This window comes from Felis catus, chromosome A1 (genome assembly GCF_018350175.1).
Source record: "Felis catus isolate Fca126 chromosome A1, F.catus_Fca126_mat1.0, whole genome shotgun sequence".
Taxonomy (NCBI): Eukaryota; Metazoa; Chordata; class Mammalia; order Carnivora; family Felidae; genus Felis; species Felis catus.
In genome coordinates this window covers 89,933,652-89,994,997 of record NC_058368.1, presented here as the reverse complement: position 1 = coordinate 89,994,997, position 61,346 = coordinate 89,933,652, and the positions used below count along the sequence as shown (strand labels likewise).

Sequence of the window (61,346 nt, the reverse complement as noted above, 5' to 3'; positions counted from 1 at the left end):
CCTGCTCATGCTCTGTCTCCTTCTGTCTCTCAAAAATAAATAAATGTTAAAAATTAAAAAAAAAAAAGAAAGTAAGGAAGTGCTTACGAAGTACACACACACACACACACACACACACACACACGGAGGGGTATGTCGAAGGGATACAAGAGCCAACAGAAAGAGCTCCCAATGGCCACAGCTGGGACAATCTGAGCAATAAATGAAATAACAGTATTGTATTATAACCCAGCCTAAAATACATTTCCATGAGCCTATACTAATGGATATAAATGATTTAATAAATGAAAAAATAAATGGAGGAGAACAAACCTGTACTGAACCCCAAATAATTTATGTAAATAATCCTCTCTCAAGGAAGTGATGCATAACTTCTATCTATCATCTATCTATCTATCTATCTATCTATCATCTATCTATCTTTATCAAGACAGCACAAGTGAGGAAGGGGCAGAGGGAGAGAGAGAATCCCAAGCAAGCTCCACACTGTCAGTGCAGAGCCTGACGCAGAGCTCGAACTTATAGACCGTGAGATCGTGACCCCAGCTGAAATCAAGTGTCAGATGGTTAACTGACTGAGCCACCGGGGCGCCACATCACCCCACTGTTTTAAGTGTGGGGAGGGTATAATGACTTCCTTCCAAAGAGTTCAGTATGGAAAGGGAGAAAAATTAGAGTATGTGACAAGCACTACCTGAGGTAGGTGACCAAACTGACATAACAGTGACAAGACATGTTGATAGCACGTGCCCCCTCTGCATTATGAAGTAATGAGAATGGCACTTTACTCCTGGGGCTTCCTTCCTGAAACACATTACCCCAGTCTAACCATGCAAAAAGCATCAGACAAGCCCAACTGAGGAATATTCTCGAAAATACCCAATGACTGGTATTTGACAAAAATGTCAAGATCCTACAAAAAAAGGAAAATCTGAGAAACAGTCACAGCCAAGAGAAGCTTAAGGAGACGTGTCATCTGATGTCAGGAAAAGAGCAGCAAAAAAGAACATTAGATAAAAACTAAGAAATATGAATAAAGTATGGGCTGTAGTTAATTTTAAAAATATGTATTAAAAGTATATATGTCCAAAGCAAAAAATAAATAAATAGAAGAACTTTTGGAAATTAAATTGTATTGGCAGAAATGAAAACTCTTTGTAGTAAACAGGTTGGGAGAATAAATTAAATCTCCTATTTAGTAAGAGCAAAAAAGATAAGATGCCCAATAAAAAACATAAGAAAGGAGAGGCTAGTCTAGTAGCTCCAACCTCTGAAATAAGAGAGGCCAGACACACAGAAAGAAATCCACCAAAAAGTAATTCAAGGAAAGTTCCCAGAATGGAGGGGCAGGAGGTACAAGCCTGAAGTCAACACTAAGTAAGAAGATACCCAAGACCCCTTGCTGTGATATTTCAGAACACGGGGAGACAAAGAAGGAAATAAAAAGGTCCCCTGTATCAGAGTGACTTTGAAGTTCTTAAACTGTGAACAAGATAACAGAGCATCACGTTTACAATTCTGAAGAAAACATTTTTTTGGTGACCTAGAATTCTATGTGTAACTAAACCCCCAGTCACATGTGAGGAATAATGTCATTTATTTCTCAAGGTCTCAAAAGTTAACCTCCCAGGCTCCTTTACCCAAGAAGGATGTATTCCACCAAAATGAAAAAAGGAAACTAAGAAGGAAGACATGAGATATGGAAAGAGGACAAGGGAATCCCTCGGAGGATGATGGAATGATCCCGGGACAGCAGCTCTGCTCCAGATGTGGAGGGCAGCTGAGCTGTCCTGCCTCAGTGTGACCTGAGAGGCAGACAGCTGGTCATCACCAAGACTCCCCCCACCACTTCCATTGGACCATTCTCCTAACCCAAGGACAGATCACCCAGGAGAGCTTGGCCCAGATTCTCACCAGGACTTGGCTTGTTGTGACCGTGTGCTGCTGAGGGTATCTCCCCTCATGCTCTGCTTAAGACACACATATCACTCCCAGAAGTTCTCAGCTTTTCCCTGAGAGCCAGAGGGCCATGGCGGGCTCGGAAGTGGAAAGTACAGGGCAGCCCATTCCTTCTGACCATACTTCTGTTGGGTACCCGGTGCACACCTCAGCCTTGCCAGGCGCCCAGCTGTGGAGAGCCCTGTGTTTCCCCAGAGTCACTTGTGAGCTTGCTTGCCACTTCCCCAGAAGGGGCCTTGTCAGCTCCCAGTGAAGGGGAAGTCAGCCCCTGGACCTGGGAGAGTGCTCTCCTCACCCCACTCCTGGTGCTTCTGTCCAGCGGGGGCAGTGCTGCCCTCTCCTTGCACAGCTCGTGTGTGCTTGCCTTCTGTTTTTGAGACTAGGTGGTATATGACTTGGGGAGAGATACACAGGTAGAACTATAATGAAAAGCAAGAGACTGATTTGTACAAAAGTCAGAATGGTCATTGCCTCTTGGGTGTAAAAATGAAATGCGTCTCTCTAGGTCTTGTCCAGATAAACATGTTCTGGCTAGTTCATAAAGTCTCCTAACCTCTGAAATTGTAATGACCACCGTCTGGTTAAAAAGGCAGAAACCAGCACCAGTAGTGTTTCCAGCAGGACTTATGCCCTGGTTAATCTGTGGGAAGGGCTGGTGGATGTGGGTTGGAGAATGCCGCTGTGGCTCCTGGGCTCCTGCCAGCTCTTCAGAAGCGGGATTCTGGGGGCGCCTGGTGGCTTAGTCGGTTAAGCATTCAACTTCCCCTGAGGTCATGATCTCATGATTCGTGGGTTCGAGCCCCACGTCAGGCTCTGTACTGACAGCTCAGAGCCTGGAGCCTGCTTCAGATTCTGTTCTTCAGATTCTGTTCTACAGATTCTCCTTCTCTCTCTGCCCCTCCCCTGCTCTGCTCTGTCTCTGTCTCTCAAGAATAAATAAACATTGAAAAAAATTTTTTTTAAAAGCAGGATGCTGCTGTAGTTGCAGGAAGCCTCTGCTGGTGGCCCCCACTGTGGGGTAGGTGAATTTTAGGCAATATTGCCATGGCGAGTGCTTTGGGGCTAAGGGCCATGGCAGGACCTCCTATCTGCTGAAGCCACACTTCTGTCTGCTTCTGCCAGGGGAGAAATAAACAACATGATTTCTCAAAAACAATATGACTTCTAAAGTATCTTCCAAATCTTCCATGATGCTTCTCACTGGTGGAATTTAACCTGGAAATGTAATTCCCAGGTTTCCAAGTCTTGTGATACAGGGGACAGCATAGAAGAGGATGGAAAAGTTAATGAGTAGCCCACAGATAATTCTGAACAAAGGTCTGATGCTATACTAGAGCTACTCAAACCGACCAGTGGTCATGAGGACATAGTGGTCATGAGGACAAGCCTCTGGGAGAGCCACTTTCATTGGGAGCCTAAAGTCAGACCCCACAAGCCTTCAGAACCCTCTCTAGCTTCTGATCTTCCTGCCTGATTATATCAATAAAATCGGTGACCAAGATAGACTCATGGAAATAAAAAAGTATACATTAGAGAGTTTCACATGCCTGCATGATGCTTTCAGGTTCTGGGCAGCCATCTGAAAGAGCATCACGTGGTCCAGCCCCCTCCAACAGCTCTTCAGTGGACTCAGTGAAGAGTCTCAAACATCCTGCATTTTGTTTCATCGTGTAAAATAAACAGTCTTCATTTTCATACAAGAAGGACGCAGGTCACAAGTGTGGGCACAGCACCATGGGCTACCAAGAGACAGGGCTTGGGGCACCTGGGTGGCTGAGTGGTTTAAGTGTCTGACTTTTGGCCCAGGTTGTGGTCTCATGGTTCATGGGTTCGAGCCCTAAATCGGGCTCTGCACTGACAGTGCAGAGCCTGCTTGAGATTCTCTCTCTCTCCTCTCTCTCTGCCCCTCCCCTACTCATGCTTTCTCTTTTTCTCAAAATAAATAAACTTCAAAAGCAAGAAAGAAAGAAAGAAAGAAAGAAAGAAAGAAAGAGAAACGGGGTTCACTCCCACCAGACACTGCTGAGTTCCTGTTTTGAGAAGCCCTCACAATCCAAGTACACAAAAAGAATGAGAATAACAAAAATCCAAATGCACAAGCCAAAAAAGAATTGTACTGTCTTTATTGTCTTAAAATTGCATAGTATCTTGATTGTGCACGCTTTTAAACAGAGGGCAAGATAGCCCACTTGAAAACTACTTTCTTGCATGGGATATTTCAAGCTGTTTTACTATAGGTAGAAGCAGGGACCAAAAATGCTGCCTGGGCTTAAAAAGAACCATGATCAAATTTAACAGAAGTTGGAGAGTCAGAGGGATTTATAGGAGAAGACTCTGTCAAAGGACATTGAGATTTTGAAAGGATTTACAGGAGGCACAGGGAAATGGTGGGAGGGCTTCCCTGATGTCAGGGGACTGGGATTCAGGGGCAGCCAAGAGAGGGCAGGAGAGGAGAGAGGAGTGCAGGGAGGCAATGCCTTGTGCTCAAATCTGAGATGAATGCCCTCTGCCAGGAGGCTGGGGTGCATGGTCTGGGCATTACGTTGGCTACAGAAAGCCACATACTAGAAAAATAACTTAAAAGCTATACAATCATCATTATAAATATTTTGTCTTTCAAAACTAACTAGCGTTGGTTACAAAAAGGTTCACAGTTACTCTGAAGAGAGCTGTGTCTCTATTGCACAGTAGTGGAAAAGTCCGCTCTGATCCCCATGTGTAAACAATGATTCCCTTCTCCTCTGGCGACTTCAGGACACAGAGAAACAGTATCTGCTGTGAGCAAAGCACTTGGGTACAAGGCACGTGAAAGCTTGTCAAGTTCTACTGGGATCTACTTGGAACACACAGAACGCCTGCTGTTCTTCTCACTTGATGTCACCGGGACAGACCTTGAACCACACTGCAGGTGGTGATGGCCTTCTCGGGCTCTTGTTCTCTATTCCACTGTTACAGACTTGGCCAGATTTCTGGGGAAGTCGACCTGCAACGATACATAGAAAGGAGCTGCTCAGGAGCCCACAGATCCCAGCAACCTGCTGTATTATAAAGCCTATTATCGGGGTACTTGAAGACGAGGTGATGGGTGTTCCCGGTCACCTTTGACCATGAGCCCCTGGAGACCTGCATCTTGGAAGCATTCCTTACTCCAGGAACTTCACTCAACTATAGAAGGTTTAGTTCATTCAATATACATTTATTGTGCACCTGACATGTGTCATGCTGTGTTAACCCTATTAAAAGGATATGATGCATGCTATTAAAATGCTAACTCAGCTTGTCCTGTTCACGTTTCTTGGAAGGAGACACACTAAATCCATGAGGCTCATTAGTTCAGGGTGGGGGCTGAGAGGAAAATGTGACGGGAGATGGTTGATATGGTAGGCTTCAACTTTATCTGCAGTGTCTTATATTGCTTAGTTATTTTAATTTTAATTTTTTTAATGTTTATTTCATTTTGAGAGACAGAGAGAGACAGAGAGACAGAGAGAGAGAAAGAACATGAGTGAGGGAGGGGCAGAAAGAAAGGGAGACACAGAATCCGAAGCAGGCTCCAGGCTCTGAGCTGTCAGCACAGAGCCTGATGCGGGGCTCAAACCCATGAACCGTGAGATCATGACCTGAGCCGAAGTGGATGCTTAACCGACTGTGCCACCCAGGCACCCTTATTTGGCTCTTGTTTTTAAAAGAGAAACAAATAGGCAAAATGTTAGCCGTGGCAGTTCTGCATTTGTATACCACCAGGTACTTGTTACATTGTTTTCTGTAAGGTTATGTATCTTCAAAAGCTTCTCAAAATACAATTGTAATAAAACTATTTCCATATGCAGTGAATTGTAGGTTCTTCCATACTTGTTGGTGGTTCTTTTCTGGAACATAAATTGATGATATATGTTTGGAGTCTCAAGGGGCACCTGGGTGGCTCAGTCGGTTAAGCATCTGACTTCGGCTCAGGTCATGATCTCATGGTCTGTGAGTTCGAGCCCTGAGTTGGGCTCTGTGCTGACAGCTCAGAGCCTGGAGCCTGCTTCAGATTCTATGTCTCCCTCTCTCTCCCTGCCCCTCCTTGGATTGCACTCTCTCTTTCTCTCTTTCAAAAAGAAACATTAAAAAAAAATTTAAAAAAGGAGTCTCAAAATGTTGAATCATTTGCTAGACTGAGGAGATATCTTAAATGTGGGAGGAAGATGTACATGCAAAGATGTTCACTGCAATTGTGATTTATGCAGATATTCTCCCAAATCAGCAACAGTTTAAATAATAGAAGACCGGCTAAGTCATTGTTATAATCCATGTTATAAGACTATGTTGGGATATTGTGCAATGATTAAATGTTGCTTACATGAAACTCATGATGTAAGAAAATACTTGTAAATACACTCAAAAGGAAAGTGTAAAATGTCATCCTTGATATACTGTCAAAAATGTTAAAAAATCCACATGCACAAGGAAAAGACTGGAATAAATGATTAAATTTGCTAATTAACATTGCCTCTCTGAGTGATGAGTTTAATGATATGGTCTTCGTAATCTTGCAGTCCCAAATTGTTTTCAAGGGATAGAAGTTACTTTAAAAACAGAGTTGTTTTAAATGAAATTACCTTTCCTATGAATATTTACACCAAATAAGCATTTAAGAACAAAATCAGGAGCGCCTGGGTGGCTCAGGTGGTTAAGGGTCTGACTGTTGATTTTGGCTCAGGTCAGGATCTCACAGCCCCATGTCGGGCTTTGTGGAGCCGGCTTGGGATCCCCTGTCCCTCTCTCAAAATAAGTAAATAAACTTAAAAAAAAAAAAAAAAAGAACAGAGTCAGACTCTGGGGTTATGCTTTTCCCCTCTGGGGGATTCGGTGCGATTTTAGACATACGTCATATCCTCGGAGAACAGCCAGGTGGAAGGACAGGAGCTGCAGCGGAATCACACTCAGGATACCCTGGAGGCAGTCCACTGTGTGGGGCAGCTCGATCGTTTTATACGCAAACTTGGAACTCTCAGTGTCGTCCCTGGAGCACAGTATGATCGGCCGACCCTAGAGCCGGAAAATAGGATCACAATGGGCAGGTGGTCTCTGAAAGCAGCAACCCCTCACATACCAGCAGTTTCTGAGGTCAGTCTTATTGAGGGGATAACAGTCCTCTTTTGCTTTGGTGGAATTATGTGTGAGGTGATGTGCACGACCAGTGTGAGGGGCAAGGTGTTTGACGCTGTTTGGTGAGTTCCTCTCCCTTCCGTGGTAGGATGACTGCCATTCTGAGCCATTCATCCAGCACCCATTTGTTGAGTGGCTTCCATGTGCCTTGCCAAGGGCAGGGCATGCCCACTCCTCACTCTGAGGGGACTCCTAGCTGAGTGGTAGAAAATAAAAATGTAAACAAGCCAACCAATGAGTAACGATGAATTCCAGATGAATGCCAGAAAGGCAATAAAACATGGTAATGTGATTGGGAGACACTGGTGAGGTCTGGGAAGCCCTCTCTTAAAAGGGGATGTTTGGACTAAGACGTGAATAACCACAGGCCAATTCTCTGAAAGAGGTGGGAAGCACATTCAGGGCAGAGGGAATAGCCAGAGCAGAGGTTCAGAGGCAGAAATCAGCTGGGCTCCTTCAGCTTGGGACACAGAAGGAAGGGGCCACATAATGCCGGCTTGTGGTCACTCTTGTTTTATGGGAAGCCACCGGGAGGTTTCAAGCAAGGCAGTGAAGTGATTTGTGTTTTATACCTTCTCTCTGGCCACTGTGCCGAGCCAGACATGGCGGCCACTGGCTCAAGGGCATTGTTGGACTTCACCTCCCTATAACTTCATGAGCCCTCCCAGGATGGATCTGTGGGGGCTTTGCACTCCCATCTCAGGGCAGCTCCACGCCTGGAATCTGGGGCAGCTCGGGGCAGTCTGGGTCACAAGGTCTCACTGAAGAGCCATTGTGCACGTGGCCACAGGCTGGCCAGTCATTTCTGAATGTGTGTGCCCCTCAGGAGGGGGCCTAGGAGAGAGCACGTGATCACACCTGCTCCGTGGTAGGGCTGCTCATAACCAGTGCTGGCCGACAGTGGGTGAGGTGGGCTTGTGTGGGAGAGGACAGGAGAGAAGGGGACCCTGGCCCAGCTGAGAGCTCTCACCTGGCGGGCTGTGACCTGCTGCAGGGCATTCTGGCATTTGGCAAAGCAAGGGTCCTTCATGATGACCATGATGACGGGCATCTGCTTGTCAATCAGTGCCAAGGGTCCGTGCTTCAGCTCCCCCGCCAGGATGCCTTCTGAGTGCATGTAGGTTATCTCTTTAATTTTCTAGGGAAACACAAGGCGGGGTCAGTGTGACACTGGACAGACAGGGGGCTGGAGCAGATCAGTCAGAGAGGGGAGGAAGGGGAGCTGTGGGAGGGATGAATCCAGAAGGCAGGGAGCTGAGGGCTGCAAGGCGGATGAATGCATTAGGTGGTCAACAGCACTGAGGGCTGCTGGCAATGCCAGGCCCAAGGGAGAGGGTTGGCTGCTGTCCAGAGCATGCACAAGGCCCAGCACGCAGCCTGTGCCCCCCAGACCAGCCCCCAGCACAGCCACCACCCTTGGATAGACAAGTCAATGTCGATCTGGCTCTCCCTTCTGCTGTGTGACTAACCCGTGGCCTCCCCACATTTATAAATTGTAATGATGGCACTGTATTCTATCTAGAAATACCTTTCTTCAATTATCCGATAGATCATCCCCCCGAATCTAGACCATTAATAACTTCCAAAGGCATGCTCCAATTTACTTATGAGGCAAAATCACACACATCAGGCCGTTACTAGAATTTCCCCCTATGTTCAGGAGATCCGTTTCTATTCAGTTCCCATTAAACCTACGTCACTGAACTGCTGAGTGTCTAGTAAAATATTTCTCAGCTCCCCTAGAACTATTTATTTGGGGGGGGGTGCAGGACACTGTCAGGAGTGTGGGTGACTCCGCCCTGAATGCCACAGACAGCTGGAGTGCTGGCCCCCAGGAGACCACAGAGGGACCATTGATGTGTGCCAGGAGCAGCGTCAAAGCTTCTTTCTTTCCCCCCAAGACTGACTGGGAGCTGCAGTTGAATACGCATCTTTCAGCAGCGCGCTGGGGGCACTGCAGCTGAGCCCCCCTGACCCCCTGCACCAGGCGGCAGAGGCATGGGGGGAGTTGAAAGTGTACTCCACCCAGCCCCCTGCAGCGACCTGCTCCTTACTAAGAGGAGGGGAGCCAAGCTGGGTCAGGAAGGATGCCCTTACCCGGGTACCAATGGCTGCCTCACCTGTGACCCTGTCTCCCGTTTTCTTTGGTTGGGCAGTCCCATCCACAAGCAGCAAGCAGACAGTGAGTGTAGGCTCAGCCCCCTGGACAGCTCTGTCTCACCCTCTCTGTGGCTCTGTGGTCCTGGAACCTGCCCCTTACCCAGCCCTCTTACTCAGGTTTGGCTCTTTACTGCCGCAGTGGGACAAAACAGCCAGTTAAAAGTTTGACAAAAGCAGGGTCTTCAGGATCTCTGCATCCCCTTGGAAGATCCTTCAGGATCTCTGCATCCCCTTGGAAGTTTGAGGGGTAACAGGGAAACTCCACAGAGAGCCTGCCCCGCAATTCTCATCGGCCTGAATCCTCCCGCACAGTCTGCTTGTGGTCGTGGAAATAACCCAAGGCCACATGGACCTGAGTTTGAATCTCAGACCAATCACTCCCTCCTGAGCAAGATGAACCTTTGGGGGTCCAGTTCCCTCCTAGGTGAAATGTGGACAATAACTGCCAGCCTCTCAGAAGACGCTCATGAGGAACGAATGGACCATCCCAGATGGAGCCTGGTGTAGGTTGACACCTCAGGGGCTCACCCAAGGGTGCCCTGCCCCTTTCTCCTCAGGAGATTGGGAGCGTCCACCTCAGGATCCCCAGGGCCCGAACAGGTCATGAGCTGGTGCTTGATGCAGCCTCACACAGGTGGCAGCAAGTCCCCAAGCACTCCCCTCCCCTAGCCCAGCGCCCTTCCCCCCTTCCCGCTGGTGTCTCGGGGTGTCTCCCATGTCTGCCCTCATGCCCAGGCTGGTGGAGGTGGGGGGGGGGTGGGCAAAGGAGGCTCACCAGGGCTCCTTCCAGGCATGTGGCATAGTTATAGCCCCGTCCCATGACCAGGAGTGACCTCTGGGTGTAGAGCTCCAGGGCCAGGTCATGAATCTTCTCGTCCAGCGACAGCACTTCCTTAATCAGCCCTAAGCCGCAAACACAGTGAGGGGTTGTGAGTCACACAGATTTTACAGCAAGATTCACAAAGAAAAATCATGGTGTATAAGACATAGTTTTGGAATTCACACCACTTAATACACTTGGCTTCCTTGCCTCGGTTTAAAAAGGATTTTAAATGTAAGAGCACCTGGGTGGCTCAGTCGGTTAAGCATCTGACTTCAGCTCAGGTCATGATCTCATAGTTTGTGGGTTCACGCCCCATGTTGGGCTCTGTGTTGATGAGCCTGGAGCCTGCTTAGGATTCTGTGTCTCCCTCTCTCTCTGCTTCTCCCCCACTCTGTCCCCCCCCCCTCAAGAATAAACATTTAAAAAAGTTAAATGTAGATTTTGGGCAATAACTTGCGGGATTTGCCTGGGTTTTGTTGGGTGGCAATTCATATTTATGTTCATACTTTCTTGAGCATGTAAGATAAGCAGTGAGGTGTTATTTCTAGCTCCATTTTACAGGTAAGGAAACTGAGGCTCAGAGAGGCTAAGTCACCAGGTGGAAAGACACAGAGCTGACACTCCAAATTAATGCCCCCCCCAATCCAGGCCACATGCTAAATCTAGAGACAATGCCCAGTGTAAGATGGACCAGTGTTTCCCAAACTTTTTGTTCTCAGGACTTCTTTACTCTTAAAAATTACTGTGAATCCCTAAGAGCCATTATTTTTGTTGGTTCTGTCAATGTTTACCAGATTAGAAACTGAGAAAAGTAAAGATATTTGTATTCATTCATTTAAAAGTAACAATAAACCTATTACACATTTTTAAAAATTAGTGAGAATAATAGTTTTAAGTTTTTGGAGATTTTTTAAATGTCTGACTTTTTAACAAAGACAGATTCTCTTATCTGTTTCCTCATTCAAACTCTCATGATACATTTTTTTTTTTGGTTGAAGTATAGGAAGAAAATCCAGCCTCACAGAGATTTGTAGTTGGAGAAGGGAGGAGTATTTAAATAACTTTTTCAAAAAATTGTGAATGTTCTTCTCTGATATTACATGAAACTCAAGAAATGGTCATTTCTTTTTTTTCTAATTAGTTAATTAAGTAATCTCTGCAGGCTTAAACACATGACCCCGAGATCAAGAGTCACATACTCTAGTGACTGAATCAGCCAGTCTGGAGAAACAGTAATTTCTTAAAAGAGCAGTTGCAAATGTAGAATTTGAAATCATCTCAATAAGCTTTTCCTACCTTGTTACATTAAAACTTTTATTTTTTTTAAGTTTATTTACTGTGAGAGAGAGGAGAGACAGACAGACAGAATCCCAAGCAGGCTCCACACTGTCAGGGCAGAGCCTGAAATGGGGCTTGAACTCACCAACTGTGAGATCATGACCTGAGCCAAGATCAAGAGTCTGACACTTAACCGACCGAGCCACCCAGGCACCCCTATTGCATCTATTTAATTTTTTTTAATGTTTTATTTTTGAGAGAGAGAGAGAGAGACAGAGCATGACTGGGGAGGGACAAGCAGAGAGGGAGACACAGAATCGGAAGCAGGCTCCAGGCTCTGAGCCATCAGCACAGAGCCCAACATAGGGCTTGAATTCACAAACCACAAGATCACGACCTGAGCCGAAGTCAGATGCTTAACCGGCTGAGCCACCCGGTGCCCCAATCTTGCATCTATTTAAATGGATGTTTTACATGGTGTATAATTTTGTCACATCATGCATTGACCATCTGGAAAACATAGGTTGACTGAGTTATGCAAATCTTCTAAAAATGGACACACTTCATCATAAAATATTTTTTAGAAATCACATATGCTAAAGTCACCATGGCTTCATCAGAGTTGTGTTTAAGTGTGGGAAGTGGTCGAGCTCATGCTGGCAGCTACAAGTTTTCCCAAGTCCCAAATTTCACTGGAGAGCTTAAAGTTTATCACTGGCAACAAATACTGTCAGTTTTTCTTCTTTAGAGTGGCGGGCTAACTTTGTTCATTTTTGAGAAAACATCTGCCAAGTACTCTAATCAGCTTGTTACTCAAACAATCCCAGGATGCTTTTCTTGGAAACAGAATACTAAAGAGTGTTGCGATTTTCTAAGACTAATGCATTTTACTGCCTCGTGAAGAAGTCCTTGAGTGAAGTGGGGTGTGTGGAGGCATGTGCTAAGGTGCCAGCGGTAGCCACCGCTGCCTTTGCAAATGTCCACACGGCAAAAAAGGCAAACACATCTTATTTGTTATAAATAGCGTGTTTACTGTGAAAATAGTAATAGGACCTGCAGACCACATCTTGAGAACGGCTGACTTAGACATCAGGATAGAGTCCTGTTTTCGCACTGTTGGTACCTGGCTGAAGGTGAAGACCAGTTTTTTGTCAGTAAATTTTCAGCATGTTGTGTGGGCCAGATTCAGATCTCTAGGCTTTGTATGATTAGATGCTGGCTTTCCCTCACTGCCTTCTCTGGGGTTTGCCCCTGGCTCCCAGGATGGAGGGGCTGTCCCACAGCCTTGTGACCATCCTGCCCCCGGCATTTCATGTCAGCCAAGGGGTGAGGTCTGTTTCATTTTGCAATCTCAGGGCTGCACAAAGAAAACCCAATAGGTCTCTCTCCTTCCCTGGAGAGCAAGTGTCTGAAGGAAAAGAGCTGTTATCTCCTTGGCCCTCAGGATGGCACACGGGACAGGGCACACCAGTGGGCGAATGATGGAAACCACTGTCCCCCCAAAAGCTTGCTATTCAGTGTGATAAACACTGCATCTCACCGACTACAACAGATGGGAGGGACCCAGCCAAAGAGGGAAGTTTGGGGAGACTGAAGGAGCACTCTGGTTCAGGAAAAGGCTCAGGGCCATCTGCTCCTTCTCAGATATTTCCTGAGCACCTACTCCATGCCTGCCCTGGCTGGATATCAGCAGTGACCCTGACAGTTAGGGTTATATGCTCACTGGGCTGACGTACTCATTGGGAGATAAGCCAGCACACTGGAGGACAGGTAATTTCATACCATGGCACACGCCATAAAGAAAAGAAATGGGCTAACATTTCACACCTGGGGCAGGGGGTTAGTTAGGATAGCAAGGAAGGGTTCCAGGAGGTGACATCTGAACTGAGACTTGAATAATGAGAAGCCATCAGTTGTATGGAGAGCTGGAGGAAGAGGGCTCCTGTAAAGGAAAGGGTCAGTGCAAACGTCCTGTGGTAGACAGCTTGGTATTGCTGAGGATCAGAAGGTCAATGAAGGAGCCCAGGGAGGGGAAGGAGAGTGGGATGAGGTCAGAGGTGGCAGGGGTCCAGTGTGCAGTGTTCAAGGACCCAGTGAGGAGTGAGGACTTTAATCTTGGCCCAGTGGGAGCTTCTGGAGGCATTTCGTGGTGAGTAGGAAGTTTTGAAGAGGAGGAAGTGATTAACAGCATTGTTTATGGGAAAGAGTCAAAAGAGAAAGCAACTAAGGACAGTCTACTGGATTTCAAAATAAGGAAAGTTTCATTCTGAAACATACCAGGTAAAGACTGTAAACCATGGATGATCTCTCGCCTTCTGTTTTGCAGTGAAATGCGGTCTTCAGACATCATCAGACCAAACATCACCAGGGAGATGAACTGACTGGTATAAGCCTGTGGATAAAACGGTGACTCTGGCAGAGCAGGAGCGAATGTGCGCATGTGAACCACGCAGGAGGAGACAGATTGTTGGGAGCGCCCCCTCCCCAACCCGCAGCCTCCTGTCCACCCATCTGGCCGAAGCCCTCCCTCAGGACACATGCAGGAGGTGACTACCTTGGTGCTGGCCACGCCGATCTCTGGTCCTGCGTTGATGTGGACACCACAGTCGGTCTCTCGGGAGATGGAACTGCCCACGGTGTTGGTGACGCCCACGGTCAGGGCCCCACGGTCCTTACAGTAGCGCAATGCCAGGAGGGTATCTGCGGTCTCACCTGCCACACGGGCCCCACCTTTCAGCCATGTGTTCTCAGGAGCGTGGCTCTGCCAGCTCGAACCCCCTGTCCCCCAACTCATTTACTCTTTTATGCAGAAATCAGGGCCCACAGGCAGCCGGCGTGTGCTCAGAAAGGAAAATGCACACTCAACCATGTTTCCGGTGGATTCTTGGATTCAAGATTCAGCTGCTATTTATGTGGGAAGCACTTTCTCATCCGCTATGTCATGGAACTCTCCTGGCAACCCCATGGGGCCATTGTCCCCATTCTCCCCGTGAGGATGAGATCCCCAGAGATGGAAGAAACCAAAGCCTTGCTCCTTCAGGGCCACGCAGCTGTGGGCGACAGACTGGTGCCAACCCAGGTGAGCCAGGTGCCCAGCATCCTTTCTAGGACTTTAAGCTGCCTTCTTCAGAATGTGCTGAGATTTAACATTTAAAAAGCAAGAATGTGAGGCGCTTGGCTGGCTGAGTCGGTTGAACGGTTGAGCATCCAACTTCGGCTCAGGTCATGATCTCATGGTTCATGATCTCATGGTTTGTGAGTTCAAGCCTTGCATGAGGCTTGCTGCTATCAGCACAGAGCCCACTTCAGACTCTCTGCCTCTCTCTCTCTGTCCCTCCCCTGCTTGTGCTTGCTCTCTCTCAAAAATGAATAAATATTTAAAATAAATAAATAAATACAAATAAAAAGCAAGAATGCAAGGCGCCTGGCTGGCTCAGTCAGAAGAGCATGTGACTCTTGGTCTCGGGGTGATGACTTCCAGCCCCACACTGGGTATAGAGATTAAGTAAATAAATAAAATTTAAAAAAAGCAAGAATGCCACTTAATGGCATTTCTCCCATAGATCTAACATTGCTTTAAAGCAAAACACTTCTGCAGCCTGCCAGTGTGAACTCAAAATTATTTTTATAACTAAGCTACTTAAATAGATTCACAAATAAGCCAGCACAAGCACCCTGTATTTGTAAGCCTTGAAACCTCGAACTAAATTAAATACGGTCCGATCATAAAATTAAACCCATCAAGGGGCTCCTGGGTGGCTCAGTTGGTTAAGCGTCTGACTCTTCATTTCAGCTCAGGTCATGATCTCATTGGTTCATGGGCTTGAGCCCCATTTCGGGGTCTGCGCCTGTTGGGATTCTCCCTCTCTCCCTCTCTCTCTGCCCCTCCCCCACTTGTGCATGCATGGGCTCCCTCTCTCTCAAAATAAATAAACAAACAAACAAACAAAATGAAGTCACACAGCAGCACATGGCTACAAGTTGTCAGCCGGAGGGTGAGTGTGTCTGTATTCGTTTTTCTTAATTTGTCATGGAAATGGAAATGGGTCTTCAAAATTCAAACCGGAAGCAGTATTCGAAGTCCCAGTGGATATTAGAGCATTGCTGTTAATGCTTTAATTGTGATAATGACATAACGGTTATGTTTTTTTTTTTTTCTTTTACCATTTAGAGATCCATTCTGAAGTATTTGTGGAGCAACATGATGTCTGGGATTGACTTCAAAATAACCCAGGGGAGGGGACAGGTTAATGTGGATCTGGATGACACAAACTCTGCTCAGCTGATCGTTGCTGAGAATAGGCAGTTCCTTATGTGAATCTCTCTACTTTTACAGAGATTTGGAATTTTCCATAATTAAAATGTTTTAAAAATCCTTCTGGAGGTCATAGAAAGTCCAAGCATGTGGCCGTGAATCACCTCCCTGACTCTCTGCCCAGCCTGACTGGAGCAGGTGCCCACGTTTAGAGTTAGGATGGCACCCAGGCAGGGTTTACTGAGGGTGTGCTGGGCCTACACCTGAGCAAGGTCTCTCAATGCATCCCCTGCTGGACAGCATGGGAACTGCAAAGCATCCACATAGTTCTTGAAGTGACACTCAACCAACAGAATTTTGAAGAACTTTCTCTCTTTGAAATAAACCCAGCACCTATGTATAAGCACTTTGGTGAGTGGTCCCTTAAGTTCTGGACTTGGAATGGCAGGAGGAGGGAGAATTCTTGGTCGCATGGCTCCCCCCTAAAATGAGACAGTGACTGATGGCTCTGAGGGTCAACTGAGAAGAGAGTTTGGCATATGCTCAGTGTGCAGAGAACTCTATTGGATGAAGGAGGGAAGGAGATACATGGTGTGTTACCAAGAGGACAGAGCCCTGAGATGAACTCATGCAAACCCGTATTCCTTACCTGACTGGCTTATGAAAAAGCAAACGTCATCCCTGAACACAGGTGTGTTCCTGTCCAGAAAATCACTGGCGAGTTCAACCATCACAGGGAGCTCAGTCAGTTCCTCCAAAACTTGCCGTGTCTGAAGCCAACAAGAATGGGGACCAAAGTCAGTCACAGACACTACAGAGACACAGGCAGCTGGGCTTCTGGGGACAGTTTTATGAAGTGGCACCTCTGGGTCCTCATGGTGAAGGGAATTTCAGACATGCACAGGCCACACTGCAGGAGAAAGGCTCTCATGTTGGCTTGTGGGCACCAAATTTGGGAGGTCAAATACATGATGGCATTTAAGGCACATCTTGTCCTCGGCTGCTGCTCCCTCCCCAGCGCTATCGAGGGCCCAGCGCCTTGGACTTACAGCCACTGCGGCGTGGTAACTGGTTCCACAGCCAATCACGATGAGCCGTCGGCATCGTCGAATCTCCTTCAGGTGATCCTTCAAGCCGCCCAGGAGCACTGTGGGGCACATGCAGGGCATTAGTGCTAACCCCACACGGGGATGCGCCTCGACCTAGGGCATGGATGGGGGATTACCTGTGTTGGTCTCAAAATTCACCCGACCTCTCATAGTATTGAAAACTGATTCTGGCTGTTCGAAGATCTCCTTCTGCATAAATGCACTGAAGTTACCTGGTCAAATAAACACCAACAAAGCAGGTCAATTTTAATTCAGTTGTTTTACCACTGCTTAACTTCCAATCAAGATGGAAAGCTGATATGCAGTTTAGTGTCAGTGACACATGGGAAGGCCACTGCACATTACCAAGGGTGTCCCAGGGGCCGTCCCACCTGATTCTCCTGGTAACAAGTGAGAGGCAAACAGGTCAGATAAGATTACTATCTCCAGTGTGCATATCAGACCCTGCAGCTTGAAGGAGCAAAAGAAGTAAGCAACAAATATGTGGCTGGTCTTTCTGGGGCAATACTCCTCTCAGCAGGGGCAGAGGAAAGGAAAATGCTTTACTTCCAAAAACCAACCTACTTAAGGAAGTACAAAAGAAGTAAGCCCTGGGGCGCCTGGGTGGCGCAGTCGGTTAAGCGTCCGACTTTAGCCAGGTCACGATCTCGCGGTCCGGGAGTTCGAGCCCTGCGTCAGGCTCTGGGATGATGGCTCAGAGCCTGGAGCCTGTTTCCGATTCTGTGTCTCCCTCTCTCTCTGCCCCTCCCCTGTTCGTGCTCTGTCTCTCTCTGTCCCAAAAATAAATAAACGTTGAAAAAAAAATTTTAAGAAGTAAGCCCTGAGAAATAGGCAATTTTATTTTATTTTTTAAATTTTTTTAAACATTTATTTTTGAAAGAGAGACAGAGTGTGACAGGGGGAGGGGCAGAGAGAGAGGGAGCCACAGAATCTGACGCAGGTTCCAGGCTCCAAGCTATCAGCACAGAACCTGACGCGGGGCTCGAACCCACAAACTGCAAGACAATGACCTGAGCCAAAGTCAGACGCTTCACCGACTGAACAATCCAGGTGCCTTGGCAATCTTCTTTTCAACAGATGCCCTCCGAGCTTCTGTATTAAATAAAAACCTTTTCAGCCAACACATGCATTTCCAGGGCTCTGATTTGAATGGAACTGGATGACATCAAAGGGATGATCTGGCCGCAATGGGTTAAGGCCCCTGACAGGTGTTGTGCCTCAAGCTTTGGAAGCATTCGCAGACAGGGTGGGAATGTTCCAAACACTGCAGTGTTTCCTGTCTGCCACCTTTAGCTGGGGACTTGACAGAGGGTGCCATAAAGCAAACAAGACAAGTGAGGAGGGTCAGGGAAGAGCTCTCTGACTGGGCGATGATCAAGGTAGAATGACCAAAAGTAGTCAGTCAAGTACAATGACCCTCAGGTGAGTAAGCACTTGGCCTGCCTAAGTAACAGTGAGGTGGTTGGAGAGGGGGCAGGGCATAGTGGGGAAAGGGTAGAGTGAGGTGGGGCCAGGTTGGGCATGGGGTATTGTGGGCTGTGGCAGGAAGTGTGGATTTTATTCTCAGAACAGTGGGTGGCCAGCTGGATAAAAAGGTCTGATTCACATTCCTAAATGTTTACCCAGGCTGGCCTGTGGAGAAGGGGGTGTAGGGAGACAGGCTCTCCTCGCAAGGAGGAAATAGTCCACAGACCCCTGTTATTGCAGGCCTCTGACCCAGAGAAGAAATGTCTGGGTAGAAGAATGTGTCCCAGAGAGTTAGTAAAGGGAGGCAGTTGATGGACTGGTCAGATCAAGCAGGGAGACCTAGTGCCTTTATATAGTCAGGAACTCCTGCTGGGGGAGTGGGACCAGGCTTCCCGCATCCCCTGGGCTGGGCAAGCCACAGAGCACCTGCAACGCCACCCTAATGGCCACGGCAGGTAGGAGGGCTGTGGCACCTATTCAGGGTAGGACAGAGAGTCTCAGGAGCTCCCCCATCGAGCACCTGCCCCCCCCCCCAAGGCCGCTGCACACGGACCCTCAGAGGACACCTGCCTTTCATGATTTGCTGCAGTTCCATCTGCAAGGTCTGGATGGCTCGAGATGGGTCATCACTAGCTGAACGCTTGACCCGGTGAATAGAGAGCTTCCCATCAGCCACTGCGGCGATGTCGTCATCCTCGAGGAAGATGACTCGGTTGGTGTGTTCTATGATAGCACTGGAGCAAGGGAAACACGGGCATCACAGACGGGGCCTGCACGTGCTTGACAGCTACAAGGCAGTCACTCACTTGCCTCCCCAGTATGGGTCCCCATCAGTAGCATCAGATGGCATTTTAGGAGGGACAGGGACACTACACTATACACATCAATTCACACCTTCCTCCTTCCCCCCAGAATTGTTTTGAATCCAGTCTCAGACATCACATCATTTCATCTGTAAACATTTTAGCTTCTATCTCTAAAAGAGAGGGAAAAATTTTAAACCCACAATACCATCATCACATCTAAAATTAGTAGTTATTCTTTCATATCATCAAATATCCAGTATGTTCAGATTTCCCCAGTAATCTCACAGATGGCCTTTTACGACCGCTGTCTTCAAATCATTCAGTGATTTGAAGATGATTCTTCAAATCATCAGAAATCATTCTTCAAATCAGACAGTGTCACCTTTGGAGAATGCTTGGGAACCAACACATTACTCTAAATCGGAACAGGAAAGAATGAAGCATTTATCTTGCTTTTTAAACTAATCTGATCTTTCAGAATAACCACATTGTTCATGAAGGCAAATTTATGGATGGACTACAGCTAATAAATAAGGAATGACAGCATCAGAATAGTTAATTTATGGACTCCAAATTACTAATAGTTCTAAGTAAGGACCATGAAGTGCTCTGCTGAAACCAAGAGGTGAAAAGCAGAGAGCAGCTTTACAATGGATGGGTGAGGCTGTCTGGCGCATGAACCCCCTGATCAATCTTAACAGCATAAAAAGACAGACAATGAGACATATATGCTTCCTGATAGAAGGACACACCACCATCTATGAAGCCGTCTTGCCAAAAAATCAAACCAGAAGGAGATCAAATTTGTAGACACCTGTGAACGCCAGTGCGCGGGAAATGCAGTGGGCAGGGGAACGTGTTAAATGACACCATGGGGGATTCTCTCAGCAAAATCCAGACAGTGGGAAAGTCATCAGGACAAATGACTCAGTTTCAGAACACACACACACACACACACACACACACACACACACACACTCCCTGCAAGGAAAAAGGGATAGTTTAAAAGCAAAGTAAAAAATACGTCCACCAATGAAATGTGGGGTCATTATGCTTATTTTTTTTTTTTTTTTTGAGAGAGAGAGAGAGAGAGAGTGAGTGCAGGAGGAGGGCAGGGGCAAAGAAAGAGGGAGAAAGAGAGAATCCCAAGCAGGCTCCGTGCTGTCAGCATAGAGCCCAAGGCAGGACTGGAACTCATGAACTGTGAGATCATGACCTGAGCTGAAATAAAGAGTTGGATGCTTAACTGACTAAGCCACCCAGGTGCCCCATTGTGCTTATTTTTATAATAACTTTGTATAGAAAGTAATGATAATTTTTGTTTTGCAAAATGGCAATACAAAGTTTCTTTTATTTATTTATTTATTTTTAAATTTTTTTTTTCAACATTTATTTATTTTTTGGGGAGAGAGAGAGACAGAGCATGAACGGGGGAGGGGCAGAGAGAGAGGGAGACACAGAATCGGAAACAGGCTCCAGGCTCTGAGCCATCATCCCAGAGCCTGACGCGGGGCTCGAACTCCCGGACCGCGAGATCGTGACCTGGCTGAAGTCGGACGCTTAACCGACTGCGCCACCCAGGCGCCCCCAAAGTTTCTTTTAAAAATAAATGGCGTTAGAAAAGTTGGTAGGTGAAAAAGCAAACTAATCAATAGCACAAGTGGTACATAGTTATGGTCAAAAATAAAAAACAAGTAAAAAACAAAACCATGAAGGTGGCACTTATAAGACCATGGGAGAAAAAAATCCTTATTCCACCAAGTGCCACACCCACACCTGCCCTGTGCCAAAAAATGAACATTTATAATTCCTGATGTAAAGTTAAAGAAAGAAGTGGCCACATTCCATGGCCCTAAGAAAGGTGTCTCTAGACAGATGCTCAGGAAGACAGACTTCTAAAGAAGGATGGGAAACCACCGCACTGGAAAAAAATACTTTGAACAGTATACATGCATTGTTTAAACAGTAGAAAACACAGAATAATAAGAGGAAGAAAATGGCCTGATCCCATCTCCAAGAGAGAAACACCACTTATATTGTATTGCTCTCTAGGCAGTGCTAAATACACGTGTGTTTGCATTTATGTGTGCGTGTATGTCTGTATGTTAATTTATTTATTTTTTAAAATATTTTATTTATTTTTGAGAGAGAGACTGAGAATGAGTGGGGGAGGGGCAGCAAGAGAGGGAGACACAGAATCTGAAGCAGGCTCCAGGCTCCAAACTATCAGCACAGATCCCCGTGTGGGGCTCGAACCCACAAACCATGAGATCATGACCTCAGCTGAAGTAAGATGCTTAGCTGACTGAGCTACTCAGGCGCCCCTGCATGTTTAAATATAATTATTATTATTTACAAAATGGATGGTGATATAGTCCATCATTAAGACTACTGGCCCAGAGGTGCCTGGGTGGCTCAGTTGGTTAAACATCCAACGTCGGCTCAGGTCATGATCTCACGATTCCTGGGTTTGAGCCCTGCGTTGGGCTCTGTGCTGACAGCTCGGAGTCTGGAGCCTGCTTCTGATTCTGTGTCTCCCTCCCTCTCTGCCCCTCCCCTGCCCACACTCTGTCTCTCTCTCTCTCTCTCTCAAAAATAAATAAATGTAAAAAAAAAAAAAGGAAAAAAAAAAGACTACTGGCCCAGGAGTTAGACAGACCCAATATGGTATCCTTATTTCTGTCTGTTACCAACATTGTGCCCTCAAGCAGCCCAGATATGACCCCTCTGAGCCCCTATGTCAAATTCCTCATTTGTAAAATGGGATATGATCACTGTGCCTTCACTAGAAGTTTGCTGTGTTTACTTTTTTTCATGTTTATTTATTTTGAGAGAGAGAGAAAGAAAGAGTGTACAGGAGAGGCAGAGGGAGACAGAGAAAATCCCAAGCAGGCTCTGTGCTGACAGTGTCTGACTCGGGGCTCAAACCCACCAACTGCGAGATTATGACCTGAACCGAAATCAACAGACGCTTAACCAGTTGAGCCACACAGGTGCCTTGGTTGTGTTTATTAAATGAGACCATCCTGGTGAAGCCCTCAGCACTGGCTACTGTTGCCCTGCGGGTTCTACAGTGTGCCTTCGTATCTGGGAGGGTCACCCATATCTGGTCTACACACCATACACTGTAAAATCATCTTTCCAAGTTCCAAATCCTAAACAAGCAAAGAAATCGTGAGGATTTTTAATTATAGCATCAAATTTGCAGATTAAGGAGAGTCAGTTATCTTTAAAAAACAATTTTTAATTATTAAAATAACTTTAAACCAATTAGTTTTTTTAAAATAATGTTAAGCCTTTTTACCGAGGAGTGTGGACTCTCTCCCTTTATTCAAATCTGGTCTTGTATCTCATTGCTGACTTTTGTAGTCTTCTCTGGAGAGACTCTGGACTATTTTTATTAAGATTTATCTTAAGGGATTAAAATAGTTTTTCTAGCTCGGGTAAATTACTTTTTTTTTTTTTTTTTTTGGTTTTTGTTCAAGAAAGGCTTGCTGAGGGTTTACTGTGCCAGTCATGTGAGGAGGCACAAGAGGAAACGGGGTGGATATGGTTCTGCAGCCTTGTTCAGCTGATAGCTGAACTGCTGGGATGTCTGATTTCCACACCTTCATTCTCTGACTAGCCTCTAGGATTAGTTCTAACAGGCTTTCAGTTGGATTTAAAAAAGTTTTTTTTTAATGTTTATTTGTTTTTGAGAGAGAGAGAGCCCAAGCGGGGAGGGGCAGAGAGGGAGTGAGAGAGCGAATCCAAGCAGGCCCCAAGCAGCCAGTGCAGAACCCAATGCAGGGCTCGAACTCACAAACCGTGAGATCGTGACCTGAGCCCAAATCAAGAGTCAGACGCTTAACTGACTGAGCCACCCAGGCACCCTTATGGTAGTGTTTTCTATTTCAACTACCAGGAAAGTGTTTTGGTCTTTTCTGAGTATGTGTATATGGATGTGTATAAATTTTGTGTACTAAAATGGATATGAAGCAGACTTCCTCAAATTTCAGAAGTATTGTCTGTTAATGAGAACATGGACTTAGAAATGACTTGGACCACACTCCTAGGTCTTGGCCCTGTCATCATGAGTGCTCAGACTCAGGCAGAGTCAGGTGGGGTGAGAGAAGGACCAAAGGTCTGAAGACACCTGCCTCAGCTAGCTAAAGGGAGCATAGCCTTTGAGTGGCCCCAGACATCCTGGGCCAGAGGGAGCACAACCCAGGGTGCTCAGATCTGCTGATTTCCCAGAGAAGCTAGAAATCCAGAATTTTATGTGAAATCTCCCCCCTTTTAAAATGTTGGCAAATAATTCAATTATTCTGTGCAGGCCCCAGAACATTGTGGAGGTCAGTGAATCCTGCCCTTGGTCACGAGGTGCTCTCAGTGGTTCTCTAAGGTTCTCGGAGAAAGGTCACAGAGAACTGAAATCTGCCATCATCCCTGCCCCTTGCTGTAAGAAAACAGCTGAAAAGCGGGGATAAATGAAAAATGGTGGTGTCTGGCCAGTCATTTTTGGTTACATAATCCTAGCAAAGAAAGGAAACAAGCTTTAGCTACCTTGCGTCAGAAGCAAAGAAGAATTCCACTGCTTTATCGCCCACGGCATGAAGGCAGGTTGAGCTGTCCAGCCTCTTCATTCTTGTTTTGCAGATCTTCTTTACGTTCTCGAAATTGCCTGGTGAAGGAAGGATTGCAAGTGACATTAAACTATTTTGTTTGAATAACATGAAGCAAGGCGCCAGCTTTCCCTTTGAATATGTGTGGGAGAAATCTGCAATTTTTAGCTTTGGCTGCGTCAGCCAAATCGTGAAAATGATCCCCAAATAGCACGGTGCCACTGCAAGAGATTTTGAATGGCTGTGAACAAAACAAAGCAAATCAACACTCATACCAGAGCGTGGATGCCTTTATGTAATGGAGCTGCATGCCTTCCCCTGGACTTGTGTATGTGTTTGAAAATATCTATAATAAAAAGCTTTTGCAAAGAGGGACCCAAGTCTCAGTTGCACGAAAGCCTTTTTGACCTGGAGCCTTATGCGGACCAGCCCCGGCAGACAGAAGAAATCTGCCTGCACCAGAGCCCCCTGCCCTGTTCAAGTCCTTCTCGAAAAACTTACGTGTCCTGTACAAGATGGGGATCTGTTCCGTGGAAAGCTTGTATTTGCTGCGCACTCCAATGAGGAGGGGGCTGCCTCTCCTGTAGAGACAACAGGGAGTCGAGTTGCTCATTGTCTCAACACCCCAGGCAGGGCTGGATGGCCTCTTAGCACTGAGGAGGGGTCCCCGCATCTAGCCCTTCCAACAGGGGAAAGTGTCCTGTTGAGATCCTACAGGACAGACTCCTGAGCCACAGGAAGATGCTCCCAGGGCTTGGGGCAGGGACCAATCGACTGGCAGAATTCTGGCTCGCTTTCACGGTACCACCCACCTGCCCAGTGAATCCCCACATGGTTAGATCACTGCGGCTGAGGCATCAGTAGGCCCTCACTTCGTGGCTCCAGCTTGCTGCTATTTACTGCCATCTTTAAAGCAGGAGCCCTGGACGCCCATGACCTGCCCAAAGACTCTTCCCTCCCCCTGCCCCGCCCCTTTTGCCTAGCTCGGCTGTTCTCCAGCTTTGAGGGGCATTCTGATGACTGGCTTTGGATCTGCTCAACTTTGTGGGCCACTTAACACACTTTCAAGGGTGGTTTTTGTCTCTGAGTGTCACCTCCTGGGTGAAGTTTCAATTCCTTGACCTGCACGAGCTGGACTCCATCACAGAGGGGACAGTGATGTTTCCTCTGTGGGAGTTCCTGCAGCCTCAAGCTCAGGTTTCCTCTCCCAGCCCTGCATCCGACTTCCCCAAGTGGGGGGACAAAGTCTGTGGCTTTGAAGAAAGTGCTGTGAGCACCTTGAATAATCTGGACCATCTTTTATCATATCTGAAGCAGAGGAGACATGGCTCTGGTACAATGGAGAGCCAGCTCGAATGGCCTTTATAACATTGACAATGAGAAAGTACTGTGGTTATCTAATTTTCTTGGCAAACGCCTCCCCCAGATTTTATTGTTGTAGATAGAGCTCTATGATTTCTCTGAACTTCGCCTCAGATAATGCTCCCGAGGCATCCCAAAGATTGCCCAGGAGGTTACAGAGCCGGCAGGTTATGGACAATTTAGAAATATAAAGCTTTATTGCTTCTTCACATGGCCTTCTTTTGCATTCATTTAAAATAGTAATACCATGATAGTATCAAGTTTTAAAAGGGGTTTCTAATTTTTTTTAATGTTTATTTATATTTGAGAGAGAGAGGGAGACACAGAATCTGAAGCAGGCTCCAGCCTCTGACCTGTCAGCACAGAATCTGATGCGGGGCTCGAACTCATGAACCGTGAGGTCATGACCTGAGCTGAAGTCGGCTGCTTAACTGACTGAGCCACCCAAGTGCCCCGGGGTTTCTAAATTTAATAGGGACAAGCGGTCTGTTATAATTCTATGATTGAAGAAATTGAATGCCAAGCGGTAAATTCCTTCCTATCCTGAACAAAAATTAAATCATGATACATTCCCATCATTTCCTACCTAGAGAATATGACTGTCTGTGAGGGACTGCCTCGTTCTCTCTGCGTCTTCCAGGCCACAGGTGCATTCTCCATGGCTCCTCAGAGGCTTCAGAATGAAACTTTCAGTCCACAGTGCACCTGAGACCCTGCAGAGCAGGGCTTCTGCCAACATCCTCACTCCCCACCAGCCCTTGGAGCTAGAGGGGCAGAGTGTACACGACCTTGCTCACTGCTGTCTCCAATGCCTGGTACACAGCAGGTGTCAGTCTGTCTTTCTGAAAGAGCAAAAAGTCCCCCCATGACTGCTACCATGAGGAATGAGCTTACAAAGTGTCTTGGAAATAGCCACTGCTTTCATTATAGAATCTGGGCCACATTCCAGGGGCTCCTTTGAAGAGCAAGGGTTGGCCTGTCCCTGGTGACCCCATCTGTGCCCTCAACCAGGGTCTTTTCTATTTTTTTCTTGAAGGGGACTCAGGCTGCTCTGGGTCAGATCCCCGAATGCTGAGCTCACTCTAGGCCCCTTCCTTTTGCTCACACTGGTGCTTCTGGCCACCTCCCCAAGGCTGACATTTGTACCCCCTCATGCTCCCCAATGCATTGCCTCCAAGCCCCCAACATGGAGTATCAACACCCTCTGCCCTGCTCTGTCCTCCTGCACAAATATCCAGTCCTTAAAGACAGGACTAGGTCAGGTGTTAATAGATCCCTAGGACCCAGTATAGACTAAGTGCTCAACAAATATCAGTTGGATGGATGGAGGGAGGGAAGGACAGATGGACAGGTAGATGTGCAGATGGATGGTCAGACTGATGGCAGATGGACAGATGGATAATCACTTCATCTGAATATAAAATAACAGGATGGCACTCATGCTCCCACTTGTGTGAATCCACACATCACTGGGGGCCATGTGGCTCTATCCAACAGAGGGACATGTCAGCTGGCCCTCTAGAACACCTCTGGTGTGCAGGTGATGAAGCTTGAGCGTGGGGCCTTCAAGGCCTCTTCTTACTGGATTCAAATTAATGTTCACTTGTTCCTAGTTTCACATTCATAATTTTGCAAGCTTTTTCCAGAAGGCATCTCCAAAACTGACCTGCAACCTGGATCTGCCCCTTGCTATACAGTTTTATTTTTACTTTGAATTTGTTGTCAACTTCTGAAAATCTGGAGATTTCAAATAAAAAATCAACTTTCTGTTTTCTCTTTTAAAAATCAGAAGCCCAGCCACAGAGATGGTAGGGTGCATAAGCCACAGTCTCATTTCTCCCCTGTTGTCTCAAGCTAAACAATCTTATTTTATTTATTTGTTCTTGAAATGTCAATGTGTTTTGCCTCACCTGGTCGCAACAGCTTCTCCTGGGTAGTGGATGCTCTTGAAAACCAACGCGAATGCACCTTCCTGTAAACACAGCAAACAAGAGTGAGCCGCATGTGCTCCGGCCTCACCTGAGCTGCCAGGGCTGTTGCAGCCTGGCCCACCACCCCACAGGGGGGTCACTCTTCAGAGTGGGTGGTCCTGGGGTTCCTCCATCAGGGTGCTGAATGCAGGACAGCTCTTTCAGGGTGATGTCAGGAGAAGAAAGTGACACAGTCCGTACCACGAGGAAAATCCAAAGACCAGAACTTGTGGATTTCATGGTGCTCAGCAGAACCCACCCCTGCTCAGGGCCACAAGGAGCGGTTCCCAGCTCTGTGATGATCTGGGTGGATGGGGGCAGTTAGAGCCTCAGGAAATGAGAACTGTGGCCAGGGGTCCTGCCCTGGAACTGTGAGAACGAAAGGGACTACTCCATGACACACAGTAGAGCCTGGGTTCAAACCCTGTCTCCACCCCTTAATTGAGCAATTGCCTAGTTTGTGCCTCGTGGTGAATGGAAATGAGAATAGTTCTACCTTGCATGGTTTCTGTGAGCTCATGTACTTTTGTTGCTCATTTTTGAGAGAGAGTGTGTGAGCAGGGAGGGACAGAGGGAGAAGGGGACAGAGGATCTAAAGTGGGCTTTGTGCTGACAGCAGTGAGCCTGAGTTGGGGCTTGAACTCACCAACGTGAGATCATGACCTGAGCCCAAGTCAGACGCTCAACCAACTGAGCCACCCAGGTGCCCCATGTGAGCTCCCATGTGAGCTCATGCACTTTAAGTGCTCTGAACAGTGGCCTGCCATATGAAAAACCCAACAGTGGCATGGGTTGTTATTAGTGTTGCTATTATTTCTTTAGCAATGACTGTCATTCACCCTCTGTTGCGTTGTGCAAACCAGAACAAACCTAGTTCTCCTAACTCAAGACTCCAAATGCTCTATTTAAATCCCTGGTGCAAAATTCTCTCCTACATTCTGACCACCCTGTACTAATTTTACCATGCCCCTAGTAGACTCGGGTTATGTATAACCAGCTAGAAGTCTGGATTTTCATGTGAAATGCCCCATGTTTTGGAATGGCAGACCCAAGGCCCCACGCAGCCTTGGCCAGTTTGTCAACTCAGTCACACAGCCAGAGGGACCCAGAGTCAGCATCCCCAGGCCTCTAGGGGCCTTTCAAACTGCCCAGGAGCCTGATGTTTACCCTGCCAGTTCTGTCAACAATAACGTGGTACTGAACAGAAAAGAGCCCCAGTCCCAGTCCCAAAGAGCCCCAAAGAGCCCCTCATTGCTTCAGCTAAGAGAAATCACTGAAATTTACACCTGTCATCACTGGGGAGGCATTTCCAAAATTTAAAATTACAAATGGAAATGAGAAGATACCGTGCAGCAAAACCAAACTGGTTTACTGTAAATTACATAGTAATTATACTATGTATTACGTATAGGACAGGCTCTTGTCTATAAATGTCTTCTAAATTATGACTTCCAAAAATGGGAGCAAAGTGTTTGACAGTAGACTTATTTATGAAAAAGGCTCTGAAAATACCAGAGGGTGATATATTTTAAACCATAGTGTTGTACCCTCTGACCCTGGATATTCCAGATTCTTGGCCCCAACTGCTGTCTCCAGGCTGCCCCTGTGTCGGAGGAGCTCCTGGATGGCAGGGATGCCCAGGAGGATGGACTCTGGGAAATCTGGAGACCACTCCTCCTCCCCCTACCATCTCATACACGGCCTGAGTCTGTTGTGCCTTGTCCTTGTGGCCAACTCCCCCTCTACCCTGCCCTTGCTCCAGCATGTGCCCCTTCTTGGGGCTTAGTTTTGTGGGTCCAGCCCTCTGGGACATCACCAATCTCTCTCTCTCTTCCTGGATAAGCACACAAACGTGACCTGGTATCCCCTATCACAAAAAACAGTCTTCCCTCAGAACTGCAAGCCTCTCCCACCACCACTGGGCCATTTCCTGACACTCTTTTTCTAGAATCAAACTTCTCAAAAGTTCACACCTGCTTTTACTTCCTTTTCCTTCCAACTCTGCTCAGTAAAGATATGTGGGTATTTCTGCCCCTTGATGAACAATCACTTCACTGAAACTGGTGGAAAAACTACAATTCTGAGTCTCCAACATCAGTTCAATGCACCCTGGGTATGTAACTAATGGCACACACAGCGGACAAGATGACAAAGGTCCCGCGTGCAGTGCGCCATCATGAGGAACCACTGATAGGAAGTTCCGATCACGGACTCAGAGGAGTTAAGATGGAACAGGCCACTTCTTACTCGATATTTACTACCAAAACCTCAGGATTTCTCTCAGTTCTCCATGATGTAACATCTTAAGGCCAGACATCGTAGACTTTTTCTGTTTTTAGTAACTTCACGCCCAGCACAGAGCCCAATGCGAGGCTGAACTCATGACCCTGAGATTAAGACCTGAGCTAAAATCAAGAGTCAGATACTTAGCCAACTAAGCCATCCAGGCACCACTGTAGTCAAGCCATCTTTAATCCTCAGGTACTTTGCACAAATTCGACTCATAAATGCTACTGAAAAGTGAAGGAATGAAAGGGCAATTTATGTACACAGGTGGGCCTGGTAACTCACCAGCTGCTGAATGACTCTTTCGACCAGTGTTGAAAACGTAATGTCCTCAGTTTCTCTGTTGTCAAACACGTATTTAATCAGCTTGGCGATGGTCTCTGTGTCTGTTTCTGACTCAAACTCATAGCCTTTGCTTTCCTGGAATATTTCGTTGGACAGAGTGTTAGATAACGGTCATTGCATAATGTTGCCCGGCCAGCTCCCTCTCCTCCCTTATGATCCACCCTCACAGTGACTTAAGATAAGAACAAGGAAAATGGGGGGTAAGAAATGTCTGCCAGAATCACATAGCAAGCTGAGTCATTCCAGATTCCCTGAGATCATCCTGCCTCAGAAGCCTGTCCTCGCCATTAATCTGGACATTGCAAAATAACAGCAGTCAAAATGATCAAATATGTTGAGTCAAACCCACCCACATCCCAACCAACGCCACAACCTTTTCATATGTGAGACAAACACTGTCTGCCTTCTCACCCCACATTCCATGTGGTGTATGAGTCGATACGTTAGGCAGTGCAGATACTTTAATAAAAGGAAGTTCATGTTCTTTTGATTATGTGAATCTGCGGTGGTCCCTCAGGGACATGCAAATGCCCTGCTATCTTCTCCTGAAGATTTGGAAAGGTGGCGGAGCCAGGATGAGGTTTATGTCCAATGTGGTGACATGGGTCTTACTCAGCTACTGCTTTTGCTTCCAGAGGGAAATGAGCTGGTTGGAAAGTTCTGGGGAAGATCGACACCACCTGACTTACATGTTAACCCAGGGGAAGTAGCTTACCAGAAATTTCCTTAGGTCTTTGTAATTTGTGATGATCCCATTATGGATGACAACGAATTCTGGAAGAAAAGTTTGGTGAAGAGAGAAATGCTATGAAAAGGTGAAGTTCAATTCGGAAGTGAAGGACAACGATTTGACAGTCTGAAACTCTCTACAAGCTTTCCTCCCACAGAGACTCCTGTGAGCAAACATCACTTAGCGGTGATGAGAGTGGACGTGTTACCATCTACTACAAGTTATTTTTTATTTATTTAATTTTTTAAACTATTTTTTTAAACATTTATTTATTTTTGAGAGAAAGAGAGAGAGCACGTGCACGCAAGTGGGGGAGGGGCAGACAGAGAGGGAGACACAGAATGCAAAGCAGGCTCCAGGCTCTGAGCTGTCAGCACAGAGCCCGATGCGGGGCTCAAACTCACGAACCATAAGAACATGACCTGAGCCGAAGTCGGACACTTAACCGACTGAGCCACCCAGGTGCCCCTACGACTACAATTTAAACCTGAGGAAATACACTGCTCTCTTTGGGTTAAAAGCACCTACCAACCTGACTACGCACAGACCTCTGACCTGTGGCCTACAGTATCGTCAAATGTGTTTTGGCATTTATGTCAAATAGGGGATGATGAACACTTCATTATCCAGAAACTAGTTCAGGCATTCTGAAATGGCTTTAGGCTCAATGAGGCCACAAGCTAGCAATCCACACGTGTTCCATTTGATCCACACCACATTGTGAAAAGAGTGAAGTTTGAAATTTTGAATCCTGATTTTCAGGTGCCTGCGTGGCTCCATCAGTTAAGGGTCTGACTTCAGCTCAGGTCATGATCTCACGGTTCTTGAGTTTGAGCCCCAGGTCGGGCACTCTGTTGTGAGTGCAGAGCCTGCTTGGGATCCTCTCTCTCTGCCCCTCCCCCATTCTCTCTCTCTAAATAAATAAACTTAAAAATTTCTGGGTGACCCCAGAAATTCTGGCATCTTTGGGCTCACCCCCATTCCTGTATGGCCATGAGCATTTCTCTCTACAGGGTCTGCCTGCTGTGGCTTCTCCCTGCTCCCTGAGCACCAGTAGGGTTCCTTGCCCCCAGCTGGTGGGGGGAGGGGACCCCCTGGCCAACCCTGGAAGAGGGATATGCCTCAGTCACCACTGCATTTCCTCAGTAAATAGCTGATGGATAACCTGAAGGTCTAAAAGCAGCCTGAGAGTTTTTCTGGGTAAGGAATTCCCTTTCCTCCTGAGCCTAGATGATAGACCCTTTATCATCCTTGGCATTCAGTAATTCCACCAGGATGCATCGAGAAAGTGGGTGTTCTTCATAAAGATTACTGTTCAGTGAAACTCTGGATCTCTAATTCAGTTTTTGGTCAGTACAGGCTAGTCCTTTACTGTTTTTCTTTGTTTTTATCATAATTTCCCCTCTCTCTCTCTCTCCCTCTTTTTTACAGCCTATTGTTATACTTGTGAAGTCACACACAGACTGGAAGGGCTTGAATAGAAAAGCCATTTTCGACAAGTGTGCTGGGCACAGCTGAACTCATTTACGGCTTTACCTATTATTATTATTATTTTATTTTATTTTATTTTATTTTATTTTATCTTATTTTATTTTTACTATTTCACTTGTGTTGTTCTCTTCTTAGGGGACACCAGTAACTCACCTATTGGATCTCTATTCACTGTCTCCATATTCATCCACCTCTCCAATAGTTTTCATATTGACTGTGACACAGTTGCTTTATTTTCTTAACCTTGTCCCATTTTTTCATTTAATTATCTTCTCATCGGTAGTTGGCTTCCTAGAATCTGTGTTTTCTTTACGAATGCTTCTTTGTGTAATTTTCTTGTGCAACGCTGTTGCTGGGTGTAAGTGTTCCTCAAAAATGTGCTCTTCGGTTATCCCTGATGAGTTGCTAAAGAAATTCTACGAATCTCTGCTTCCTTCTCGTGTTGTTTTCTTTTCAATTACTCACCCTGAGTCAGGGCAGGCATTTTCAAGTTTGGGTGTGGGGCAGGGGGATCTGCTTGGAGCCTCCCTGCTTTGGGGACACAGAATCCCTGACTACACTGAAGTGAGGCTTCACTTTATCACCTAGGGTGGCAACCTCTCAGGGTACATGGTCTTGGTACAGTTTTTCCTACCAGCCCCACTGCTCCAGGGGTCAATCTCTGTATCTGGCTTGAGATTTGGCTGGAATAACATTCTAGGTCCTCAGCACCATGGGGTCTGCTGTCCCCCTCCTGGATGTGGGGCACTGACCCCGGAAGTGGGATGCCCTATGGTTCAAGGCATGGACCAGATCCAAGGATCTGTCCTCACTACCCAAGACCCCGACCACATGGATGCACGTGTAGCCCAGCCCCCAGGGTTCTCTCCAGGTGTTCTGCCGAGCAGGAGGTATGGGGCTCTCCTTCCATTCTCCAGAAGAGTCCTTCCCTTCCAAATTGGGCAGGATGAGCCAGTGTTCCCAGGAGTAAGGGACATTGAGCAGAGAGGTGCCAGTCTCTCCTATGGCCCAACTTCCACGACGATGAACTGCAGTGACTCTTGCCAAGTGTTTAGCTAAAGTTTCCTGCCAATAAGCACTCCTCAACGACTCTGGTGGATCTGATTTCTACTCTACTATGGGGCTTGGTAAGAACTGACACTATGCCAGGGAATGTCTTGGGGTGGGGGTCCCAAGGGACTCCAGAGGTCATTCTCTCTGCCGGTCACCCTCCCCCATCATGCCCAGGGGTGGGTCACTGGGGGCTTCTGACCTAATCAGGCCTAACCTAGAACGGAGACCCACTGGAATCTCCAGACCTACCAGCCCTTCTCTGATGAGAGGGCCTTGGGGTGTCACTGAAGAGAACTATCCTGTGGGCCCAGGCATGGGACATGGACCCACGAGCTGGGGCATTTGGGAGAACCAGGGATCCTGCAGCTCACCAAAGAGGGCCTGGTATCCCCGTGACTGCCCTGAGCAGTCACCATGTCCCCACTCTCTGTGGGGTCACTCTCTGTGACCCTAGACCAGTGCTTTTTCAGTGGAACTCCAAGGTACTGTGAGCCCAGTTACCATATCTTCTAGTTTTTCAAGGAATAACAAAAGTCTGGACTTTCAGGTTTGGTAATTCTCATATTTAAAAAACATGACGCAAGCCAAGCAGAGGGCTCTGCTGCTTGGAGGGAGGCCCTGGGCTGCCTGCTACAGTCTCTGCTTCTCCAAACTTCAAGCCTTTGGCAGCTGAGGCCTCATGGCAGGGCCCAGGATTGGAGCAGGCACTTCAGACATTAACCGAGATCAGCACTGCCCTGGCTCAAGACCACTCTCCTCTGGGGAAATGAAACCCATCCCTCCCTCGGGCACCCAGCCCTCCAGAACAACACAGTCCCTTGTGGAACAGTGCCCAACTCTTAGACCTCTCATGCTGCCAAGTCGCACTCAGGCTGGGTCTCAGAAGCTGGGAGCAGTCATGGGAAGTTGCCACTGTTTTCCTGTAGAGGCCTGAGTGGGGGTCAGCCCTGCCCAGGAGCCAGGCTGAGTTTGCCTCCTGTCTAAGGCCCAGTGCTATCTGTTTGGATCCTCGGGGAAGACGAGGCAGGGAGAGAAGTATGCCAGTTGGCAGTGGGTGTGGATCCACAGTGGTACAGGTCAAAGCCAGGCAGAACCTTCAGGAAGGGGACGCAGGGCCACGCTACATACCGTTGCCTTTGTCTGAACGCTGTGGATGGCTGTTGACAGCATTGGGGACCCCATGGGTAGCCCAGCGCGTGTGGGCAATGCCAAAGTGGGTCTCAAACTCCACCTTCAAGTCCATGCTGTCTTGTTCTAGAAGCAAGAAAATAATCATTGACACAGTACTGTTATGGTGAGGTGGCATCATTACATGGACACACCTCAGCCACGTCAAAAGTACATCCCACCTTGGACTGCAAAGGCCCCACCCTGGGGATTTCTGCCAGATCCCTGCTGTAGTTTACTTAGTGCTTATCAGTAACCTAAGTCACCAGCCAAAATGAGCTTACTTTAAAAAGAATATTATAGATCATAACTATAAATGGAAAAATAGTATCATTTGCCAGAAAAATTAAAATAAATACATACGTACTAAATATTAAAAAAAATTCTCATGCACCACCTCCTAGAAAAACAAAAAACCCCAGACAACCAACCCCCCCCCCCCAAACAAAACAAAAACAAAAACAAATCCCACACTCTGAGAAACACAGTTTTACGATGTAGGCTTAACTCTCCTTCTATTTATCCATGCTTGGATAAGTGAATATTTTTAGTCTCGAATGCTATTGGAATAAAAGACTTTAAACTGACCCATGCTGCTTTGACTGGGCATGTGTCCCACTTACTGTAAAGTTCTTCATCAAGAGCCTTGACATTTCCTCTTTTCTTGACCAGCTGGATATGTCTTTCTTTGACTTCGTTATTATTTCCATCGATTGCCACACCTGTGGGACACACATGATTTTTTTTTTCCTTTTTTTTGTATTGGGATTTGTTTGGTCTCCTGCACTTTGTCACAGAGTACAACCCAGGGTGAGGGCTGCACAGTGCTGTGGATTTGTCCGTTCCCGTTGGCCAGGCTTGCAGCCTGGAAGAGAACTACACAGCGTTCAGGATGTCGATTCAGCAAGATTATGATGTGGCAGCAAACAGGGAAGGCGCACCTGGGACCTGGGCTGTGGCCGCCTCACCTGGCTTTGAACCAGGGTGCATCCCCGGGAGCCTGCCTGTGAGGGAGGTTCCTCCACGCCCACCACTGAAGGTGGCCGGCTCGCTTGAGGGCACTGATGGTGCCATGCCCTGTGCTGACATCCCTACTGCATTAGTGTTCCTAAGATCCTTCATCTGACATGCTTTCCATTAAGAATGAACAGGGAGGGGAGCCTGGGTGGTTCAGTCGGTTAAGCATCTGACTCTTGGTTTTCACTCAGGTCGTGATCTCTCAGTTAGTGAGTTCCAACCCTGAGCAGGGCTCTGTGCTGACAGGGTGGAACCTGCTCTGGATTCTGTCTCCCTCCCTCTCTGCCCCTCCCCCACTCGTGCTGTTTCTGTCTCTCTCCAGATAAACTATACAAAAAAAAAAAAAAAAGAATTCACGGGGATATGAAAGTATCTGGCTCCCCCTTTCTCCTAAGGCTGCTTAATTAAAAATGGGAAGCGGACTAAATATCCACCAGTCAGATGGATGAAGAGGTAAACTCTGAGATAGTCACCCAGGGGAGGATTGTGCAGCCACTGAGCAAGATCCTTAGGAAGAGTTTAGGATAATGGGAGATGCGGGAGATAAATGAAAACAGGACATAAAATTACAATTCTATAGTTACGATCAGGTTAAAAACAAAAAGTAGCTACGTGTGACACCCCCACATCCCCATACCACCTCAACATACGCACAGCAGCGACCAGTGGAGGGACACGAAGATATTGATGGGAGAGCTTTGGTAGAGATTTTTTTTTTTTACCGTTATTTCTTCTTTCTCCTGTTCTCTAGTTTATTTTTTTAAAAAAACTTTTAATGTTTTTTATGTATTTTTGACAGACAGAAATGGAGCATGAGTGGGGGAAGGGCAGAAAGAGAGGGAGACAGAATTCAAAGCAGGTTCCAGGCTCCGAGCTGTCAGCACAGAGCCCAACGTGGGGTTTGAACTCACCAACCATGAGATCATGACCTGAGCCAAAGTTGGGCACTTAACCCACTGAGCCACCCAGGCGCCCCTCCTTTTCTCTAGTTCTCAAGTGACAGGAACAAGCGTTGTATCTATGAGGGCAGTCTGCGGGGCCTACCTGCCGAGTCATAGCCTCTGTACTCAAGCCTCTGCAGGCCCTTGATGAGGGTTTCGAAAATCTCCTTCCTCGTCCGAGGGACTCTGTAGTTCATGTAGGCGAAGATTCCTGTTGACAGAGGGGGAACCAGCATGTTTGTAAATCACTCGGTTGGTGTTGAGGGAAAAAAAAATGCTTCTGGGGACGCCCACCCAGCTGACAACCCGGGAGGCCTTCCTGGCTGCGTGCATGGCCTTCCCCTGACATAGCCGAAGAACGGTGTGCTCCCCTCTGCTTCCGAAAGGACAGCCCCAGCAAGCAGCCCAGCCAGGGACGACAAGTCTCGCGTAGCATGTGAAGAACGAATGCGTAGGCCTTGGCCTTGGGATTTCACCGCAGAGAATTTCTCCTATGGACGCAATCACGTGACCCGGCTTTCACCATGGCAACATTTATAACAGCAAAGATCAGCCAAACCACCCAACCACCTAGGGACATCTCGAGGTCCCAACCCATGTGGATTCCTTGATTTGCACAGAATATGCCCGGGAAGGGTCCTAAGGAGGTCACAGCAGGTGAAGGAGGCTGCAGCAGGTGAAGACAAGGGCTGAGGCCTTTACTCCTTCCTGCTCAGCCCTGTTGCCTGGAGCTTTAGCATCAATAAATGCTACTTTCGCAACAGCAAAACCAAAATCATCTCTTGGCCCCTGGAGAATCCCTACCTTCAAGGGAGGCCTGCACTCCAAGATTTTATTTGGCTTTATTCTCCATATTTGTATTTCGAAATAACATTTTCCCAAATAGGAAGTAACAGCCATCACGCTGGCTCTCTCTAAGCTGCTCCACTCCCTCCCTGATTAAGACTATGGACCCTTGGTCTGTCTCTGTCCTGCCCTGCGAGTTCCCTACCCTGACGTCCCTCTGTCCTTCTGTCCTCCCTGCTCCACTTGGGAAAACCTGCCGTCCTCTAAGCTCAGCTCTGACCCCGCCCCCCCCCCCCCAGCAGGCTTGTTCAGGCCCCAGCCTCCCCGGTTTTGGGCCACCCCAGTGCTCTTGCATCCTGAGACACTTCATCCGCCGACAAGGACACAGGCTGGCACTTCTATTTTTTCATTTCTCACTGTGTCTTGGCATACCGTCCTTATTCAATAAATGCATGTGGAATAGAACGACTGTAAATCTGCATTAATCAGGGAAGCAAGAGTATGGATCATGAACAATACTGGCCTTCAGGAATATTTATAACTCACCTTTTTTTTTTAAGTTTATTTATTTTGAGAGAGACAGAGAGAGTGAGATGGGGGGGGTAGGAGAGAGAGAGAGAGAGGGAGAGAGAGATACTAAGCAGGCTTTGCACTATCACCACAGAGCCCAACATGGTGCTCGAACCCATGAATTGTGAGATCATGACCTGAGCCAAAACCAAGAGTCAGACGCTTAACCAACTGAGCCACCCAGGGTACCCCATAGTAACTCATCTTATTGAGAACTCACTATGTGCCAGGCACTGGGCCAACCATTCCCATACAGGTGTCAGTCAAAGCTCAGAGGTGTCAAAGTTCAGAGGCTGTATCTACCATTACCTCCCTTTACTTTCTAGAACAGAAGCTTGGGAGGCTGTGACTGGGAACCAAGGAGACCTGACCTTAGGACTTAAATGCTCCTAACCACCAGGCAGGGCTTCCTCAGGGATGAATAGAGTTAAAAGGTTTATTTTCCAAATTTTAATGATTTGATTAAAAAAAATTTTTTTTAATGTTATTTTTTAGAGAGAGAGAGCACAAGCAGGGGAGGGACAGAGGGCGAGGGAGACACAGAAACTGAAATAGGCTCCAGGCTATGAGCTTTCATCACAGAGCCCGGACGCGGGGCTCAAACTCATGAACCGTGACATCATGACCTGAGCTAAAGTTGGACGCTTAACTGACTGAGTCACTCAGGCACCCAATGATTTGATTTTTTAATTTTCCTACTGTTTTTCTGGGATGCTGGAAAGGTCTGACCAGGATTAAAAATTTGCCAGATATCTGCATCCCCACGTTCATTGCAGCATTATTTACAATAACCAACACATAGAAACAACCCAAGTGTCCATCCACAGATGGATGGATAAATATTTACAATGGAATATCATTTGGCCATAAAAAAGAAGAAAATCCTGCCATTTGCAACAACATGGATGGCACTTGAGGGCATTATGCTGCATGAAATAAATCAGACAGAAGAAAGACAAATACTGTATGATCTCATATGTGGAATCTGAAAAAAACCAAACTCATTGATACAGAGATCAGATTGGTGGCTGCCAGAGGTGGAGGAGTAGGAGATGGGAGAATTAGGCAAAGATGGTCAAAAGGTATAAACTTCCAGTTATAAGATAAGTAAGTCCTGAGGATGTAATGTACAACATGCTGACTATAGTTAACAATACTGTATTGTACATTTGAAAGATGCAAAGAGAGTAGCTCCTTAAAGTTCTCATCAGGAGGGGGGCACCTAGGTAGCTCAGTGTTGGTTAAGTGTCCGACTTGGGCTCAGGTCATGATCTCACGGTTCATGAGTTTGAGCCCCGCATGGGGCTCTGTGCTGACAGTGTGGAGCCTGCTTGGGATTTCCTCTCTCCCTCTCTGCCCCTTCCGTGCTCTCTCTCTCTCTCTCTCAAATATAAATAAATAAACTTAAAAAAAAAAGTTCTCATCAGGAGGAGGAAATGTTAACCGTGTGAAGTGATGGTTGTTTAACCTTATTGTGGTGATAATTTCACAATATATACATATAGCAAAGCATTGAGTACACCTAAAACTTTTACAGTGTTACATGTCAATTATATCTCAATAAAACTGGGGGGGGGGAGGGGGAAAATGCCAAAGATGAACCACAGAGAGGACAACCTGCCTGAGGGCTGACCACAATTATACACAAAACCTCCCGTAATATCTCCAGTCATTAAGAAGATTAGGTTCAAATCAGTATAGTGTATCTGAATGAATGACAAAATGTCCATTAAAGGAATGTTGCATCCCTAAGCAGTGAGTAGGGTCACATTATATGAACATTTAATTTGCTAAAATTCATTCTTCTAGACGTAGACAAAAGAGAGGCGATGAAATTCAGAGGTGCTAAAAATGGTAATTTGAGGGGCACCTGGCTGGCTCAGTTGGTTAAGCATCTGACTTCAGCTCAGGTTGTGATCTCATGGTTTGGAAGTTTGAGCCCCGCGTCGGGCTCTGTGCTGACAGCTCAGAGCCTGGAGCCTGCTTCAGATTCCGTGTCTCCCTCTCTCTCTGCCCCTCCCCTGTTCACGCTCTGTCTCTCTTTCCTTCAAAAATAAATGAACATTAAAAAAATTTTTTAATGCTATTTTTCATTCTTACGTCCTGTGCGTTACCATACACAGTATATATTTGCACACAAGTAGTAAAGTGCAGAGTTGCTATATAATTTCTTTTATTATTTATTTTTGGGTCTCCAACCCGTGAATTGCAAGATCATGACCTGAGCCAAAGTCGGACGCTTAACTGACTAAGCCACCCACGTGCTCCCAGAATTTCTCTATAAAAAACATGAACACTGTGCTTTCTGAGCAGTTACAGATGCTTTCTTTTTAAAATGGCTAAGGGTAATTTTGGTGGTCAGCTATTTTTGTCTTCCTGGCTGACACTAGATCAGGTGAGAGGCGTTGAGTGTAAGGCCTTGTGTATAGTCGGGGCACCTCCCCAGTGAAGGCGCCTGTCCCCTCAGGGCTGCTGAGCGTTTGGGTCACAGGAGTTCACACTTTACCCTACACTTCAGACCTCAACACATCTGGGCAGATGATGTATTTTTGTCACCTTGCTCATTAAAAAAAAACAACCGAATAGTTACCTTCTAATGGAAATACTATAAAATCTTGAATAGTTCCATTCAGATATAAGTCACATACCTTAATATTCTCCCATTTCAATTGTACAGTTTAGTGGTTTTCAGTACAGTTGATCATTGAACAACACAGGTTTGAAGTGCTCGGGTGGACTTTTTTTGATAACTTCAGTACCGTACTGTGAATATCTTTTTCTCTTCCTTATGCTTTTCTTCATAACGTTTACTTTTCCCTAGCTCACTTTATTGTAAGAACACAGTATAGACTCCATAGAACATACAAAATATGTGTTACTGCTTATTTGTGAGACTTCCGATCAACAGTAGGTTATTAGTAGCTGGGTTTGGGGGGAGTCAAAAGTTATCTGGAGATTTTCGACTGTGTGGAGTGTTGGTGCCCCTAACTCCCCAATTGTTCAAGGGTCAACTCTGTGTTCACAGAGTTGTCCAACCATCACTACAATCTATGTTCAGGTAAAACTTTTCTTTCTTTGTTTTTTTTTTTTTTTTTTTTTTTTTGCTGTTTATTTATTTTTTGAGAGGGGGGAGGGGCAGAGAGAGAGAGAGAGAGAGAGAGAGAGACAAAGACAGAGACAGAGGATCCAAAGCGGGGCTCTGTGCTGACAGCAGTGAGCCCGACGCAGGGCTTGAACTCATGAACTGTGACATCATGACCTGAGCCAAAGTCAGATGCTCAACCAACTAAGCCACCCAGGTGTCCCCAGGTGAAACTTTTCATAACATTAATTTTTATAATCTCTGTGTGGGTGAAACTTTTCATAATATTAATTATTCTGCAAAATATCAAAGTTCTCGGGGGGGGGGGGGGAGGGGAGGGGAACGTGGTCAAATTCCAGTCACTGTAAAGACCACAGAGCTCTGTGAGACAATTCTGTCTGATCATTTTTGGAGTCTTCCCTGGCATCCCGGGAATCCTTCTAGAATTACAGCTGCGCCTCACGAAGGGGAGCTGACAGGCATTGCAGATGACTTGAAGTCCCCTGTACAAACTCTGGAAAGGTTTTAAATCTGAGATACTTTCATGAGAGTGCTCTAGGGCCTCTGTTGTCCACCTGTCTCCTGCAACTCCCCTTCTCCGGGCCGGCCAGCAGTCTGAACTCCTGTCAGGCATGTATGTTCTTCGAGTGTGTCTCTGGCTCCCAGATCCAGAGTAGCCTTCTTGGTGGGAATGTGGGGGTGCTGCTGCCAGAGCCCCAGCAGCGGCTGGGCTGGTTAAAGCGCCCTTGTCCTGAGGACCACCAGCTGTGTCCACACCCAGCCACTCGGGCACAGTTTGGGAGAATATTCTGGGGGGGCGGGGGGCGGGGGGGGGCAGCTGCCAGGAGTGGTTTCCGAGGTCTTTGTGCAAGAAGGCGTAAATCTAATTTCAACATAAAATCTCTTGCATGCTGACATCTATTCAATAAGCTCTTTCATTAAACTAAGCACCATCTCTCTCCCCTTGCAGCTCTCCCTCTTGGCAGGCTTCTCCCTGTACTCTACTGAGATGAAGTAAATAAAACGGCCTTGACACCATGCTCTTACTATTTTAAAAAAATTTGGGGCGCCTGGGTGGTGGCTCAGTCGGTCAAGCGTCTGACTTCGGCTCAGGTCATGATCTCACAGTTCGTGAGTTCAAGCCCCGCGTCAGGCTCTGTGATGACAGCTCGGAGCCCGGAGCCTGCTTTGGATTCTGTGTCTCCCTCTCTCTCTCTGCCCCCGCCCCCCCCCTCCCCGCCCCCGGGCTTGTGCTCTGTCTTTCTCTCAAAAATAAATAAACATCAAAAAAAGATTTTTTTAAATGTTTATTGATTTTTGAAGGAGAGAGAGACAGGGTGTGAATGGGGGAGGGGCAGAGAGTGAGGGAGACACAGAATCCGAAATAGGCGCCAGGCCCTGAGCTGTCAGCACAGAGCCTGATGTGGGGCTCGAACTCACAAACCGCGAGATCATGACCAGAGCCGAAGTCGGACGCTCAACCGACCAAGCCACCCAGGCGCCCAAAAGATTTTTTTTTTTTAATTTAAGAAATGGAATAAAACTGCTTTTCTCAGGCATTTCTTTTGCCATGCACGTCAGAATTCCTGTCTGGAATCCCTTGCATCTGTAAAAAGAACAGCAGTGAGGATCCATTTTTCACCTATGAGATCAGCAAAGATCCAAGAGTTTGACAAGAAGCAAGAGTTTAAATTTGTGCACCCTTTTTGGGAGGCAATTTGGCAATCTTTCAAAATTAAAAATGTACACATCTGTTGGCCAGAGCTGTTGCTAGGAATGTATCCAACAGATAACTCCGCAGTGGGGTATGTGTGAGTGCAGGAGGATGGTTGCTCAGTGCTGGAGACTGGGGACAGCCTGCTGCGTGGCAGGGACCAGGGAAGTGGCAGTGCAGCCATGTGGTGGGGCCCCTGTGGGACCATAGGCAAGTGGCCTTCCATAGAGAATGAAGTGAAGTTCGGTGTTTTCCTGGAAAACAAGCTACATCTCCAAGATGTGTCAGGGGAGAAAGCAGCTCACAGAACAGGAGTAAATTATGCAAGGAGGGGTGGGGAGACACGTATTTCTGGAAGGGCACCCGAGACCTGGGCGGGGGTGGGGGCAGTGGTTGCCCCTGAGGAGGGGACTGGATGTAGGCCAGAAACTTCCTTTCCACTCCACATGTGCTCTTTGTAAGGTTACAATATTTCGTCACGTGCCCATATATTCTATTTTACCATGTGCGGCTCTATGAATGAGATATTGGGGGGTATGGGATTGTCATCCAGCCCAGTCTGACTTTGCAGACTTCTCCATGACTCCCCAGTCCTGCTCACCCAGAAGAACGATGGCCACAAGGAGGGGAAACTCTGCCTGAGCACACCTTCCCATGTATAAAAGGGCGGGCTCAGGGTCACCCAGGGGTGTTCCCACTTCTGGGTAGTGTGAGGTGCTCATGTAGAAAATGCGGGGGATGCACAGGAAGCCAATACTTTCAGAACCTTATCTTGTCTGATCCTCATGACGTCCTGTGCCAAGGCTGTGGTTCCCATGGACAGACAGAGTACCTCTGGCTCTTGTAGTGAGTCACAGCCGGGTTTATCTGAGTGACTGCAGGTTGTCTCCCTGGTGCTCCCCCCAAGTCAGCATAAGCCCTGTCTTACGGTCCTACCCCAGGGAGTGAGAAATAGCTCCCATAGAGGTGACTTGGTTTTTGGGGGGAGATGCCCACCCTGATGAAAAAACCTCTGAGCTCCCCTGGTGGGGTCCAGGCCATGCTGCCATGCCCTCTCTCGATCCCTGGGAGACTCCTTCTTGGCCCCCACCAGACATTCCTGCTTCTGACTCCACTTTCTCTGCCCCTCCGGGTCACGGCAACTACAGCAAGTCTGGCTCCTCCTGTGTCCCTCCCTCCCTTGCACAGGCAAGACGGTAAGATCCCTCCTGAGGTGGCTTAAAGAAATGCCTAGCCTTGGGACAGAGGCCACTCTGGCCCAACCACCCCAGCTCAGCACCTGCCCCGTGCCCACACCCCACTCTGGCATCCAGAGCTTCCCAACAGCTTCCCAGGGCCCTACTCTTAAATCACATGGAGAAAGTGAGTGAAAAGGAGAAAAGCCAAATTAAACCCCAGGAAAAGCACCAGATGGAGGCAGGATGGAGACTAGTGGCCCCTCTGCCTGGCTCACCTTGGGGTCTTGGGGGATCCAACACACCCTCTGCAAACAGCATGAAAGATCATACTGGAACTCAGGATGAAAGGCACCATAATGAGGTCCTTCCATGCAGGCAGGGGACTCTCAGCCTCGGAGTGACAGATGACGACAATGATCAAATCGGGAGGCCAAGTCCCCCGGACACATAGCCAAAACTGAGAGCACCAAACTCCTAGAATCTTCTTTATAACCCTTGGAATGCCTGGGGTGGCGGAGAGGAGCAGGGGCTATTTGAGGCCTGGAGGATGAGGGAAGAGGTCAAATTCACAGTGGGCAGGCTGGGGTCTGTATTATGAATCTGTGACTACAGTTTTGGAAAATCTCTCCTTCCCTCTAGGCATTAGCTTCCCAATGAAAGGCCTGCCCTCGCTGTAAGTGAGGGTGGACAGTTCGAGGCAGAAATCCAGCCTGCATCCCCCAAGGGTTAGGGGCTCACTCCACGGGTGCACATTACCACCCAGCCAGGCTGGGCACCCCCCGCCCCCCCCCCAGGACTGAGGGTGCTTTCTCCACCACCATCCCATGCTTCTCCGCACTGAAGGGGCTGACCTTCTTAGTCCACGAGCTTAGTACAGATTAGATACTCGTCCAGTTCTCAAGTCGGCTTACTCTCCACCCAGGCAGAAGACATGCCGGTTGGATTTTTTTCTCACAAAATTCCTGAGCATGTGTGTTTGTGAGAGTGTGTGTATACATGTGAGTGTCTGAGTATCAGGGTGTGTATGTGTGTGAGTGAGCGTGTTGGGGTGTGTGAGTATATATGAGTGGATGCGAATGTGTGTTTGAGCGTTGGGTGTGTGTGAGAGTATGAGTGTGCATGTGTATGTGTGAATTTGTATTTGAGTGTTGGGTGTGAGTGTGCATGAGTATGAGCATGTGTGGGTGTGAATGTGGGTTTGAGTGTTGGGTGTCTGTGGGTGTGTATGAGTATGAGCGTGTATAGGTGTGAGTACAGGTTTGAGTGTTAGGTATGTGTGTGTGGGTTTGACTGTTGTGTGTGTGAGTGTATGGGTGTGAGTGTGGGTTTGAGTGTTGGGTGGGTGTGGATATGAGTGTGGGTTTGAGTGTTGGGTGGGTGTGAGTATATGGGTGTGAGTGTGGGTTTGAGTGTTGGGTGTGTGTATGGGTGTGAGTGGGTTTGAGTGTGGAGTGAGCGTGAGTGTGTGTGGGTGTGAGTGTGGGTTTGAATGTTGGGTGTGTATAGGTGTGAGTGTGTGTTTGAGTGTTGGGTGGGTGTGGATATGAGTGTGGGTTTGAGTGTTGGGTGGGTGAGTGTGTATGGGTGTGAGTGTGGGTTTGAATGTGGAGTGAGTGTGAGTGTGTATAGGTGTGAGTGTGGGTTTGAGCGTTGGGTGTGTGTGTGTGGGTTTGAGTGTTGGGTGGGTGTGAGTGTGTGGGTGTGAGTGTGGGTTTGAGTGTTGGGTGTGTGTGAGTGCGTGTGGGTGTGAGTGTGGGTTTGACTGTTGGGTATTTGTATGTGGTGTGTTAGTTATGGAGCAGGTCTACTCTCCTGGGTGAGGCCCCCAGGTCAGGGAGGCCACTGGGCCAACCAAGAGGACCACAGTGGAGGCTGTGACCTCTCTGGGCAGCACCACATTGATGCATGGGGACTACAATTCCTGCTGCCTCCTCGCAGAAGCAAGACCAAAGGCAGAGGTGCCAAGGGGACGAGAGGTCCCACGGCAGTGTTCTCACACAAAGACACAGGGACCCCAAAGCCTGGCTCAAGGTCAGGAGGGAACTGGCTCCTCTGAGGACGGCCTCACCCTGCCTCTGGCTTCTCTGGGACCCCATGGGTTAAAGTTTACCGCACCACTGGAATCCCTGTGATAACAGGAGACTCCACTTCCTGCAGTAAATGTGGGCAAGGCATTTCTATTTTTAAGAAAAAAGTTCTTGTTGTCCTTGTCATTTCAGGATTTCACAAAGAGCAAAGGGAGAAACAACATATACTCTAAATTGTACTAAAACACGCTTTCAAGAAAGTGTGAAGTCTTGTTTAAACTGCCAAAATTTGGCCGTAAAAATAAAGTCAAACTTTTTTTGGTGAAATATTCCCTTAGAAAACGAAAGAGGCAGCCGATCAGATCAACTTGCTTCTTTTTGCATCAATCTCCAGAACTTTCTCCCAAGGGTGTTTCTAACCTCCAGTCCATCTCCCTTTACGAGCAAATTTCACTAAATATGAAAATAATCCTTCAATGTAAAAGCACTGTCTGCTAATGTTACATCACCGAATTTCCAGAAGGTTCCTGTGAACTTGGGAAACCCCCAGTGAATAAGACCAACTGATGGAGGAATGGCGTGATGAAGGGGAGGAGGAGGTGGGAAGATCACTTCCAGCCCTGAGCCCCTCCCCAGATGGCTTCTGGGAAGCCATCTGTCTGAGAGTGCACACAGTGGTCTTGTGGGCAGGATGCCAGCAGGGATTGGGAACTTCTAGGACTGGCTTCCGTGAGCCAACCATATGCACCTCTTCTCAACTCCACCATCAGGACTTCACATTGATGACCTGAAATTAGCCATGGTGAGCCGGTGGTCAAACATTTAGCAGCACATCCCTGAGCAGGGGCTCTGTTTGGCGAGGCTCTTGTGGCTTGGGGACATAGCAAGGCAAGCAATCTGACCCCAGAGTCTATTCCCCAAGAACTCCAGTCCAGCCCCTTCTGAGGTACCCTTCCATGAACTGAACCATTACAGGGAGGAAAGGAGTGTTAGATATGACGGGGTTCCCAGAGCCAGAAGAAGTCTGAGCTCTCCCCTGTGTCTTGTAAACTCCCTGGAACTCTGTTTCCTCAGCTGAAATGAGAGACAACCCCCCCTAAGCACATGACAAGCTCTCCTAAAGACTGCTGTGTAAGCAGATAGATGTGTGTGTGTGTGTGTGTGTGTGTGTGTGTGTGTGTGTGTGTCCTGGCCCCTTTTGATTCTGGAGAATGAAACCACACCTCCTTCTCACAAGGAAGAGATGAGTAGGAAAAATATCTACATGCATGGAGGCCAAATGGAGTGAGTGCCATATTTACAGGACACAAGCCCTGACTTCTAGAAAAACTGGAAACTATTTGGTCAAACGGGGTATGTAGCACCATGCCAGTGAAGGATGGGGTCTTTAACTGATGCCTACATTCACCCTCCGACTATGGTGGGTCCAGTCTGCAAGTTCTGGGACCAGGGCACTTCCATGTGTGTGTCAGACATAGAGGGGAGACTGGTAGCCTCTGGCCAACATCCCTGTGGCCATGACTTGACCATCTGAGATTAGCAACATTGGACTATTCTTGGGGAAGGCACCTAAAAGCCAGAGCCCAAATAATAATGGATAAATTATTGGATAATGGATAGGGGAAGCTGGGTGTCTCAGCCAGTAAAGCGTCTGCCTTCAGCTCAGGTCATGATCTCACAGTTCATGAGTTCAAACCTTCAAGCCCTGGGTCAGGCTCTGTGCTGACAGCTCAGAGCCTGGAGCCTGCTTTGGATTCTGTGTCTACCTCTCTCTCTGCCCTTCCCCTGATCACATACTCTCTCTCTCCCTTGAAATAAATAAACATTAAAAATGTTTTTAAAAATTATTGGATAATGGATAAATAAACAATGGCCCTCAAAGATATCGGGTCCTAATCCCTGGAAGCTATAAAAATATCTTGATGCAAAAAGGTCTTTGGAGATATGATTAAATTAAAGATCTTGAGATGGGAGACTTTCCTGTATTATCCAGTTGAGCCCTAAATGCAGTCACAAGTATTGTTATGAAAGGGAGGCAGAGGGACATTTGACATGGAAGAGAAGGTGAGGTGACCACAGAGGCACAGACTGGAATCAAGAGATGCAAGCCGAGGGATGCTGGCAGCCACCAAAGCTGGAAGAGGCAAGGGACAGATTCTTCCCTAGAGTGTCCAGAGAAAGTGGGGCCCTGCTGACACCTTGATTTTGGTCCCATAAAACTGAGTTTTGGACTTCTAGCCTCCGAAACTGTGAGAAAATAAATTTAGGTTGTTTTAAAGCAACAAGTTTGTGCTAATTTGTTACAGCAGCCAGTGGAAACTAATATACCAACTAAGACAAAAGATAACGACTTCAAAGTCTTTTTACCTTCTAGCAAAATCTAAGAATTTGCTAATTTTCCATGGCCAAGTTTTTTCCTCCCCTCTCATAAATTACTAAATGCAGGAGTAAAAGATAGGGCAGATTTAAGAATTCATGGATGGGGGTGCAACTGGGTGGCTCACTTGGTTGAGCGTCTGACTTGACATAAGCTCAGCTCATGATCTCATGGTTTGTGAGTTCAAGTCCCACACTGGGGTCCCTGTTGTCAGTGCAGAGCCTGCTTCGGATTCTCTGCCCCCCTCTTTCTACCCCTCCCCTCCTTGCATGCTCTCTCTCTCTCTCTCTCTCTCTCTCTCTCTCTCTCTCTCTCTCTCAAAAATAAATAAAACATTAAAAAAAAAAAGAATTCACGGATGGTAAGTGCAATCCTTTTTGCCAAACTCTCATGCATGCATGGTCTACACCGCCATGCCCTTGAACATGCTGTGCTCTCAGCCTGGCACACCTGTCACCCTCTTCTCTCTGTGGAGCTCATACTTGAGGCCAGGCTCTTGCAGTACTGTTCCTGGGAAAGTTAGTGCTCCCTGCCTCTGCTGTGCTGGGGTCTCAACTCAGACTGCGTGTGGGCCATCAGGTAACATCAGTGAGTGAGGCAGCTGGGCAGGAGGACTGGTGAGCTAGCACCCATCATCCTAGGTGCCACCGTGCATTATTCAGATATATATAACTCAGGGCTGCTCATCTTCAGATTTTTTCAAGAGAACTTGAAAATCCTCCCTACTTATGTGAAATCTCCCAGTTTTGTAATGGAAGACTTTAAAACATAAAGTTTAAGCCCTGTGTACCACACAGAAAGATGTCTGCCGACTGGTTGGCACAGAGTTACCAGGCTGTGGCTTGTGTCAGATGTCTTCTCTCTGTGGCAGCTTTTACCTAGTGAGCTACCCCATCCCTGCTTGGTGACCACCTGCCTCTCCAACTCCTTGTCCCTTCTCTGAGGGGAGGCTCGTGCCCATGTGGCCCCAGGGCCTGGAAAACACAGGACCTCTCCAGGAGCAGCACTTCACTAATGGCTGAGCAAAGAAGGAAGGAGAGGAGGAATGGGAAGATAATAACCTTTCTATTGGCAGACAGCAACATGCCAGCGTCTCTCAGATGTCAACAAAACCTACCTGTCCCTCAGCTAAACTCTCAGTGCACTGAAGCTCTGAGGGGCATCTTCTCAGTGTGTGCAGGGTCAGCTAGCACTGGGTCCAGGTTTCTGCGGGAGAAGTGGCGTACACAACGGGGAGTAAGAGCCAACCTAAGCCTGGTCATTAGCAGCTGAAGGGAAGGCTCTCAGCTCAACCCCTGCTGACCATGGACGGAACAGCCCTGAAGATGTGACCACATCACAGGTGGCATTCGAGGTGGCAGATCACAGCAGGGCCACAGCCAGCCCAGAGAGAAGACCTAAGACTGCTCCTGCTCAGACATAGGCATGCGCAGACCCCTTTGGCTTCCAGTTCCCCAAATGGAAAGTTGACGAGGGTAAGCGACTTATTCCAGGAGCTTCTTCACAATTTCTGCCCTGTCCTTGTACCAAGTGCACAATCATTGCCTTAACATTTTTCTATAAAATTGACCAAATGTTTGAAAACTGACATAAATGTTCCACAAAAGAACACAACCATAAAAAGGAAAACCAGTATCACTTGTCATGCACACACAGGCCATTATCCAGAAACAAACAAACAAACAAAAAAAGAGAACAACGTGTTTAATTCTCGACAGCAGCTGTTGTCAGGTTTGACTTGGGATGGCCTTCTCCATGCAAGGGGTGCTCAGCCAGTGTTGGGGGGGGGAGGGGCTCTGTAAATGACACATTAGCACCCAGGTGAAAAGAAATAACTTTCCCATGTTGGATATCACTCCCTGACTTAACCAAGGGCTGCAAGGTGGGTGGGATAGGCTGGGGTGGGGGGGCTTGATGTAAGGATACAGGTAGTCACAGGGCCAAAGCTCATCCTTTCCTTAGGGGACAAGACATGTGCAGCCCTTTAAGAGAGCAGAACAGGACCCCAGATTTGGAGAGTCTGAGCCCATCTCTCTTTGCAGAGATGGGCTCAGAGAGACAACAGAGAAAGCTAGATGCAAGTTGGAAGCAGGAAGGTAGGCTGGGGGAGAGGCGGGCCCAGAAGGGCACCTGAGAGGAGAAAGGAGGGAAATTGCCAGTGCTGGAGAGGCAGAGCAAGGGTCTTGGTCAGTGCACTAGTCTGGCTCTAAGGCCACCAGTTGGCCAAGGGCCTTGAATGCCACACTGAAGGGTTTAGAACCCAAAGGTCTTCTGGCAAAACTGCCACCTTTGCTTCTTTTCCCTCTCTCTCTCTCTTTCTCTCTCTCGTGGGAAACATCCACAGGCAGGCCTATACATTGTTAACGATGCCCTGGAGCCCCGAGATTTTTGCTGAAAGTTCAGGAATTTAAATTGATGCCCACTTAAGGCCACCAGTTGGCCAAGGGCCTTGAATGCCACACTGAAGGGTTTAGAACCCAAAGGGCTTCTGGCAAAACTGCCACCTTTGCTTCTTCTCTCTCTCTCTCTCTCTCTCTCTCTCTCTCTCAACATCCAAGGCAGCCCTATACATTGTTAACGATGCCCTGGAGCCCGGAGATTTTTGCTGAAAGTTCAGGAATTTAAATTGATGCCCGCTTGGCCTGGGGGAGTCTGCATCCCAAAGCGAGCTGTGGGCTCCTTGGTCAGTGGTTCTTTTACACTTTCAGGAGCCGTTGGCCTCAGAAACAAGGCCTGTACAGATCTTGGCCCAGGGCTCACCGCTGGCACATCCCGCCCCACAGCCCTCTGCGAAGTCAGACAGAGGCCTTTCATGGCTTCAAAAGTTCCACCAGGTCCTCCAGCCACAGGAGGCTGGAATGGGTAACTGAATCCTACTCAAGGAAAAAAAATAAAAAAGGCACAGTGACCTTTTGTCCCAGCACAAGTTCCCGGCCCTCTCCCCAGCCAGCGGAGGCGGCCCAGCCAGGAGAGTAAGGAATTGCAGATGTGCGCGCAGGGCCGCAGCAGCCCTCGCCATGGCCCAGCAGTCTCCCGGGACAGCGCCGAGGCGCCGCGGTGTTCAGGACGCCGGAGCCCAGCCCCACTCCTCGTCCCGGACTCCTTCTCCCAGCTTTGCCTCGAGGCTCGGCGGTCCATGCTGCCTTTCCCCCCAAGCCTCGCCGAGAGCTCTTTCAGCAAAGAGGTGGCAACATGGAATCGACCCTTCTAGGGACAAGAGGTTCATTTTGGCACGCGAGGAGAACGCACAGGCCCTTCCCGAGCGCACGAGGGCAGCTCCCGACGCCACGGGGGCGAGCCCGGCCGGCTGCCGGGAGGTTGCAGGTGGGGTCGCCTCTCCTGGGTGGGTGCGGTGGGCTGAGAGCAGTGCTGGGCACCCCGCGCCCCGGATGCGTGAGCTTGCGCGTGGCCGCCTTTGTGGGCGACTTGGGGTGCTTTTCTCACTGGACATGGGGGGAGGGAGGGAGGATACCTCTGTGTTGTGAGGGTCCAGGCCCGGGACAGGACCAATTTCGTCCCCTCCGTGGGCGGCCGGGCCGGGTCGCCCTCACCAAGTCCGACACCAGGGTTGGGCACCCTTCTCCCCCACCCCTCCCTGGGACACCCACTCGGAGACAAGGGGCAGAAGGAGGCAGGCCCGGCCGGTGAAAGCCCCTTCTCGGACCTGGACAGATCGATGCCCCCATCCCGCACCACCTCCGGGTCCCCGGCGCCCGGCTCTCGGGCCCAGGCACCGAGAGACTGGGGAGCCGGAACCCGCGGCCACCACACTCACCGCACATCGTGACTGCTGCTTGCGCCCTTCGCGGCTCTGGGACTCTGCGCGCTCTGGACACTCGGAATTCCGTGCGCGCCTGGCGCTCCGCGGGCCTGGACTCCCGCCGCTCGGCCTCAGGACCTTATAGCTCGGAGCCCTCCGCCAGAGGCGGGGCCAGGGCGGGGCCTCCTCCCGCCTGCCTGCTCCCCATTGGTCCCCGGTTGTCGTGACAACGGTGGGGACTGGGCCCCCAGGAGTCAGGGAACTGGGCGAGGGGCGGCTCCCAGGCTCAAGTTCGGTCTGTAACGCCTGGGTGTCGGGTCCTGAAGATGGACCGGGGGGTGGAGACCGTCTGAGTTCACACCCAGACTCAGGCTCGGTCTAGGCGTGGGACCTTGGACAGGGGACTGAATCGCTTTGTGCTTCAGTTTCCCAGTCTGTAAAATGGGATGACCATGGAACCTACCTGCCTGGTCCTGGTGAGGATTAAGACGCAGAGCACAATGGCGGGCGTGACGCACGTGTTCCCCTGTGCGCCCTTCTGTTTGCCGGGCTTCTCCGAGGGCACCAGAATCTCTGCACACTGTAGGTGTTCAAGCCTGGTCCCCTCTCTGTAAGGAGAGAACTCTAGAGCCTGATTGATAAATGAGAAAACTGAGGCCCCCTCCGAGGTGGAAAGGGACTTTGCCAAAACAGGGCAGCCGGAATTGACAAATTCTGGCAGTGGCAGAATTCGAACCCGGGATTTCCTGGAGAGCCGGAGCTTCAAGATGAGGATTCCCCCCAGGTCGTGAGCCAAGCAGGAGCGACCCAGGGAACCACCCCCTCCCGGAGCAGCCCTGGCGGACCTGTGAGCAGCGCTGGCGGACCTGTCCTCAGCGCACTGGCCTGCACAAGCCAGGGGCTTCTCCGCCCACCCGCCAAGAGCCCGAATGGGGCCCAGCTGTGAGTCACTGAGACTTGAGTTCCTCCGCCCTGGTTCCCGGCCGTCTCCTCCCCTCCCCACTGCGCTCCGGGCCTCGGTCTCCCGAGGAAGGTCACGAGAACTGGCCCAACACTGGCGTACTTTGAAGCCATCTGGTGTTTTTTATTTTACTTAAAAAAAAAAAAAAAATCTTGATATTCTAAACAGATCCTCCCCAGTCGTGTTAGAGCACAAAACGAAACTTTTTGCGTCTTGTCTGGCATTTTTCCTGATGTAATTAATCTCTGTAGCTTCACCAGGGCTCTGCAGGTCCTACGGGGGAGAAGGTGTTTGGTTTACCCACTTGCCCGTTGAGGAAACTGAGGCTCAGCCACAGTAAGGAAGGGGTTTGGTTGAGTCATCCTGCTGGGAAACAGTGGAACCGGTTCTGGAGCAGCTGTGTTTGCCTTTCACCCTTCACTCTGCAGGGTCACTTTCATTTCGTTCATCCATTCATTCCCTCATTCCTAAGCAGCTGCTTCATACCTGTCCTGATGCTTAATGGGATTTAATGATGAGTGGAAACAGTCCATTCCAGGGACTCATGTGGCACTTACAGAGTGGTGGGAGGCAGACATTAATCCAGTGACACCAGGAGAACAAGAACATTCCAGGTTGGGATTGGGAGACAGGGAGGGGGCAGGGCAGGTTGGTGGGGAGGGGGCCAGACTCTGCCTGGGACTGGGCTGGGGCTGGAGTTGGTACAGGTCAGTGTAGACCCAGGGCAGCTTGCCAGAGGAAGTTAACAGACTGGAGAAGGGAAGTTCAGGCATGTGCAAAGGTCCCACTGCTGACAATGATAGCTGGAGTTTGGAGTCTGGAGATGAGGCTGTTCTGCCCCAGCCCAGAGATGGGAACTCGAGTCCCACCCTATGTAACTGAGGTGGGAACAGCATGGTGTCATCAGGCCCTTGGCAAGCACCAAGACACCAGGAGCCCTGGGATCCTAGCAGCTTCCAGATCTATCTCCCATCCAGCTCCCCAGTGAGGAGTGGCATGGATGCTAGGACCCCTGTGGAGGTATCTGCATCTGCTAGCCCATTATCCCTCCTGCTTTGGGACTAGTTATGTGACCTGGACCACATAGCCACTAGGTCCCCCTGGCCCTGGTATTGGTTCAGGAAATCAGCATGTGGCTCATGCTGAGCTCTTGACAACCTGCTCAGGGACATGGGAGAGATCAGAAAAGATGAGCTTCTTCCCTGTCTGGTGGCACAGCTGTCTGGAGGGTAGACTGGTGATGTTGGGGACCCTCTTGTCAACTTTGGGGTGGGGTGGGGAGGAGCTGTCCAAGAGTGAGGCAATCCAGAGCAAAACAGATCTCTAGGATGGAGACAGGTGCACATTTGTTTTTTGAGAGAGAGAGAGAGAGAGAGAGAGAGAGAGGGAGTGAGCACAAGCAGGGGAAAGGAACAGAGGGAAAGAGGGAAAGAGAGAAAGGGAGAGACACAGAGAATCTTAAGCAGGCTCCACACTGAACATAGAGCCTGACACGGAGCTTGATCCCATGACCCTGAGATCATGACCTGAGCTGAAATCTAGAATCAGGACACTCAACTAACTGGGCCATCAGGAGCCCTGAAGATGCACATTTTTTGGAGCCCCCGGGTTTAGCTGGGGCCGAAGCCAGATTTATTCCTGGAATTCTTGGTATCAAGGCTCAATAAGTTCCCATCTTCACTGGAGGCACTTCAAAGTGACTTCTGTCATTCGCAACCAAATTGAGTCCTGATTGCTTCAACCTCCTGGAATTGTGATCTGAGGTTCAGGGAAGCAGTTAGGCAGCTGGTGGCCCCAACCTATAAGGTGCTGCCCCTTCCTGCCCTCAACCTAGTCAGGGACCTGTCCTGGTACAACCCAGGAGGCCCCTGGGATTTAGTAAGATTAAACAATCTGCCCCAAGTCACACAGCCAGGAAGTAGGGGGCTGGTCTGGATCAGGAGGCCCAGGCATGGCCCCTCTCAGAAGAAGGAGGATACAAGACCATGGGTAGATGCCTTGCCTAGCCTGGCTCCATACCTGTGCTCCCAGGAGAATCCTGTGCCTGAGAATCGAGCTGGAGCCAGAAACTCACAGGGCCTGGCTGATCACCATGGATGGCTCTGGCCTCACTTTCCAGGAGTGACCTTGACCCTTCTGGCCAACAGAATAAGACCACATGCTGGATTTGGTAAGAGCAGCCACAGATGTGGTTTCTTCACCTGCCCATTTTTTTCAGACCTCAAGTCAACTTTTATATAACTGGGGGAATTTGTTCACTGACTGGTTTCTCCCAAAAAACCCAGAAATCTACTTCCTTCTCCTCTTTCCACATAGTCCACTAAGTCCCACGGCTGTCCTGGTAGACACGGAATGTGCTTGCTAGCCTTGGGCCACAGCGTCTGTTCAGATGCTTTTTTTTCCTTTAACATTTCCACTGGGTCCTGGAGTGGGTTATAGGGTTCCAGGTATGATGAGGGCTGCCCTCTAACTCCTGTGGGATTCCTAGCTGGGCTTTCAACAGCTCCCATGCTGTCATCGGGGCCCTCACCACCAGTCTCCACTTATCCCAGCTGGGCTGTGGCCACTGGGTGGCCCAGGGTAGTCACCTGTTCCTCCTGATCTTCTTGTTCCCCTCTGAGAGCAGAAATGCCAGGCAGACCTCGATGTCAGCTCCTGAAGGTCCCAGGGACCCAGCCCTGCCAAGAGCCGTGCAGCACAGGCCTTCCCAAGCTTCAGCAGAGGGTCCAGGGAGCTGGGGGGGGGGGGGGGGGGAGGGTGCTGAGGTGTGTATCCAGAGCTCTGCATCGGATCACTCCCTCCAGGGGTTGGGGCACGAGATTCTTAGGGGACCTGGAATAGTGCCCATGGCAGACAAGGTTCAGGGAACCCAGGCCAGAGACTACCTGGGTAGAGTTCCTTGCCTCAGGGTGGCTTGTCCTCAGCTGAGATCTGTGGTGGGGAGCACAAGCAGAGCGAGGTATGAGGCCAGACCTGGGCTTGGGGCAGGAAGCCACGCCCCCCAGGCTCCTCCCTTTTCTCTTCTATGGGGTTGGGTTCTGGTGGAGTGGATAGGGGTGGGGTGGGGTGCAGAGGCGCAGGGCTAGGGAGGGTCTTAACGACTGGCCCCAGGACCAGGGTTCGAGGACAGCCAGCAATGGAGATCTGGATCGGAAACTGAGGCAGGAATTCTGCCCTGAGTGTAGGCCTGGAGGGAGTAAGGCTTCAGGAGGTTGGCCGGGGCATGGGAGAGGGGAAGTGTTGTCTGGCTCATTTTGGGTTACCAGATGGCTGCCCCCACTCTCCCACCCCCAAGGCCAGCATTGAGACAAGAGAAGCCCTCCCTTCCCTTTCAGCTCAGCACGGAGGTGACCTTCCTAAAGAGTTCCTTGGAGCCACGGACTTTTTCCAACTTCTTTCTCTCTTCTGCAGGGACTGAGAAGGAGTTCTGTTACAAGCCTGAGCTCCCATATTCTTTTATGACTGGAAATTAATTTAACAAAATAACAAAGTTAATTATAAATCTGTATAACTTTGTTCTTCCAGGAAAGATACACATTCATTTTAGGAAGGAAATAAAAAAGAATCTTGTAAGGGTTAATCCTATCAAGTTTTTTTACGACCGCCTCAAAACAATATTCTTTGCATTGGTAGTCATTATTTAAACAATAATACGGTTATACCACAAATACTGTTTTGTAGCCAGAGTTTGATCTTTGGATTAGAAAGAATTGTGGGGGCACCTGGGTGGCTTGGTCAGTTAGGTGTCTGACTCTTGATTTCGGCTCAGGTTATGATCTCACAAGCAGTTTGTGAGTTTGAGCCCCACATCCACCTCTGCAGACAGCATGGAGCCTGCTTGGGATTCTCTCTCTGTCAAAATAAATATATAAAAACTTAAAAATAAATTTTTTAATGTTTATTTATTTTAGAGAGAGAGAGACAGACAGACAGAGGTATGAGCAGAGAAGAGGGAAGAGAGAGAGGGAGACACAGAATCCAAAGCAGGCTCCAGGCTCCGAGCTTGCAGCACAGAGCAGCGAGGCCATGACCCGAGCTGAAGTTTGACACCCAACCGACTGAGCCACCCAGGCTCCCTTAGATATATAAAAATGAAAGAAGAAAGAAAGAAAGAAAGAAAGAAAGAAAGAAAGAAAGAAAGAAAGAAAGAAAGAGAAAGAAAGAGAGAGAGAAAGCAAGAAAGAGGGACAGAAAGAAAGAAAAAGAGAAAGAAAGAATTGTGCTGTGAAGAAGCCCGGATGTGGCCCAGAAATGCCAGCACTGTCAACGCACTTCCGGTGCCATTGCACCCAGGCAGAGCTGGGCCTCTGCTCTGCCCAGCCAGGAGACAGTGAGGGTCTTTCCTTGCGGGCGAGCAGAAATCTGGGATTGCATGCATTGGCTGTTGGCATTGGTGAACGGAGAGCAGCAGCTGACCCCAGGAGGTGTGGGCCCTGGAGGCTCTCTGGCCGAGACGCAGGAGCTGGTGATAGTAACACCTGCACAGCAGAAGCTCAGCCTACTCTGAGCAGTGAATTCTTTCTGGCCCCATCACTTCAGGCAAGCATCTCCTCTGGGACAAAAGGGCACCAGATCCATTTCTTTACCCCTCCCCCGCTCTGTGCCCTGGGAGGCTGACCTTCTCAGGGGTCCCAGGCCCTCTGGCTTCTGGTTGGTTCTGGCCAGCAGGAGGTCTGGAGAAGGAGGGGGTGAGGTCAGGATAGAAATCTTCTCCCTAAGGCCTCAGCTTGGGTCTGGCGGCCTCTCCCACACTGCCCTCTCTGGATCCTGCCCCTTGAGGTCTCGGAATGGTAATGCTCTGGCTGGGCACCTCTGAGGCTGACCCAGCCCTCCCCACTCCCTTTAGGAAATGCTCTGTCATCCTGTCTGAGGGTGTGACCCAAGGTGACTAGTTGTCTGAGTTTCACTGGGACCGTCCTGGGGTTAGTACTGAAGTTCCCACACCCCAGGGAACCCCTCAGTCCTGGGCGAGCCAGGCAGGGGTGGCAATTGGTCACTCTAGTGCCACTAATGTCGACTCTGATGCCGCATTCCTGTTTTCTTACCTTTTTGTCTACTAAGACGAGACTAAGAAGGGCCCAGGGGGTGTCCTGGGCTTCCAGCTTCTCGTCACCAATCAGATGAGCTAGCAATTCTGGTGATGGTTTCCCAGTGCTTGAGTGTGGCTGTGTCCTGAGAGGGGCTTGCCTTCCATGTCCTCTCTGTGCTTCCCTCCAGGCTGGGCGCTGGCTGTCCTTTTAGCCTTGGTTTCCTGCCTGGCCCCATGGGCAGCTGAACTGACTATTCCATACACTGCTGATGTCCTGTAGATTCTGGGAGTGGATAGAGGAGGGGGTCTTTGAGTGTGGTGGCTAATGTCACCTCCATGTTGTCCAGTCTAGCAGCGGCATTTGGCTATAATTTTTAGAGCCTGGGGCAGGGACAGAGGGTGAAGGTTTGGGGTCCAGGACTCTTCTGGCATCCCTCTCCACTCTCTGATGGAGAGGAGCATTTCTGGGTGGGCCATGCAGATAGGGCAGTGAAAAGCATCCTATACAAGGGTCCGTCCAGCTCCATGAGGCCGCGTCTGGGCCCCAGAGCAGACCCAGAGCCATTCTTATGTCATGTGTGTCCTGGTTTCCATGTTTGTTAAGGCAGTGGGGACGCAAGAACCTCCTGGCCCCTTCTAGCTTCAGGGAGGGTCTGCCTGGGCATTTACTTGGCACGTAGGCAGTGGAGCGACTTCTGGAGCGACTGATGGGCAGTGGGGGAGTTCGGGCCTGTTTTCCTTCCCTCTGGGATCAACAACCTGGATTCCAGGGGGCTGCCTTCCCTCCTGGCTGCTGTGGTGGGCACATGGCCCAGGTCTGGACAATGAGGGCACCACTGGGAACATAGGAATGGAGTCTGGACTGGACCTGGGCTGATAACAACCAGTGAGTGTCATCCCGGAGGAGTTTGTCCGGAACCATCAGAAAAAAGTTTTCTTCCAGTCCCTCAGGTATTAGGGTATAGGACGGGGGTGTTGCCTGTGCCAGCTTCACCCCAGTGGGGAGAATCCAAGAGTGTAGATAAAACAGGAAAGGAGATCTGTGTTGGTTCCAGCCCTGCCTGAAGGCAGGTGTGCCTGAACCACTCACACATTTTGTCCTTGAGTGGGTGGGGGCCCTGGCTCACCTGGGGAGGTTGACCCTTGCGCATGTTTGCCCTTTCCCTGGTCTCTGTCACTCTGCTCTCGGCTGTGTCTGGGGGCTCCCAGGTGGCCCACCCAGTCACTGAGACTGCATTCATTACTTTCACGTGCCGTGCACCGTGGAGGCGTGTCCTTCCTGGGATGTGGTCCTCCAAGCACTGATCTTTGTGAACTGCCTGAACTTCCTCCTGGGATGTGGGTGGTACCACCACCTGTTTCTGGAACCTGACAGCCAACTGTCACCCTCACTTTGACTTTCAGTGGAGTGTGGGAGGTAAGGGGGGATCTACCAGCTCACAGGGCTTCTCCACTCTGCTAGCACGTCCAGGTCTTGCACACTTTCTGGAATGACTCGACCTGTCTCCAAAAACCGTCTTTCTTTCTTTTCTTGTAAATGGAAACCAGAGGGTGCAGTTTTTAACCTTAGCAATATTATCTTTAGAAAATATTTTGGGTCTCGGCAAATATGTATCCTCACGCAATGACATACACGTCCACATGTGCTTTTTTTGTTCTGAAAAATTTCAAAAATAGTCGAATGAACCCCTTCATACTCATTCCCCAGAGTCAACAATTATTGATGTGTAACTGATTTTGTCTTAACTCTCTTTCAAGTTTTTGTTTTAATGGAACACGTCCTGCTATGATTTGATTCATTAATAATTCATTGTGTGTAAAGCTCTTAAGACTGTGGGGCGCCTGGGTGGCACAGTCGGTTAAGCATCCGACTTCAGCCAGGTCATGATCTCGCGGTCCGGGAGTTCAAGCCCCGCATCGGGCTCTGCGCTGATGGCTCAGAGCCTGGAGCCTGTTTCCGATTCTGTGTCTCCCTCTCTCTCTGCCCCTCCCCTGTTCATACTCTGTCTCTCTCTGTCCCAAAAATAAATAAACGTTGAAAAAAAAATTAAAAAAAAAAGACTGTAATAGCAGTATCACACCACACAAAATTAATAGCAATGTATTAATATTATCTAACACTCACCTCATCTTTAATATTGATACGTATTGGAGTATATTCAATATTCCTCGATTGTGTCAAAAGCGTCTTTTTATAGCTTATTGGTTTAAATCAGGATACCAACACCATTTACCCATTGCCTTTGGTTGGTATGTCTTGAAGATTTTTTTCTTTTTTTTGAACAAAAGTTTTTTTAATGTTTAGTTTTGAGAGAGAGAGAGAGAGAGAGAGAGAGAGAGAGAGAGAGAGACTGAGCACGAGCAGGGGAAGGGCAGAGACAGAGAGACAGGGAGACACAGAATCTGAAACTGGCTCCAGGCTCTGAGCTGTCAGCACAGAGCCCGACATGGGGCTCGAACTCTGAATGGTGAGATCATGACCTGAGCCGAAGTCGGACACTTAACAGACTGAGTCACCCAGGTGCCCCGACTTTTAAATTTATAATCTGTAACAGCATATACAACCTCCCTCCCCCACATGTGATGGTCTGATATTAGCAAGTGTTTTTTGGTTTGTTTTGTTTTTTAAAAATGTTTACTTATTTTTGAGAGACAGAAAGTGAAAGAGGGGCAGAGAGAGAGGGAAAAAGAGGAACCGAAGAGGGCTCTGCACTGACAGCAGAGAGTCCAACATGGGGGCTCGAACCCATAAGCCGTGAGATCATGACTTGAGCCAAAGGTGTGCGCTTCACTGACTGAGCCACCCAGGCGCCCCTCCAGGCACAGACAGATGTACAGACCACAGACTTCTGGTAAAACAACAACCCCAGGGCCCAGAGGGGGCAGATGTGGACACCAGGGAGCAGACCTCCGGCCCAGAGCCGGACTAAGCAGGTTTGCACTCCGACTCTGTGCTGCCTTGTTAGGTATGGCCTTGAGCAAAACAGCATCCCTTCCATAAAATGGAGGATAGCAGATATCGGACACACTAAGAAAGTGTCAGTTAGTACAGCCTTCCAGAGAGCAATTTGGCAATATGTATCAACAGAGGCCTGGTTTCATGAAGAGTGTGGAACATTTCATTCCACCATGAAATGCTGTGCAACTCAGAATCGGGTGAGCACAGGCTGTGTGATTCCGTAGGAAACAAGGGCTACAAAGATACTATGTAGTGTCTACTCCTCACTGCATTTGGTTGTATTGATAACGATAACGGCTTTGTTGGCATATAATCCAACGACATGCAGCGTAAAATGGTTTTGTATATTCTCAGAACTGTGCAACCATCACTGCAATCCGTTGGAGAATATTTTCATCATCCTCCCATAAAGAAGAAATCAAAAGCTTTCAAGCCTAGCAGGAAAGGCTTCTTGTCCAAAGGGCCTCCTGCTCCTGGGAAGCAGACAGCCCCACCCCAGCCCAGGAAGAACAGTGCGGGCCTCCTGTCATGCCTGCAAAATGACCAGTTGCAGGCCTGTGACTCAGGCCCCACCGGCCCTGTGAGGCCAAAGGCTGTGGAGGCACACACGGGGCTGGCCTCTTGGCACAGCCCGCCTGGCTGACCTGCTCTGTGGTGGAGAAGCCAGGGCAGGGAGAACAAGGCTGTCTGTGTCCTCCAGGGATGCAAATTGTCCCATGTCACGAGGCTGACCAATTTCAGTCTATGGAGCGAAATACTTTGGATCTTCTCGTGGGTCTGCAGATGTTGGTGAGCAAAAATAACTGAAAATAGGCCAACATCCAGACTCTTAGCCCTCCAGCCTGGCATGCCCATGTGCACAGATGGAATCATGGCAGAGATACTGCTAACAAGCAAGCACAGAAAAGCCTTTCCCGGAAGGAAAGGCC

At 48.5% G+C, this 61,346-nt stretch overlaps 1 protein-coding gene across 2 annotated transcripts; it reads right to left on the bottom strand.

Annotated features, from left to right (window-relative positions):
• Positions 1-4,065: 4,065 nt before the first annotated feature.
• On the bottom strand, positions 4,066-52,451 carry GFPT2 (glutamine-fructose-6-phosphate transaminase 2). Of its 2 annotated transcripts, XM_006927503.4 has the most exons (20): positions 52,314-52,451; positions 51,484-52,076; positions 36,078-36,185; positions 34,640-34,738; positions 33,978-34,103; positions 30,291-30,349; positions 29,516-29,650; positions 26,885-26,946; positions 24,114-24,193; positions 23,554-23,671; positions 18,773-18,936; positions 16,852-16,947; positions 16,676-16,773; positions 16,276-16,396; positions 13,926-14,083; positions 13,649-13,763; positions 10,046-10,173; positions 8,081-8,248; positions 6,829-6,990; positions 4,066-4,942 (listed from the first exon to the last, which is right to left on the bottom strand). In XM_006927503.4, the coding sequence occupies exons 2-20, from the start codon at positions 51,488-51,490 to the stop codon at positions 4,898-4,900; spliced, it is 2,049 nt and encodes a 682-aa protein (XP_006927565.1). In that variant the 5' UTR covers positions 51,491-52,076; positions 52,314-52,451; the 3' UTR covers positions 4,066-4,897. The 2 variants fall into 2 exon arrangements, with proteins under 2 accessions (XP_006927565.1, XP_044913053.1); XM_045057118.1 differs by having other exon boundaries at positions 51,484-52,392.
• Positions 52,452-61,346: the final 8,895 nt, after the last annotated feature.

What these genes read in the sequence shown, in the direction of transcription:
- GFPT2 (XM_006927503.4), bottom strand. An exon ending in AAAGAGTCATTCAGCAGCTG is followed by an intron (nt 26,947 to 29,515) that starts GTGAGTTACCAG and finishes CTGTGTTTACAG; the next exon opens with GAAGGTGCATTCGCGTTGGT. An exon ending in ACTGCAGCAAATCATGAAAG is followed by an intron (nt 16,948 to 18,772) that starts GCAGGTGTCCTC and finishes TTATTTGACCAG; the next exon opens with GTAACTTCAGTGCATTTATG.